At 41.9% G+C, this 72,089-nt stretch overlaps 2 protein-coding genes across 2 annotated transcripts in view; both read left to right on the forward strand.

Annotated features, from left to right (window-relative positions):
• Nucleotides 1-7,714: 7,714 nt before the first annotated feature.
• On the forward strand, nt 7,715-29,423 carry LOC308304857 (ubiquitin carboxyl-terminal hydrolase 2-like; the record flags this gene model as incomplete). The annotated part of the gene is made up of 12 exons (XM_080749485.1): nt 7,715-7,879; nt 20,126-20,173; nt 21,134-21,257; nt 21,826-21,937; nt 22,491-22,601; nt 23,093-23,157; nt 23,578-23,681; nt 24,091-24,171; nt 24,342-24,420; nt 26,834-26,941; nt 27,766-27,889; nt 29,321-29,423. 12 exons carry the CDS (start codon nt 7,715-7,717, stop codon nt 29,421-29,423), a joined length of 1,224 nt encoding a protein of 407 aa, XP_080605611.1.
• Nucleotides 29,424-64,456: 35,033 nt separating this feature from the next.
• The window catches only part of tlcd3a (TLC domain containing 3A), a gene marked incomplete at both ends in the record, with an annotated part of 54,895 nt that continues 47,262 nt past the window's right edge, over nt 64,457-72,089 (forward strand). Inside the window, one exon of the mRNA XM_080749486.1 lies at nt 64,457-64,578. Within this exon, the coding sequence (XP_080605612.1) occupies nt 64,457-64,578 (122 nt within the window). The remainder of the gene's footprint in view (nt 64,579-72,089) is intronic.

The following is a 72,089-nucleotide window of genomic DNA, read 5'->3' on the forward strand; positions in this document are numbered from 1 at the left end:
TCTGTTCATCATAATTGTTCTCTCTCTCTCTCTCTCTCTCTCTCTCTCTCTCAGGAGTGATTTCCCAGTCTTCCCAGGTTCAGGCCTTCCTCCATAAACACGTAGAGAGAAGCCACAACATCCACGCTGGAGAAAAACCTTACCGCTGTGAACATTGTGACAAGAGTTTCACTCAGACATCTGACCTGAAGAGACACCAGCGTATCCACACTGGAGAAAAACCATACCGCTGTGAACATTGTGACAAGAGTTTCATTCATACATCTAACCTGAAGAAACACCAGGTTGTCCACTCTTACCGCTGTGAACTTTGTGGCAAGAATTTCTATCATCCAGCCTCCCTGAAGGTACACCAGCGTATCCACACTGGAGAAAAACCTTACAACTGTGAACACTGTGACCAGAGTTTCATGCAGCCATCTGACCTGAAGAGACACAAGAGTGTCCACGCTCGCCGCTGTGAACATTGTGGCAAGAGTTTCAATCATCGAGCCTCCCTGAAGGCACACCAGCGTATCCACACTGGAGAAAAACTTTACCGCTGTCAACATTGTGACAAGAGTTTCATTCAGGCATCTGACCTAAAGAGACACAAGAGTGTCCACACTCACCGCTGTGAACATTGTGGCAAGAGTTTCAATCATCCAACCTCCCTGAAGGCACACCTGCGTGTCCACACTGGAGAAAAGGGTTACAACTGTGAACATTGTGACAAGACATTCATCAACTTTCATCACTTCAAAAGACACCTGCGTGTCCACACTGGAGAAAAACCTTACAACTGTGAACATTGTGACAAGAGTTTCAAGTCTTCATATTACCTGAAGACACACCAGCTTATCCATACTGGAGAAACCCCTTTTAAATGTAAGCACTGTGACAGGAGTTTCAGACAGTCAAATCACCTGAAGAGACACCACCGTATCCACACTTGAGAATAACCTTAACAACTGTGAACATTGTGACACAAGAGTTTCAAACAGTCATCTTACCTGAAGGCACACCAGCGTAGCCACACTGGAGAAAAACCTTTCCAATGTAAACATTGTGACAAGAGTTTCAGTCAGGCATCCAACCTGAATAAACACCAGCATGTCCACCACAAGAAAAGTTTCACACAAAGTGAAATGGATAAAGAAATAAAAAACGTTCACTACAAATGATGCAACTGGGACGTATCATCAGTGATGTAGCCTGAGGTGAACGCGTGTTTTTCGGGTCTACCAACATCACCCTCGCCCAGGTGACCCAGCCGGGGTGATCAAGTCCTGACTTACGTCCCAGTAGCTATCCACGATTAGTCCTATTAGGGGAAGACCGGGTCACTGCTGCACCGGAACTACTCTGCCGGGATTGGGGGATAAACCACTCTGACACGTGGAAGAACTATTGAATTCAGCTGCTGCAGGTGGTTGGGCCGTGCAAGGATTGTCCCGTGGTAGTACTGCAAGCTCCACTTGGGCAGGATGGTGCTTGCTTGCGATGGTGCAGGCTGGGGCGCTAACCCTTACTGGCTGGTTCAGATAGGGATCTTATGTATGGTCATAGAATATATAGGCCTATATATATAAAATATATTGTATGTATAATTTGTATATGGATACATGTTATTATTAATAATAATTTGTATTGTGGATATATTATTATTAATAAAGGATAAAATAAAATTAAAAGTTCATATATGGTCAATTGGTCATTCCCAGAAACAAAATTCCTTTTATGCCCATATATGGAGATTTCTGGTGTCATCAATCCCAGGCCGAAAACGTTAATATTAAGTCCATATATGTACTGTATATGTATATATATTAATAAAGGATCAAATAATAATAAAGGATCAAATATATAAAGTATCCATATACAGTATGGGCATTCCCAGATGATTCCCTGTTATGTTACCCCTTATGCCCATATATGGAGATATCCAGGCATCAAACCTAGGCCCTTTGGCTTTACTAATTAACGTGTGTTATGTGTGTTATGCCCATATATGGGATTGTTGACTATCATGCAGGGGTTTCCATATATGAGTAACTGGTCCCATATACATCACTGGCCAGATCATGATGGCCAAGAATTGGCGTGACCTTGCCCTTTAGGGTGAGGTCGCATGTCACCCTGAGGTGTCTTACTAGTGGTTTAGTGATGAGTCATCACTTTTCACAGTTTTGTGGGAGCCGCCTTTACCCCAAGGAATGTTTTCCGTGCAAAACAAAGGCTTGCAATGGATTCAGAATCATTAAAAAACCCTAGTTTGACCCCTCACATGCTACTTAAAGCATATTTATTTTGGTGTGTTTTATCCTGTATATAGTTAATTTAATGGGACTCCAACTTTCATCAGCTGTAACGGATTCTCCTAGGGAAACTGAATTTCAGTCTTTGTGAGATGTGTTACTAGACACCTTTACAAACACATTGGTGAAGAAATGTTTTGGTAAGGAATTTATTCCAGGACTTTTTAAGATATCACCTGACTATGTTATGGTTTAATAATGTAATCTTGCTGTTTTCTATTACAGTACATGTGAATTGCATATTTATTTTAATGAAGTATGACACTAAGCTCAGATCAGCTCTTTTCACTATTCTTTAAGGTTTGGAAGCTTAATGACATGCCTAAAATAGGGATTGATTGTTCATTGATTAATGTATTGTCGGCTATAGATATGTAGATTTTAAATTGTTTGTATTATAATGAATTACATTGATTTGTTGGATTAACTGTTGCACTACTAGGTGGATGTTGTTCTACAGGTCTGGGAGATTAGCCTGAGATCCAGACCGACTTCGTAGCAGTCGAAGTGATAAAAAGACGACAAACGTAGCAAATCAGTTTGGATTCCAGGTCACTGGAACATCACATTATATCAGTGGTTTTCAAACGGTGGTCTGGATAGTTGGTAACCAAATGGACCCTTATAGATCTTTAATTCTTGAGAGTGTAAAATGAAATCAAATGGACCGTTATAGCTCTTGAGAGAGTAAAATGGTTTAATTAAAATGGTTTCATTGGAATCACAAATGTGATTCAATTGATGCAGGTCAAGTGGACAGTCTAGGGACATCGGGGTCTACCAACATCACCCTCGCCCAGGTGACCCAGCCGGGGTGATCAAGTCCTGACTTACGTCCCAGTAGCTATCCACGATTAGTCCTATTAGGGGAAGACCGGGTCACTGCTGCACCGGAACTACTCTGCCGGGATTGGGGGATAAACCACTCTGACACGTGGAAGAACTATTGAATTCAGCTGCTGCAGGTGGTTGGGCCGTGCAAGGATTGTCCCGTGGTAGTACTGCAAGCTCCACTTGGGCAGGATGGTGCTTGCTTGCGATGGTGCAGGCTGGGGCGCTAACCCTTACTGGCTGGTTCAGATAGGGATCTTATGTATGGTCATAGAATATATAGGCCTATATATATAAAATATATTGTATGTATAATTTGTATATGGATACATGTTATTATTAATAATAATTTGTATTGTGGATATATTATTATTAATAAAGGATAAAATAAAATTAAAAGTTCATATATGGTCAATTGGTCATTCCCAGAAACAAAATTCCTTTTATGCCCATATATGGAGATTTCTGGTGTCATCAATCCCAGGCCGAAAACGTTAATATTAAGTCCATATATGTACTGTATATGTATATATATATTAATAAAGGATCAAATAATAATAAAGGATCAAATATATAAAGTATCCATATACAGTATGGGCATTCCCAGATGATTCCCTGTTATGTTACCCCTTATGCCCATATATGGAGATATCCAGGCATCAAACCTAGGCCCTTTGGCTTTACTAATTAACGTGTGTTATGTGTGTTATGCCCATATATGGGATTGTTGACTATCATGCAGGGGTTTCCATATGAGTAACTGGTCCCATATACATCACTGGCCAGATCATGATGGCCAAGAATTGGCGTGACCTTGCCCTTTAGGGTGAGGTCGCATGTCACCCTGAGGTGTCTTACTAGTGGTTTAGTGATGAGTCATCACTTTTCACAGTTTTGTGGGAGCCGCCTTTACCCCAAGGAATGTTTTCCGTGCAAAACAAAGGCTTGCAATGGATTCAGAATCATTAAAAAACCCTAGTTTGACCCCTCACATGCTACTTAAAGCATATTTATTTTGGTGTGTTTTATCCTGTATATAGTTAATTTAATGGGACTCCAACTTTCATCAGCTGTAACGGATTCTCCTAGGGAAACTGAATTTCAGTCTTTGTGAGATGTGTTACTAGACACCTTTACAAACACATTGGTGAAGAAATGTTTTGGTAAGGAATTTATTCCAGGACTTTTTAAGATATCACCTGACTATGTTATGGTTTAATAATGTAATCTTGCTGTTTTCTATTACAGTACATGTGAATTGCATATTTATTTTAATGAAGTATGACACTAAGCTCAGATCAGCTCTTTTCACTATTCTTTAAGGTTTGGAAGCTTAATGACATGCCTAAAATAGGGATTGATTGTTCATTGATTAATGTATTGTCGGCTATAGATATGTAGATTTTAAATCGTTTGTATTATAATGAATTACATTGATTTGTTGGATTAACTGTTGCACTACTAGGTGGATGTTGTTCTACAGGTCTGGGAGATTAGCCTGAGATCCAGACCGACTTCGTAGCAGTCGAAGTGATAAAAAGACGACAAACGTAGCAAATCAGTTTGGATTCCAGGTCACTGGAACATCACATTATATCAGTGGTTTTCAAACGGTGGTCTGGATAGTTGGTAACCAAATGGACCCTTATAGATCTTTAATTCTTGAGAGTGTAAAATGAAATCAAATGGACCGTTATAGCTCTTGAGAGAGTAAAATGGTTTAATTAAAATGGTTTCATTGGAATCACAAATGTGATTCAATTGATGCAGGTCAAGTGGACAGTCTAGGGACATCTGGGCACCTCAATGTAAAATTTGCTATATTGTCCAAATGTGAAGAAATAAATGCTCAGCACATCATTATCAGACTTAACGTTATCCTTCAACTTCTTGTTCATGCCCCAAAATGTTGAATGTTTAAGCATCATGTGTAGCCTACCTTCTTCAATTGGACAAAATAGGCAATTTTACATTGAGGTGCCCGGATGTCCCTGGTGCCCACCTGACTTTAATCACATGCTTATGTAGCCCCCAGAGTTAGTACCAGCCATGAACCAGCGACAACAGCCCTGCTAATAGGGCTCAGCCTTATTAGCATGACTGGTTGTGCGTTGGACTGGCGAGTGGGAGTCCCGGGTTCAATCCCCACTTCCGCGCATCACTACAATCTGGCGTTGTCGGCAGGATGAGGAGCGTGGTATCCTCGCGTGAGGGACAGGTCCACGTCGTGTGCGGTGGCCCACGGCGTGAAGTGTGAAGCGCGAGGGCGTGCTCCAAAGATCAGGCGGGTGATTGTAGCCCCCAGAGTTAGTACCAGCCATGAACCAGCGACAACAGCCCTGCTAATGGTTGTGCGTTGGACTGGCGAGTGGGAGTCCCGGGTTCAATCCCCGCTTCCGCGTATCACTACACTTACATACATGTTGATATCCTCCCCTTCCTTCCCATCTTATATTATTTAAGTCAGACTCCTTTAGTGACCAGTACACAGTAACTGTTCAGTGTGACCCATCCAGGTGGTAACAGATATAGATAGATAGATAGATAGATAGATCAGACGGTGGTTCTCAAACCTTTTCATGTCAAAGGCCTCCAAAATTATATTCATATGGCTGTGAACCCACAAAAATATTTTGTAATTGTGTGTTTTCTATGGACCATGAGTCTGCAAAGACATTAATTCGTTCATTCATTCATCGAGAGATTTGCACACATTTTCATGATTAATTTCATTTGATTGAATAGCCCTATATGTTTATGCATATAGCTTATAGGGGGTGAGGACTGGGCGTGGCCTTGCAAAAATCGGCCACTTCCGCCCGCCATGTTCGTTGCTATCTTTCTTGTGAGACTCTTGGATAAAAGGAAGCGATGACCGGAGAACAGCATTGACAGTTCGCTGGTTGTAGATAAGATGGATTGGTCAATGTACAAGTCGAAGTCCAGTAGGCCTATTCAAAATGTACATGAGTAAAAGTATAAAAGTATTGGTAATGGTATCAAAATGTACTTAAAGTACCAACAGTAAAAGTAGGCCTACTCATTGTGCAGAATGTCCCTTTCAAGTTATCAAAACATCTTTTGAAAATAGCATGGATCTAACATTGTAAGCTTGTAGATCGGCTATTTTCAAATGGTCAAAATATACAGTAGGAATATCTGCTGAAGTGGTTAATGATGTTTTGTAATAATAATCAAAAGTATAGTAGGCCTAGCATTACTAACTAAAGTTTTGAAATAAATGCAGTGGAGTAAAAGCAGGCCTACAATATTTGGATCAGAGATGTAGTGGAGAAGAAGTAAAAATATTGGCAAAGTACATATAACTCAAAAGAGATGTAGTGGAGAAGAAGTAAAAATATTGGCAAAGTACAATATAACTCAAAAGTGTACTTAAGTAAATATACTTAATTACTTTACACCACATAGCGTGCCTACAGCCAGTTATTGGGCCACTGCCAAGACCACTTGCAATTTGAACCGGCCATTACTCGGTCAATTTTCATCAAAAAATTTAAATTTAAACGTGTCCATATTCACTGGAATGTCTGCTTTCATTTGCTGGTGCTCATTATTGTCTCCCAATAAAAATATATCACGCTAAAATCACGACTTCGGCTGTCCATGCATGAGCGCAGAAAGAGCACAAGCAGATCAGAACAGCCATCACATTCATCCGTTGCTTTGGAAATAATGATCGGTTTATAATAATATAACATTCCCTATAAACAGTAAAATGTGTGTGATCGTTATGTTGATCAAATATGGTTTTACTGAAATGCAATCAAAGCCTAGAGCAATTGAAGTAAAAGTATCGTTGCTTGCTCAACAAGTAGAACTAGTACAGACTGGTCTTGATGCATCCAAGACCTAGCAATGGCAATGGCCACCAAAGTGGGCGGAGTTAAGCCCCGAATCTTGCGGTGATGTCATAACCGACAGTCCCTATAGGTCTATATTGTGTCATCAACCTTCATCCAATCAATCAATCACAATAGTTGATTGAGTGAATGAACTAATGGTTCATTCAATAATTCAATGAATCAGCGACAACAGCCTGTCTTGCCCTGCCTATGTACTATGCATGATGTGACAGACAGATATGTCAATGAGCACAATAGTTGATGTGTTTGTTTTGCTTTGTTTCTAGTCATAACAAAGCATGGTGCTGGTGCATATTATTATTAGGTGACGTCTGACTGCGTGTGTCTGGGGGCGTGGTCAAGCGTGTAGTAAAAAGCTAACCTCGCCTCACCAGGCTTTCCCCTCAGTAAAAAGCAGTGAGCATTTTGAAGCACATCAACTCGGTGTTCAGTCAGTGCGCTCTTCACCAGACAGCAGAGGATAGCAGCAAGCATTCACACCATCTGATATTCTGAAGAAGTGTCGATAAGGATTTGGTGGCCTTTGTAACGTGGACTTGTAACCCGTAAGGATTCATTTCTTATTGTCTTGTGTTCCTGACCGGGCTGGTTAAGGTTGCCACAAACTGCCAGCATCTTTCAACCAACTCTGTCAAGCAATCCGACATCAACACAGCATCGGAGTCATTTATTTACAAATCGATATCCTTCGCCATCGTCAACATGCCCAGTATGCGACAGTCGTACACGGTGACGGTGCCGGAGGAACCCCCTCCCGCCACGGCTTTCATCCCGTTCGCCAAGCAGGACGCGCGGCGCAAGAGCGCCCCGGTGTCCCGCTCCATGCTGGTGTCCACGTTCGTGGGCTTGCTGATCAACCAAGCCAAGGTGAGTGGATCCACACAGACCCAGGGCACATTCAGCCTCAGCATACATACATGCGGGTTGATGATCATACAAATGTAGGCTACTGTTGGTTCTCCTGACACAGTTATATTTCCTTTCTTTTATTTTCTTTTGGATCGACGCAATGATGGCATGTAGCGCACAAGCTGTGACTTATTAATAATGGTCACTTTCACTGGCACCCTATTTTGAGCAATTGTCAATAACTATCAAAGATTTAAAAAAATGAGATTGCCTCCGCGTTATGTGAGCTTGTCTTTATTATTCTAGGCTTATTTTATAAAGGGCTTAAGTGGCTAAATGAGGTCATGAACGTTTTAAGTCATGTATCCTACATGTATAGGTCTTTAGCCATAAATCATAACTCATGTAGAGCACTTTTATTAGCGTCTTCAAAATAAAAGTGCTATACACGAGTTATAATTCATGGCTAGGTCTTTACTGTAATCTGTCCATTTGACAGATAGGGAAAAGCCCTATATGTCAATTGAGCAATCATTTGGGGAAAAAAATGATTATTTGATTGCTTGAAAGAATGAATGATCAATCAGATCATCTTCAGCCTGGCTTGCCCTCCCTCTCAATTTTGTGCATGTCATGATGTGACTGTGCCTTCATGGTGAACCAGAGTGCCCTGGACATGCCTGTGCCAGATGTGACTGTCATCATATTGTGCATTCATCCACCCTGGTGACATGGAGTGATCTGCTGACAGCTTATGTAACCCAGATAATGCTTATTATATGTTCTCTACACAGCAGCTGAGCAGTTTATCCTCACACATACCCGGCCTCCACGCTCCACCCCACTCAAACTGTTCTAATGTATTAACTGCTATACTACTAGTATAGCAGAATCTTTGTTCATGTATTTTTATAGAATAGACTTTATTGCATGCATATAGGAATTCTTGGAGCACAGCTCCTAGGGTCAGCATTTAATAACACCGGAAAAATAGAGACAAGACAAGAAATACAGGGAAAACATACATCCTACATAGGGCTGTCACGATATGACATTTTAGATGACGATTAATTGTCACACATATAATTGGCGATTAACGATGTAATTGTGTTTTTGTCTTTGACAATTACATTTCTGTTTGGCTTTTAGGCTTTGAAGTTGCACATGGTAGATATGACAAAGAACCTAAATATACAAAGAAATTATGGACATATTTGACAACTTACTACTTAAAAAATAACATTGATAGTGGAAATAGCCGATCTACAAGCTCACAACGCGTCGATGCGACGCGTTGTGAGCTTGTAGATCTGCTATTTCCACTATTTTTTACTTAAAAAATTATATATGAAACATTTTCAACATTCACGATTATGACGATTATGAAAAATAATCACGATTATGTAAAATAATTGCGATTAGACGATTATGTAATAATTGTGACAACCCTAATCCTACATGCAGCATATCCTACCATAAGTACTTCATAGTCTGGCTAAAAACAGTGCAAATAATAATGTATAGAGTGCAATTAATCTTTCACGATTCATAATTATTTTACGTTATTTTGCATGTGTGAGTTTGAATACTTTGTGAATCAACACTGCAATCCATAGCTTCATGTCCTACCCAGGATTCGAACATCAAACCTGGGTCTCCCACAAGTGACATCTACTAATACCTAGCTCTCTTCCCAGAGGGATAGATCCACTTGTTGGCATGGGGAGGTTGTACTTATATGAGCTTCAGGCAGTGTACATCCTGTTCACCAACTAGGTGGTTGAGACATTTACCTATCCAACACTACAATATTAACAGATTCAATAACAATATTGTGTGCATTCAATTCTGGATTGCAGATTTAAACGAACACACATTTCCATCACTGCAATATCAAACCAAACCAAAGTATTGTGCACCGTGCATGCACAGTATATTCACATGCATTCCAAGCAGGCATCAAGTAATTTCACAATAACTACTCAAATACAGCTTCAGACAGTCCAATTTATCACACTTTTGGGGATGGGTCTTTACTAGCCATAAATCATAACTCATGTAGGGCACTTTTATTAACGTGCCATCCTGTTCACCAACTAGGTGGTTGAGACATTTACCTATCTAACACTACAATATTAACATACCATACAGATTCAATAACAATATTTTGTGCATTCAATTCTGGATTGCAGATTTAAATGAACCGATTTAGACTGGGTGTCACCTATAAGTTGTTTTACCTTTGAAACCGAATGCCACTCTGTGTATTTGCTCTATTATAACAACATAATTAAACATTTAAACATTTTGAATAAGAATTTGAAGATTTTCAGAAACTTCAGGTTAGGTTTTAGAATCTGCCTCGGGTCTAAATGGGTTAAAACAAATGATGGCAGGAGTGTTCAAATTCACCTCCACCACTAGAACTTTGAACGAACATAAGCGTGTTATTTTAATTGCGGCTGTGTTTACCCTGCTAATGACACGTCTGTGAAGTGTCTATGTCAGGGATCCCCAATTTGTTTTCCCCAAGGGCCGAATCATGTCTAGCGTACCAAGCCGAGGGCCACAGCATTGCAGGGGGCGACGGTGGCGTTCCCACTACTCCAGCGACAGTTCCGAAATCGTCGTTGTCGGGTGAAAATCTTTAGTTCGTTTTGCATTTATCATTTTAAAAATGATTTACACTAGTGAAAACAGCCGATCTACAAGCACACAATGCCTCGCACCGCGAAGCGTTGTGTGCTTGTAGATCTGCTGTTTTCACTACTTTTGTGAGACAGCTTTGAATGATGAAGCAGGGCTTTACTTAGCAAAAGAACGTACAAATTTGGAGATGCGAGGTTTCCACCCGACAACGACGATATACTAGTGTTGTTGCTGCTCTTATACCACCATTATTACTGGGGCTGGTGGGGGCCAGACAGTAGCCCCCCGCGGGCCGCAAATGGCCCACGGGCCTCCTATTGGGGAACCCTGGTCTATGTCCTCTGAAAAGGGTTCTATTGGCCAGCAAATGGCAATGTCATCATCAGTAACATGCAGCTTTGTGACTGGAACCTTGAAGATGATCACTCCTGGTTTTCAGAGCTGTGTTGGAAGAAGTACACTTCCTTTTGTTGTTGTTGCAAAAGCACTGGCACTGGCATTGAAATCTACTTCAAGTACCAAAAGTAAAAGTGCTCAGCTCATTATGCAGAATGTTCCATTTCACAAGCCTTTTAAAAAAGTTTTCGAAATGTGTGAAAAAGATCTTTGGAGATGGAGAGTAGCCGATCTGCAAGTTCACAACACATTTCCATCACTGCAATATCAAACCAAACCAAAGTATTGTGCACCGTGCATGCACAGTATATTCACATGCATTCCAAGCAGGCATCATGCTTTGCTCACCTATAGCTCACTTCAAACAAGTCATTTCACAATCACTACTCAAATACAGCTTCAAGTTCAGACAGTCCAGTATATCACACTTTTGGGGATGGTTCCAAATTGGAGTAGTTGTCCCCCCCCGCCCCCCCCCCCCACCCCCTTCTTTTTACAGCACCTGTTCTACAGAAATAAGCCCTCATTTAGCACTCTGATTAATGTTTGATCGGCTGTAAGGATCTGCCTCATCTTTGATCTCAATGTTCTGGCACAATAACATGTTTATTGACTCTGTGCCGGCTGCTTTCCCCCGTCCAAATACTGCAGAAAAATCTCTTTAACCACTTTCAACCTGGCCTCCCCATTTTGGGCATGCCATTATAGGCGAATAGTTGATGTCTTGCTTTGTAAAAAGTATAACATTTCTAATGAAAGCTTGGCATTTTTTGAGATTTTTTATGTGAAAAAAGGGAATCGTCTTCACTTACAGATTATTTGAGAATACAGTACAAGCTTTAGATCACACTGACCATCATCAGGTATGTGGAGATGTGCACCTGTCCTTGAAGCAGGTGTGCAGAATGAACTTTTCTTACTATAACATATGTGACACAGTCAACAACTAAGTAATTTTGTTTCTATGTTCAGTCAGTGTTTTTAAAAAGCATTGACACAAGGAGGGAAGGAAGCTCAATGTTGTTGTCCCTGCGTCTGAAGTCCTGTTAAGTGATTTGAAAACTTGTGTGAAATGGGGACCTTCTGCATAACGAGTACTTTAAACTTTTGGTACTTTAAGTACATTTTGATACCACTTTTTACTCAAGTACATTTTTTATTCCGGACATTTACTTGTAAACAGCAGAGTATTTCTCTGTTGCAGTATTGACAATACTTAAGTAAAACATTTTTAGTACTTTTTTCCACCACTAGCAGCAGGGTGGCAAGTGGGACTTGGTGGCGACGTTGCGTAACAGGATGGAACGGCCTGATAAGAAGCGCGGGGCGTGTCCCAGAGAATGTCACCTTATCTGGTCCTCTGTGCAGCGTACAGTTTGTAAAGGTCCATGGGTTCTTCTTAGAAGAGCCGACAGCCTGCAAGTGTGTGTGTGTGTGTGTGTTAGAGTTCTCAACGGGCCTGAAAATTAAGGCCCGGCCCTAACTGGGCCCTAACTGAGCAGGCCCGAGGCCCTACCCGACCCTAATAGTTAGCATACATTTTAGGCCCTACCCGACCCGAAAACCTTCGGTCGGGTTGGGTATGGTCGGGTCTATCACATAGTAATAGTAATAAAATGATAAAAACAAGTATTTTATTTTTTCTTTGAGCCCGAGGCCCTACCCGTACCCGGCCCGACTAATTAGCATACATTTTAGGCCCTACCCTACCCTAAATGTCGGTCGGGTTCGGGTATGGTTGGGTTCGGGCAGAATTTGAGAACTCTAGTGTGTGTGTGTGTGTGTGTGTGTGTGTGTGTGTGTGTGTGTGTGTGTGTGTGTGTGTGTGTGTGTGTGTGTGTGTGTGTGTGTGTTTCAATTTAACAATTCAGGCCTGATTTTATACTTGGTTGTATTAATTAGAGTGTCGCACAGAGAAAATAGCTCATCTACTTGTGGATTCTAAATTGACTTCTTGTGAAATTAACAACTAGTTGGACAAAAACACATACCATGGTGGTGTTATGCATGCATGAATGTGTGTGTAGTGTACTCTGTTTTCAAACAAGGGCATGTCTGGCACTGACAGAATTGTACATGTGCACAGCCACGTGCACACGTGGGTTAGAACAGTTAGAACAACACTGTGCGTGTGTGCGTGTGTGCGCGCGCGCGTGTGTGTGTGTGTGTGTGTGTGTGTGTGTGTGTGTGTGTGTGTGTGTGTGTGTGTGTGTGCGTGCTGGGGGTGTCAAGCATCAGACCACAGACAGAAATTAATTAATCCGTGGGGACCTGCTGGGACACTTAGCTACTGTACAGTACAGCACATTACAGTATGGTACAGCTCAGTAGACTGTTGGCACAGTGAAACCTATCCTCACAGCCATAGCTGTCTACTGGTCACTTTGAGCCCATACTGTATGGCAACAAATGGCGAGCTTGAATCTTCACAGAACAACAGCACACAGAGCAAAACAAGTGAGACCGACTGGGGGACTGCCTCATAGGTCGAACTCCCGTTGGGTCGAACAGTGTCGGCAGGTTAGATAATCACCTGCGTCACGGTTACTGAGGTTAGGGTTAGGGTTGGGTTTAGGCATAGCTTTACTGAGGTTAGGGTTACGGTTAGGATTTGGTGACATGTTACCACCCACTGTCTTAAAAATATCATCTCATATAATCTCATATTCATATTCACCTTTTGTGTTTTCTCGTAAAGTAATGCCTTACTTGTTCATCCGAGGAGGATGACAAGGAAAACAAAAAAGTCCTACAAAAACAATTCAAAAGTAGCAGATCAATTTTTGAATTTGAATTTGAATCATGAAAAGTAACAGCGTTGTTAGACATGAGGTTATCACCTGGAAATATGCACTGAGCAGTGGTTGGAAAGGGCATATACTGTAGTATAAACTATTACATGAAACAGTACAGTAAACAATGTCTTGTGTGGGGTTTTTTATACTATGGGACTCAATATAATTATGTTTAACTTAAAAATATAGAAACTATACATACTAGTAAGACGCCTCAGGGCGACATGCGAGGGCGAGGTTGCGCCAATTCTTGGACATTTGGCCAGTGATGTTCAGGTATATCGGACCAGTTACCCATATATGGAGACCCCTGCATGATAGTCAACAATGTGATGTCAGAACATGCCCATATACCGGTATGGGCATTCACAGATATGCGCTTAATATTGATGACATCGGGACAGGGATCTCCATATACAGTATGAGCATAAAACAGACAAGGATGTAATTAATTTGCAAGTGTGACTCGTGATGACATCAGCGATCTCCAAATATGGGCATAAAAGGGACATCAAGCCAGAGCGGCAAACCCATTCTGTTAAGAGTGGTTCCTCTGACATCACAGTGACGTCAGAGCGACAAACCCATCGCCGCCAGTATATCCATATGAGTGAAACCGACAAGATCATTTGTTTATTTTTGAAACACAGTTCTTATTTGACGCAATATGATAAAGGAATTCAGAATGGGGGGGGGGAATAAACAGGACCCAGGTAGGATGTGTAAAAGATGTCAGACTTCGGTGCTATAGCTTTTTTAGAACTAATAATAGAGAGTGGAAACACGTGTGTGTGTACACACACACACACACACACACACACACACACACACACACTTTGTCCACTCCTAATCACACTTCAGCTCCAAGAATGTGTCCTCTGAGCCCGTGTGCCAGAGCGGGGGCAGCGTGCAGACCGCCGCTATGGGACGGCTTAGTATCGCTGGGGTGTGACAAATGGCAGAGGAGTTCCACCGACAGGCAGCACTGCCAGATTTTGGAGAGAGAAAACAACAGCTCTGTAACTCAGAGTGTACACATTTGTACACTCAGAGTTAGGGGGGCCCATGCAAATAAAACATTTGTGAACCACTAGTACTAGTGTAGCCTACTATGGACTCCTAATATGCCATAGTGTCATAGTAAATCAGTGTCATACATGTTCTGAAGAAAAGACAAAATATGAACATTATAATGGCGTGTCGATTTAGCAAAATCATTGCGATTATCTCAGATAATTGTGATTTGGCCGGTTATGTAATATTTGTTTGATTGATAGATTGAATATTTTATTAGACAGGAATTTAAAAACGGCACTAGTACAGTCAAAACACTTAGTCTAAAACAGTCTTAGCAGTCTTGTTTCCATCGGGGTCCTTTGATTCAATTCATCAACAAAAGTAACACAAAAAATACAATACCAATACAATACCAAGTATAAAACACTATATGAATGGGGAACAAACGGGGGGGAGAAAGGGGGTGGGGGGGCTACTGTCTTAAGTGACAGGCCTGTGTGTGTGTGTGTGTGTGTGTGTGTGTGTGTGTGTGTGCGTGTGTGCGTGTGCGTGTGCGTGTGAACACATTACAGTAGTGTACATTCTGTGTGTACATTCTCTACTGTGTGCGTCTGGTCACGCTGCCCTGGTTCCACTGACGCTCGCTGGCTGCTCCTCAGCCGTCAGCAGGGCCGTCGGAGCGGAACGGGACTGATGTTTTCTGTGTCATCAAGTTACACTGTCTGTCTCCGTGTTCCCTTCAGCCCCATGTGGGCTGCAGCCAGGCGCTGCTGCCTGATTCGGTGAGAGAAATAAGCAAGCAACCACTGGTCTATGAAGAGCCCAAAAGAAGCGACCTAAAATATTTTACTCACTTTAAACCATACATGTGCAACTGGCGGCCCAGGGGCCACATGTGGCCCCCACCTTCACTTACCGTGGCCTGCAGGTTAATACCAGAATACTGATATATTATTGATTTCAGCTGTTCCAATTCCAAACATGCAAACATGACCTTCTTTAATTACTTACAGTCTATATTAGCAGTTGAATGCCTAGGAAAGCGGTACACAGTATGTCTAGAGTCATCTCATCAACATGGATCACATTTGGCGCCACCATCAGGAAAAAAAAAATAAACTTCTTTGGACACTGCTCCTACAGATTTTGCCCTAAAATCATGCAAAGCACTACACAGTATGTCTACAGTCACGTCATCAACATGGATCTGTCCCATTTAGCGCCACCATCAGGCCGATCTTTTTTTACATGCGACCTGATGGTCTCTTATCTCCCGATTAGGGAGTCTTACTGGTATAGTAGTATTACAATTTTAGCATTTTTTTTTTATGTTCAATGTATTTGTATTTAAAGTTGTACCATGTAACTTTTTTTATAAAACAAATCTTAAAATTGTCCTAACTGTTAAATCGCTAAAGTTTTAGAACACCCACTCCGTTCTTTTCAGCTTCTGAAGCCTTCTCTTTATATGTTTTCTATGATCCTGGCCGTGGACCGGATTTCGCGCCAAAATGACGTAATCTGCATCATCTGTATACGTTGTGTATACGTTGCCCAATCACATCGCCGATCATGCACACATGGTACACTACCGGCCAATCACAGCGCATCTTGAAGTGGGGTCGCCATATTTGTAGTCGCCCGTGTGTCTCTTTACTCAAAAGGTAATCTCGCCTACCAGGCAGGGTGAAGTAGTCCGTTTCTCCGGAATGCCTGAACGCACAGGAACCAGGGACCCCTCTAAAGATAGCTCTCGGCGTTGTGGAGGCAGACGCGGGGGTGTGAAGGTACGAAAAACGGGCGAAAGACGCGAACGCGACCGCGGTTTGCTATAGGGCTACTGACCACTAGTTGAGCATCTTACACAGTATAGCTTTAAGTTCATAAAGTATTATATAAAGTAAACTAAATGCATTTGAAATTAAATCAAAATGTTACATTTCAGGATTCCAATTAAAAAAATAACAAGATAATTCAGGATTCCAATTCAAAAGTAGCAACAATAGAGATCTACAAGCTCAAAACGCGTCGCAGTCGCTGGAGATGAGAGGTTTCTGCAATATGCAATGTGGCCCACTGGAGTGAGTGTGGAAATATAGTGGCCCTCTCCATCATCACAGTTGCCCACCCCTGCTTTGAACCCTATATTACTGGCAAAACGTTGGGAGCTTGTAGCTTTGTTGTGAGCTTTCATAAATAAATATGTGGTGTTAAAAACATTTTAACACCACAAATAATTCTGGCACGAAATGTTTTCAGATGGAGGACAATGCGGACAATTACATATTAATTTGGGGGGGGGGGGGGGGGGTCCTTGTCATGAAAATGTTTGACAACCGCCTTTTGGAGGCAATGTTCCAAATAAGCATCTATACTACAGGAACTAACCCCCCCAAAAAACACAACCCACGCAACTATCAATATTTACAAGAAGCTTCACAGAAAAACTATCCCAAACTTACAGTATAGCGGATATGGCAACACTGCCGCAGGGCCCCTCAGCAATATATAATCCTGTAAGTATACCGCGGAAACCGCAGAGAGATCCCTGGAATTACAGTAGCACGGGGAAGCACTGGTCATCCATTTAAGCACGAGGCTCTAGTTTATAATTCATCTCTGCCGCGCTCGGGGAGAAGCTGAGGCTCCGTGCAGAGACATGTGATTTCATCATTAGTTCGGCAAGGTCCCCGACGCCGCGCCACAGGGTCAATGATTGACTCGGTGGCACTTGGAGCGCCAGGTGGTTCAAGTGCCACCTGCTATGACACGAACCTCTTCACATACGGTACAATACGTTGTGTTGGCGTTATGTTACGTCAATACGTGTTCATTTCGTTGACTGAAACTATGACGAAAGATGTTCGTCGGCTACTTCTTTTCACCGACAGAGACTAAACAAACGCTAAATAAAAACTAAGCTATGAGGACTAAAACTAAGACTAAATATCTTGACAGTTTCGCAAACGAATAAAAATCTTAAGCAGGGACTAGTGGAGTAGAGATCCAGTCGAACTAAAAGGCAAGTCACTTTTTTTTGGAGTTGCCGAAAGTCGGGGGGGATGAAGATTTACTATTCTGACCCCCTGGTTTACAACTTCTAACGGCGCTGAGTCGGTTCATGCGACCTTCGCAACGCTCGACCCAGCGACTCGCTCGCTCGGAGGTGTCTCACGTGGCTCGAGGTCGCCTGAGACGGCGCGCCTCCGTCGCCTCCACCTTAACCGAGGTGCTTTTTTGATACATTCGGACTGAAAGAACTGTAAAAAAAGGGACTCCCAGGATATACAGTAGCGTGGTCACAGAGGCATTATGGGTTATTGGCAGAGGTCAGAACAGGTGATGAAATGTCCGGGAACAAGGGTGACACACATGTTCACACACACATGGCGGTGCAGCCTATGAGTCTGCGTGACTGCAAAGTTGACATACAGTACATACTATCACACCAACGTACGAGGCTAATACAATGCACATGGAATGTACCGTAGTTGACGTCACATGTTCTCAGTTCACATGCAGATGCACACCGTGCAAGCTGTCACAGCACTATAGTCTCCTGCACAGCATTAGCAGCGCTGTATCCATGGTAACTGGAGAACTGGACACTTGGCCTGTTTTTTATACCTGCATATACTGTATATACCTGGGCTTGTGAGAGAACTGGTCCAGGGTTTGGAAGGAGAACTTCTTGGCCTCTTTCCTGTTTTACATGTTATAACCCAGTGGTTCTCAACCTTTTCAGGCCACAACCCCTAAAATTATCATATTTTAACTGGGGATCCCCCCCACCCCGATGAGCACTAAGAGTTGAGGCATTACATTTTGTATGACACGGTTCTATTGTGAAAATAGCAGATCTACATGCTCACAACGCCTCGCATCTTGTGGTGTTGTGAGCATGTTCGGCTATTTTCACAATCACTGCCTCTAATATTTGACAATTTGGCCAATGTTTAATTTGTCATTTTAGATTTATTAAAAGGTCCTTAAATTGTTACTTTAGAAATGTGTAGACAGTCTAGATACCCTCTATACACTTAAAAACTTTATGTTGGTTTGTTTACTGTTGAGTGAGAAAAAGAATGTTGTACATTAAGTTAATCATCTGGGGTCCCCCCAAAATAATTTGGGGAACCGACCCACTAGGTTGAGAACCACTGTTATATAACCCATGTCCAATCACTCACTCATGAATGAGGTGCATTGTTATCATTCTGTGTGCAATATAGGAGATGCCTTTTGACCTCCATAATGGTTCTTAAGATACTGCACAAGATTCTGTGTCAAGTACAGTATACATAACAGGCAGGCAGGCGGGATTTGCGGGAGGGGGGGTTACATAAAAGTGTGTAATGTTTGCCATGACATAACTTATCAGAATGTCATTGGTACCACAACGTTTGAGTGCAGGTGTAACTTTTCAAAGACCATGACATCGTCAACCAATGCTAGCTGTCTGAACCATGCCCATTCTTACAAACTGATGCATGCTGTCTTCCAAACAATGTAATGGAATCTGCATTGGCAAGTTCATTTGCAGTGTGAGGCTAGTTTATTTGTATAGCACATTTCAACAACAAGGTAATTCAATGTGCTTTACACAAAACATCAAGCAAAGGAAACAAGGAAACGTTATAAAATGGCATTTGAATACAAATTAAAGAATTATAAAAATATAACAAATTCAATAGTAATGAATACTGCAGTGATTACAAGCCTTAGTGACCAAAACTAGTGCCACTAGCTCATTGGTAACAAAAGGGTAGACACTGGCACATGACTATAGTATATACCAAAAGGATCTTTATTCAAGGCAAGCATAAGTTACACTATAAGTGAATAAACAGAACCAAACGACCAGTCAATATGAGTATCATTGTGTAAAAAGCAGTGTGTGGTCGGGAGACTGTAATGTGCAACACGGATGTTTTTAATGTGTAAACCCAAAGGACAAAGATACGTAAACACAGAAACAACCTTTTGTAGAAGAGAGGAGTGAGGAGAATCTGTGCCTCCCTTTTCCCGGCATTCACAGATATTTTATATAGCCTGGGAAGACACCAGGCCTAGGTGGAGTCTGGGGCTCTGGAATAAAGAACCTTATCTGGCCGCAACTGCAGAGTCTGGGGGTTCTGATCCAACGTGGTTTGGCTGAACGTCTATTCATGGGGAGGCACAGATATTTTATACAGGCGGGCCGGGGAGGGTGATCTTTGTCACTGCATGCTCTTGTTAAGAATGAATGAATGTACAGTATATGTTTAGGTTTTCTGCTGTGACTTGTATTCTGATATTATATTCTCTGATCCATTCACTCACGACAGGTTTTATGACCCCAATGACACAACAGCAATCTGGCTCTCATTTTAAATAGAACCTCTCTCTCTCTCCTCTGATTCAACAGAATAAAAGTCCCCAGGGCCTGGTGGGGCTGAGGAACCTAGGAAACACTGTGAGTATCCTTAACGTTCATGACTGTACAGTATGTTACGCGTTAAACATTTCGACTTCATAGTTATCTCAACATTATATAATCACAACAGTGCTTGAGAGAGAACACTTTGTGTCTGCTCTGATGGACAAAACATGAGCTATGTCCATGTGACTGTACCTTCAGAACAATGCATGACTGTACTGTGTGCCTGGCATCATCAGAATGCTGTTTAATAATAATATTAATAACATTAATTATTGTGGGCTCGCTGAAAGCGAGACCAGTATGTTCTCCTAAATCTCCTTCTATTATTCTCCTCAAAACTGACCGACAGTACAAAGGCAGGGCCTTTAGCCAATGAGGGAGCAGCGTTCTTGGTGAATTCACCACCAACAAGCGCGATAAATAACAACAACACCCACATGAAATCTTTTGTAGTTTTTGAAATATTTAAATTGATATTGGGTATATCTTTATGCTCATACATGGTGTTCCATCATCCATGGGAGCCCAGACTATTTCTAGTTAATATTGTCCTCTCTAGAGATGGGGTCTTCAACATGGGGGTCTGTGACCCCTAGGGGATCCTCAGAGTTACTACAGGGGAGCCACCAATCTTTGTGTGAAAGGAACCTAAAACATAAAATATAATAACACTAGCATCCCTATTCAAGTCATCTGATGCTGTGGTTTTCAACCTTTTCAGGCCAAGACCCCCAAAATAGTAATCATATTTAACTGGGGACCCCTCAACCCTGATGAGCACTAAGAGTTGAGGCATGACATTTTGGATAACCATGGTTCTATTGTGAAAATAGCAGATCTACATGCTCACAACGCCTCACAACGCGTTGTGAAGCAGGGGGGTCCCTGCTTCATCTCTCTCTCTGCTAAGGGATCCTGAAAAACCTTGATGAGATTCTTGATCCTTCTCATCCTTTCTGCCTTTACATCGTTCTGCTGTTTCTCTCTCCTCAGTGTTTCATGAACTCCATCCTGCAGTGTCTCAGTAACACTCCAGAGCTGAGGGACTACTGCCTGAGGAACACGCACCGCGCAGACCTCAGCAACAGCTGCAAGGCCAAAGCTGCTCTCATGGACGGTAAAAAGAAAGAAAAGCCTTGTTTCGTTTATACTCTCAGAGTGGCAAGGTATTCCTTGCCCTGATGATGACCAGTGTGTTGCCTAACAGAAACAAACTTTACAGTATTACCCGTATTGCGTCCAAGATCATCGGACTTCCCACCCCCACACTTGCGGAGATGAATGATAATGCCATCACACGCTTAGCACTGTCAATAACAAGTGACACTGATCATCCTCTGTATCGCTACTTCGACCTCTTGCCTTCGGGGCGTAGATATAGAACCTTGACGTGGCACAAGGTACGGTTTAGTAGGAGTTTTGTCCCCTCAGCCATCGCTGCACTAAACAATCTGCTAAGCAAGCGCCCCCGTCGCTAGGATGGTTTTCTGTGACTAGTGGGGACCTGATGATCTGTCCTGTGATGTTTTGTGTTATATGGTTTTGTGTTGTTTTTGTGTTGAACAGACTGTGAAGACAAATTTCCCCTCGGGGACAATAAAGATTATTATATTATATTAGTGTGGGTCGAAACATGTCATGATTAATCATTTAATTTTGTATTAATCTCTCTCTCTCTCCCTCAGAGTTTGCCAAGCTCACGCGGACCCTGTGGACGTCGGTGAACAACGAGGTCGTCAGTCCCTCAGACTTCAAGACCCAGATCCAGAGATATGCTCCCAAGTTTGTGGGCTACAAGTATGTCTTGTCTTCTCTTCTGCTTAGAATTTGCCAAGTCTCTGCCACGGACACATTTTGTCCATGTGTGGACATATTGATGAACCCCTGGACTGGGGTCTCCCTACACCAGGTCTCTTCACACACAATGTAAAATAGGACACTAGGGGTTCATGTGGTTGAAGCCTGATTTATACTGGGTTGTACGGTGGTGTCTTGCACCATAAATAGCCGCTCCACGCACTCACAAGTCACCTTGTAGACGGGCTGTTTTCACAATGAAGTCACCTTGTAGACGGGCCGTTTTCACAAGTCACCTTGTAGACCGTCTGTTTTCGGCAGGCAACTTCTTCGTACGACTAAGTATTATTAATTAAGCATTAATCAATTAAGTCTTTTAATATCCTTTCACCATGTCCACCAATACTTAATTACTCTCTGTTCACCCATCATTTTTCCCTTTTACATTAAATAATGAGCATTTGGAAATAACAATCTCTCTCTCTCTCTCTCTCTCTCTCTCTCTCTCTCTCTCTCTCTCTCTCTCTCTCTCTCTCTCTCTCTCTCTCTCCAGCCAGCAGGATGCCCAGGAGTTCCTGCGATTCTTATTGGATGGTCTCCATAACGAGGTGAATCGGGTGGCGGCGCGGCCCCAGGTGTCATTAGAAGACTTTGACCAGCTCTCGTAAGTCATCCCGTCCGACGGCTGCTTAACCCGCACGCCCTTCATGGGAGAGAGAGGAACTAATTCACTACATACACAAGTATACTTACAAGTATGTAACTCAGAGAATGTACAAATTAAACTACGGTAAATGGACCCTAACAGTCCGGGGGTCCACGGGCTAACAAGTGTCAATTTGGGGGTCCTTGACATGAATAAGTTACATTACATCATTCAGTTCCATTATGAACACATTGCCCTGTGTCGTGGGTTTCAGTCATTCAGGTGGAGTTGATTATGCAAAGAGAAAGACTTAAATGACAAGCCTTCTCAGTTTTCCCTGTTAAACAATGACATCTGGAGTCTTGATTTGATTGCGAGTGAAAATAGAGCCGAGTTTACTCTCTCCAAGTTGAATAGAAATGGAAGATTTGATCGTGTGGAAAGCACTTTAATATTGGGTTTGACCGCAGACATTTGATTGATTTCCTATTTATTTCGTGCCTCCACAGAGATGATGAAAAAGGGAGAAGGATGTGGAATAAATACCTAGAGAGAGAGGACAGCAAAGTGGTCGGTAAGTGCCTCGGAATGAGAGGATCTGATTGGATTATGTGTGACTGAGTGTGTATACAGCTGTGTGTGTTTCTTCAAGTAGAACTGTTTGGGTTCTTCATGTAGAACTGTATACATCCGTGTTAATTTTGACAGAAAATTTAGATTTTTGCACTGCGACTTCACTTGTAGATCAGCTATTTTCGGAACGTGGCGCTTAATTGCATGCAAACAAGCTTAAAACGACTTTTAGTTTTTACTGAATCTATTATTCACTAGTCCCTCCCTAACATGTTATTCTAGTTTCTATTTATTGACAAAATTGTCAGTATATTTCAGTCATAGTTTTAGTCATCATAGCTTTAGTTTTTATTTAGTTTTCGTCAGTGAGAATCAGTTTTAGTCGACACTGGTTTACATGTGTGTGGTTTTCTCCCTGCAGAGCTTTTTGTGGGTCAGCTGAAGAGCACGCTGACCTGCAACGACTGTGGCTTCTGTTCCACTGTATTTGATCCTTTCTGGGACCTGTCTCTGCCCATCGCACAGGTCAGCACACGCCCTCGCACGCACCACGCGCATAAGCACATACATACACACACTTTTTCCAAATGTCAGTATACTAATTAAATGGCCCAGTGAACACACGGTCCTCCATGTGCTCAAACGATAATTGGTCTGCCTTCTAATTAAGAACATTTTTTAATTCCCCTTGTCTTTCATTCATTCAGTTGGTCTTAATGGCTTTTCGTTATGTAACCCAAAACACGAGGCCAGGCCCTCGCTGAACCTGAAAGTTCCACAATATGTTGCGCATATCTCACGGGCTTTAATATGTTACGTATATACAGTATGTCCTTTCGCTTATCTCCTTGTACTTATCTGAAGAATTTACACATGACTCAAGTCGGCCAACTCTGACTGAATTGCGACCTTTGTCTCTGCTGGCTTCTTCCAGCAGGGCTCGGGGGAGGTGACTCTGAGCGACTGCCTGAGACTGTTCACCAAAGAAGAAGTGCTGGATGGGGAAGAGAGACCGGTACGTACATACTAAGATGCCCTCTCAGCACTCTGCTCAGCAAAAAAATCCATAGTGTTCATCATTTGACACCGAGAGGGAGTGATTTAAGAACAGCACCTCATTGTCCTCTCATGCGTGTCTTTCTTTAACTCTCTCTCTCTCTGTCTGTCTCTCTCTGTCTCTCTCAGACGTGCCAACGGTGTAAAGCCAGGAGAAAATGCACCAAAAAGCTCACCATTCAGAAGTTCCCTCAGATCCTCGTGCTTCGTATCCTTTCCGTCTTTATGAGTTGGTGTACGACATTCAAGCTTGACGTCCAGTTAGAACGCAGGAATATGGTTTCATAAGACTGCAATTTGATCCTGTCTTTCAGAAAACGGTCTTATATTTGACGATCTTAAAACACAGTGTGAGATCGTAATAATGTGGCTGGAAAAAATACCCTAATATCCTTTGTCATCTGCCTCACTTCGAGTCACGGGCATACACTTCCGTGTACAATACATTTCCAGTTTTCCCCCACACTATCAGTTATATTTTCGTCCATGCCCCAAACTTCTTTGCCTTTTTTGACTATTTTGAAAAACATTTAGAAGGACAACTCCGCCCTAAATCACTTATAGGCTCATTTTCCCATTTTTATATTGATCCAAAAGTACTGTCCATGGGGTTCAGGCAGAAATGTCCCTGTTGTCCAGTTTCCCCAGCAGAACCCAGCAGCTCTCATAGCATAGAGTGGAGCCTATCGCTTTTACACTATTTGTTGTAGTGTTTTTATTTGTACTTGAATGTGTTACTAGTTGTCATTACAAAGTAACACATCCATGCCATCGTTGTCCCAAAAAGGCCATCACACTCTGCTAAACAGATGTTATGATTTTATGTGTTTTGCCAAGTCCCGGAAAAGATGCCCTGTGATTTGCCAGTACAGTCACTTTTATTGGCAGTTGTGCCGAATGCTCACCAGAAAACATGATTTATGAGATTGTCCATCTAAATATTTAGTACCTAACAGCTAGCGACACAGTCAAATCCCATGTGTGTTCGTTTTTAAAGTGAATGAATGAATGGGCCTGTGAGTGTGTGTGGGTTGGGTGAATCTCTACTCTTTAATCTTTATCGCGACAGCTCTAGTGTTTGGCCTTCACGTAGGAACAGATACCCTGATTACAGTGTTATGAACTTTGGCTAACTCATTTTATGATAGATTAGCTTAGCCCTGCCTCCCCTGCAATGACCTGATTTGGGGGGCTCTTCTCCCTCCTTACATTTTTCTAAAGGGGGGAATGGAATGACCTTCTACTTTTTCAGTGGGGAAACCGCAGACTCAGCGTAAACTTGTCTTCCATTGTGACTGAAAGTAGACCTCCATCCTTTCACTTCCACTTTTTTTTTTTAGCTGTCGTGCACTGTTTCTTCACCTGCACTTCTCTCTTTTACACAATCAATTTAGGATTGCTGGAATGTCGTCTAGGTCAATGGTTCTCAACCTGTGGGTCGGGACCCCCAGAGGTGTCCCCAAATTATTTTGGGGGGTCCCCAGATGTTTAGCTAAATGTTAACATTGTTTTCTCACAATTTCTAAAGTGACAATTTAAGGACTTTAAAGACCTTTTTAGTACCTCTGGTCAAACATTGTTCAAATTGTTATACATTAGAGGTAGAAATTGTGAATATAGCAGATCTACATGCTCACAACGCCTCGCAACGCGAGGCGTTGTGAGCATGTAGATCAGCTATTTTCACAATGAAATAGATCGAGTCAAACTAGATGTAATGCCAACTCCTACAATTCCAAGTGCTTGTGCAGGGTGGGGGGTCCCCAGTTCAAATGTGATTGTTTTGGGGGTCACGGCCTGAAAAGGTTGAGAACCAGTGATCTAGGTCAGAGGTTCTCAAAAAATGTTGTCTCTTTTGTCAGCACCCCTGAATTACCTTTACTTTACAGTACCTTACATTTATGTCCAATATGTAAATCTTTCCCCCTAAGATACAATGTCACGAGGAAAACTTGAATGAAAAACTGACAGACAGTCAGAAAGCATCTGAATTTACAGGGTCACCTCCAGCTTGTTTACAGAAGGATGCTCACAACTTTATCGTGATTGATTATCGTCATCGTTTTGGTAATCATTCTTGGTCTGGATAAGAGGCAGTAAATACAGTAAATGATTTAGATTAGAACATAAAATTAAAGAGTAAAGACTTGAAGGCAGTATAGACCAGGGACGTGCAGAGAATGTTAGAGAGGCAGGGGCTGAAATTTCTAAATCGAAAAAAGCAGACCTCCAAGCTCACGTGTGGTGAGCTTGGAGGTCGGCTATGTTTGGTGCTTGATACCACACTTAACTAAAGTCAATACTGGAGATGTGGCGTACGGCATGGATTTCTACACAGAGAGGGCTATTCTCTCAACATAAGATGCTGCATTCAGTTCAGGAGAGTTTTGACAAGTTCATTATCTTGAATGCTGCCTTCTGGTATGGCATGTAAAGGGGGCATTTGCATTTCTTTCACCAAAGTAAAAACTGCATTCATGGTCTGGAGAGGGCACCTTTTACAGACAGATAAAAGGGCAGTGGCTCAAGCCCCCTTTGATGTCTATGTGTGCTACAGTACATGACTGTATTGTGATGTGATAGCACAAAAGTTCAGTTCCTTGACCCACCGTTTCCTGCAGACCTGAAGCGATTCTCCGACCGCGAAGTCCGGAGCAGCAAGTTGTCCACGCGTGTCAACTTCCCCCTGAAGGAGCTGGACCTCGGAGACTACGCCTCGGAGAGCAGCTGTGAGTACAGGAGCTAGAAAGCACCCGGCTCCTATAGAGTATAGAGCAGTGGTTACAAAACCTTTTAGGTCGGGACCCAAAAGAGACATTAGACATATGCCCGGGACTCAAACTAGTGAAATAGCAGATCTACAAGCACACAACATGTCACTTCGCACAGCGTTACGAGCTTGTAGATATGCTATTTTCACTACTTAATTTTTGTATTTATTTTATTTATGTAATTTCTTTGATCTGTTTGTTTGTATAAAACTATTTTGTTTTTATTATTATTAACAAGTAAAGTCTTTTGAAATACGCATGTTTTTGTAATGTAGGGATAGAAAATGAGATTTTTGCTTGACTCGTGACTCATAGAAATTGGTCTGTGACTCATAAATGGGTCCCAAGTTCCAACACAGTGGTATAGAGCAGGGGTTCCCAAACTTTTCTGGCCCAAGGCACCCCTAGAAATATGATTTTCGTCCGAGGCACCCCTACATTATATTCATAATTTTCACTCCCAGGACCTTATAATTATTGCATATTTTAGAGATAATGTTACAAGGAAAACAAGCCATTTTGGTTAGAACTGACTGAAAATAACATACTTCAAGTTTAAAATGATACTAAATAAAAAGATTTTTAAGTGTCGAAATAAATTCAAACTATTATCAAATTATCTCACGGCACCCCTGGACTGCTGTCGCGGCACCCCGGGGTGCCCGTCACCCACTTTGAAACCCCCTGGTATAGAGAAAGGAACAGTAGGATCTGAGTTTAGTCCATTTTGATTGAAGTGGTGCCAAATAATGCACTAATCCTTCCCTGTCTCTTGCGTGCAGTGAACACTGCGGTGTACAACCTGTATGCCGTGTCCAATCACTCTGGCAACACGTTGGGAGGCCACTACACAGCCTACTGCAGAAACCCCTCACTGGGAGAATGGTACCGCTACGATGACTCCAGGTGAAAACTCCCTCTACTTTAAAGCCATTTAGACCTGAACGCAAATCTGTGTCACTTTAGATTTGAACCACTTTAACCATTATTTAATGCTTTAACTATTAAAAAAACAGCAGATATACAAGCTCACAGCGTGGCACTGAGTGCCACGCTGCGAGCTTGTAGATCTGCTATTATTTTCTTTAATTGTGAACATTTTGTGCAAGTCTTTGAATATTTTTGACACGATTCTATAATTGTCTTCTAAATCCTTCTTCTAAATCAGTGGTTCTCCAACTTTTTCACGTCAAAATTTCATGTATTTGGCCGCGGACCCCCATCTCAAAATATGTTGTTCCAGGGACCACCCAGAAGCAAATATTTGAGTTACAAATATTTGCTTTTAAAATGATATATTGCATGCAGTAGTTAGGCAGCATGGTTCATTGCCTTAATGACCCTGAACTTTGATTCAACTTTCATGGCCACGTGTCATGATTTGACTATGATACAGTGTCTGAGTCATCGTGGGCAGAGTGACATACATCCATGCAGAGCCTAATTAAATGGCTTTGCAATTACAAAGTAGTAACTTGCTTTATTTCACTTTAATGATGCAAAGGTGCGTACTCATTGTGTTTTATTGACAGTAAGTCAAATGGTGCATCTTAATTACATGGAGATAAATCGAACACAAATGTGCACAGTTGTGTTCCAATGAGAACAGTGGCAGTATACAGAGTATATCAAAGTCCTCCAACAATAATATAATAATTGTGTCAGACAGTCATCTACGATGACACTGTTTCTCAACCACTGGTCTATGGGGAAATAATTAAACATTTTACAAAATCAATATATATAGCGTACCTTTGCTAATTGTATTAATAATATGTTTAAATAATCATTCATAAGAGCATCAGATTTTTGTATTTTAATTTTTGCCTTTATTGATGGATAATAATAGTCTGACAGGAATTGGGGAGAGAGTGAAGGGGAATGACACGCAGCAGCCTAGGTGCCCGGGCCGCTAACCTAACTGTCTGAGAAAATATATACATACAGTATCTTTTTGTTGGCAGGTGGTGTCGGCTGGTCCTTGAGTATTGTTAAAATGCTATTCTAATGGTCCAGAGATATTAAATAAAAAAGGCTGAGAACCACTGAGCGTCGTCACAAAGACAAAGTTATACGTCCCTATATCAGTGGTTCTCAAAGTGGATTCCAGGGACTCTGTGGGTTCCTTTAGGGGGGTCTAAATTGACCCCTATAAGTCTGTAACTTACCAACCAAATGGACCATTCAGGGTCCATTTGGTTCCATTTGTACAGTTCCATTTGTACAGTACACTGTCAGAGTTAAGGGGAGACCTTGAAATATAAACGTTTGAGAAACACTGCCCTATACCATCCAATGCTCTGAATTAAAACTCTTGATGTTCTCCTCCTTCTGCAGAGTGAACCCCATGTCATCTAGCCAGGTGTGCAGCAGTGACGCCTATGTCCTCTTCTACGAGCGGGCCAGCCAGAGTGACGACACGTCGTGCAACCTGCTGTGATCCCTGCGTCGTCTGGAGAGGACAGCGATGGACCGACGCGGGTCCAGGGTGGTGTCAAGACACTGCTTTACACAGGGCGGCAGGGGCTCAGGAGGTAGAGCAGGCCATCTTGGAATCGGAACGTTCCTGGGTTCGAACCCCCGGATTCTCCTGGCTGCTGCGCGTTGTTGAAGTGTCCTTGAGCAAGACACTTGAAACTCGAACTGCTCCCCGTAGAGCAGGTTGGCACCTTTGCGTGGTTCCCTCTGCCATCGGTGTGTTAATGAGTAAATGGCACATTGTAAAGTGCTTTGGAGAAAGGTGCTATAGAGATGCTCTGTTAAGCATTTTATTTAATTGTATTTATAGACTGATGAGAGCATTGCTTTGTGGACTAGTGGGCACTGGACACGCAAGGACAGGGATGCTCTAGCCTCTCTCAACTCCCGTCTGTCTATGCAAAAAACCTGATGACTGAAGCAGCTGCTTGACTGAAGCACTCTCGGTTCTCAATCTCATGTAGATTGACACGGAATGGACTTTGTCTACCATTTATACGTCTACACACTCATGAGTGTGACATTATACTCAGAGAGTGTACACATGTAACCAAATGGACCCCTATAGGGTCCAAATGGATAAATTAAGTAAGGATTTTGCTATGTGTTCGTGTACAGTACATGTGCCTGTGCAAAATGTGTGTGCATGCGCGTACAGTTGCTCTTGTGAACGTGTGGGCTAGCTGTACCAGTGCCAGGAGGGAGTGAACTTATATAAGGTTCTTTATGCACTTTGAACACGTACTGTTATTATGACGAAGGTCACTCATTTCTAAAAGCTCCTTCGGAAATGACTGTGGCTTGTAAATTATTCTATTTAAATCGACTGTCTAGTCAGTGTGTGTGCTTGTCATGACTGTGGTGTCCTGCGCCATCTAGTGGTGGAATGGACCAGTGTGTTTCGAAAGGGTTTGTGAAGAGATGATCTCATGTTTTTTACAGTGGAGATTCAGCAGTGGTGGACTGTAATAAAGCACATTTTAAATAATGAAGTACTGTACTCAGGGGTCATCGCCATGCTGGCTTGTGGTGCATTTTTGTCAAACGTTTTGCCATGGACATACAAAATGACTACACAAACACATAAAAGAGTGAAGAGTGAACAACAAATGGAACCAAATGGAACCGTAGAACCACCGTCCTAGTGGACTCCTGATGTGCCACACATACAGTAGTGTCATAGTTAGGGCTGTCACAATTATTACATAATCGTCTAATCACAATTATTTGAGGTAATCACAATTATTTTGCATAATCGTCATAATCGTTTCCATGTTGAGAAATGTTAATATAGTTACAAACATTTTCAAAAAGTAGTGGAACGCGCTGTGAGCTTGTAGATCGGCTATTTCCACTATCAATGTTCTTTTTTAAGTATAACATTTTCAAATATGTCAGTAATGTCTTTGTATATTTAAGTTAGGCGTGTCATGAGCAATGTGCAACTTAAAAGCCCAAAAGCCAAACAGAAATGTAATTGTCAATGACAAATCAGAGTAAATCAGTGTCATACATATTCTGAAGAAAACCTGGAGACTGGCATTGTGTAATGGACGAGTACCGGGAGCTCCGCCCCCACCTTTCCCTCCACGTTACTGCTTTGAAGTCCGACATTCCTCACTCAGTCATTCAACAACACTGTCAGCACGATGGAGGAGAATGTCACACACAGACACACTGCATGTCGCGTTTTGGACCCAGAGCCTCGAAATCTCTTCCAAATCCGTCAACAAGACCTGGCATGAAATTAGAAAAATATGTAGGCCTATTAAAACAAAGCAGCAGAGAATACAGAAGTTCTCTGCTGGATTCAGAGCCGTTTTTCACTGACTCGGAAAGATTTAAATATGAATACACTGTATTGGCTAAATGGCTCATGACTATAACATCAACACCTTATTTGTTATGTTAAATAGCTACTGATTATCCCCCTTGGGATAATAAAGATATCTCTCTATCTATATCTATTAAGTGGCCTGCCTAACATAAACCATAAGCATACTACCATCATCATTATCAGCACAGACTTTATTTGTTTAGATCGATTCATGCCATTATAATGATTAGTGTTATTGACCTGGGCGGAATATGAGTTACTTTCATCAAGTCATATGAACTGAGAAAATATGTGTAGGCTACTCATTTATACCAACACAAACATTCTATGTGTTTATATGAAGAAGCACCAAGGAATAGGCTACTTCATCTGATATAAAGCAACTTATCACTGACTGGACTGGACAGTTGTGTACATAAGGTAAGAAAGACAACAAATAAATATAATAAATATACCTACCAGTGAATTTGACGCGGCGTGTTAATGTATTTATTTGATCTGTGATGATGGTGTTTAAACAGCCTATAGCGACGAATGAGGTAGGCAGTATCCTACTCTGTCTATTTCTCTTATTTCACAACAACCAGAATAAACTGCATCAAATGTAGGCTAGGCCTACATGTTTCTTATCATGTCGATTGCTTATAAATGATATCTCTGGCGTTAAAACGTCTCGATTCCGAAAAGTTTTAGCCGCAGCGAGTCGCAAATACAGCCAAGGGTGTCGTCGCACCAAATTCTGGGCCCTGGGTACAAGGATTCACTGCGGGCCCACATGAATGTTCTTCATCTGGGGATTTCAAAAATAGCAGATATACAAGCTCGCAGCGCGGCACTCTCGAGTTTATATAATCTGCTATTTTTCAATAGCTAACGTATAAAATAATTAAGGCCCTTCCACCTTGGGCCTTAGTAACTCAGTCCCTCTCCCCCCTCTTGTGACGCACCTGCACGCATCCTGTTGCATGTCAGAAAAAATACACTTCGCGTTGTTCATTCATCATTAGGCTACTTTATCAGCAGCTATTTTACATAACAAATAAGGTGTTGTAGTCATGGTCAATGGCCTTTTAGCCAACACAGTGTATTCATATTTAAATCGGCTTTTTTATATAAAAAACGGCGATCTGTGGTCCAACAGACAGGGGCTTCCTCCCTTTTTTTCCCCAAATATTCCTCTGCGGTTTTGTTCCATAGTTTTGTTCCATTAGCCGTGTAGGCTACTACACCTTCCTCCAACGCATGCCAGGAAGAGATTTCGAAGCTCTGGGTCCAACACTGAATTAGTATTTAATGTGTAAAATGTGTGTACAATCCGCCGTATTTCCCATTGAAGTGAATGAAGCCAATAGCGGCGCGCTGTGATAGTGGCGGAGGCAGCTTTTGGAGGGGGCGGAGCCGCTAGTCGTCCATTGAGTCATATGATCACAATAAGAACATTATAATGTTGTGTACAAACTAAAAATGCCACAGACAAGGCCAAGTCTTTTCCACAGACACATTTTGTCCATGTAGTGATGACCCCTGACTGTGTACATACTTGTGTGTGTGTGTCTGTACTTTACTTGAGTATTTGTGTTTTGGGAAACTCATCAATAGGGTGGCTAGAACAAATCAAGTTCAATTTAAAAAATGGTGTCAACACTCCAAAGTGCTATCAAAGATAAAGATGCTGATGGCATTTGCTGATATGAACTAGGGCTGTCACGATATGACATTTTACATGACGATTCACTCAAATAATTGGCGATTAACGATTTAATTGTGTATTTGTCGTTGATAATTACATTTCTGTTTGGCTTTTAGGCTTTGAAGTTGCACATGGTAGATATGACACATAACCTAAATATACAAAGAAATTACTGACATATTTGACAACTTACTACTTAAAAAATAACTTTGATAGTGGAAATAGCCGATCTACAAGCTCACGACGCGTTGTGAGCTTGTAGATCTGCTATTTCGGATATTTTTCAACATTCACGATTATGACGATTATGACAAAATAATTGCGATAATGTCAAATAATCACGATTAGACGATTATGTAATAATTGTGACAGCCCTAATATGAACAATAAGGCCAGAGGCTTAGCACTTTCAATAACAAATTACACTGATCATCCTCTGTTAAGGCTACAAATACTCCCCTGCATTTTGACCCAGAGTATCTCTACTCTAAAGTCCTGGTGTTGAGTACTATGTCCACCACTGGAATTCTGTAACAGTTTGTGACAACAAGGTGAAAGTTAACTGTACTTACTGTACATCAGGGTCTCTCAAAGTGCGTGCCGTGGCACCTTAGGGTGCCTGGGCACAAGTCCAGGGGTGCCTCAGAATATTTATCAATGTCACTTCGGTTTAACCACTTAGAACCTCTATATGTTATGCTTTTGAAACTGATATTATCCTAGATAAAGTACTATGTTCTATCCGTCTGTCTTTCAATGTTATATGAGATACTTAAAGTGTGGTTCCTGTGGAAATAAGCCTCAGCTTTCTAGGATCTCCTTTTAGTTGACCTTGTACCAGTGATTTGTACTGTCATGAAACTGTACTTTTTTCTATTGCAAACTTCTAATAAATTCTTCAATCAATCAATCATACTTAGTTAAACGGACCAGAGTTAAACTGTATTTTCTGCGTTCTTTTTCAACCTACAGTAGGCCTACACAAAGTCTCTTCACCAATGATAGCCGATCTGCAAGCTCGTAGATCGGATCTTTTTTTTTGTGGATGTTCAACCCCAGAATGGGATGATGGGGTTCAAGTGGTTAAACCTTGAGGATGACATTATGTCTGTTCTAATGGAAAACAGGTATTCTCTCATGCATGTTTTCCTCCGTAAACATACAGTTCTGTATCTTAGGGGGGAAGATTTGCATTGTAATATGATGTAAAATTATAATAACAGTGTAATTCAGGTGTGCCGTGGATGAAAAGGTTATTTACAGAGGTGACCAGAGGCAGACATGTTTGAGAAGCACTGCTTTGCATCTGTCTTTAAAGGGGGTGTAAGTGATGTTTGTTAAAATAATCAGTACAGAGCGTTTGTTCTGTATCTAAAAAGGGACTTCCCGTCTCTCCAGCTGTTTTCATGAACAGAAAATAAGTGTGTTTAATAGTTTGGGATACAAATGTTATCTAGTAAGTAGAACATTTGTGTTCCCCATAAAGATAATGTATCAGCTTTATAGTGTTCTTGTACAATTTATGTCTGCCAACTCTTTTGTTGTTGTAGCCTACTGAGCTATTGTTTTGAGCTATTTGACACTTATTTTAACAAAAGAATATCACTTACATCACCTTTAAGTAATGGTGCCGACTTTTTCTCCAATGTCTGTGAGTGAATAAAATATGAATCAAATTAAATGTTTTTGGGTTTCTTTTTCATGTTAAAACTGCTAACTTTGCTGTCACAGACTCGGGTGTCAAACCCTGGTCTGCTGCTCGAGAGAACAAAATGTATAGTGTGTATGCAATGCCTGAGTCTAAAGTTTTCAATGCAAGAGTAGGAAGACTACCTCCAACCACTGTAGATAGATATATTGTGTTGACATACTACACAGACTGGTTAGAATGATGTTTTCAAACCACTTAAGCTCTGTTATTTATTTTGAGGAGTAAAAACAGCTGTACTGAGGTGACCTGGCTAGTAGTAGTGGGTGGATGGCTCAGATGTCTGACAGATTGTCACAAGGAAAACATTCCAACAGTCAGCCACTAGAGGGTGATGTGTGTGTGCGTGCGTGCGTGCGTGTGTGTGCACATGCATGTGTGCGTGTGCGGGTGAGCGCACACGTATGCACCTAATATTCCTCAGAGTGCGCTTGGTCAAATAGCAGCAGTTCTATGAGGTAACCAAATAAAGGCGTTCCATCAATCCTCCCCCCATATCTCACCATCTCTTTATCTCATTGTTCTCTCTCTCTCTCTCTCTCTCTCTCTCTCTCTCTCTCTCCTCTCTCTCTCTCTCTCTGTCTCTCTCTGTCTCTCTCCCTCGCCTGTGTAGGCCTATAGTTACGTAATCCCAAGCCTTATGAGGATGCATGCTGTGCTGTCATTGAGGTGTCCCTATTTTGGACATGTCACTATAACAGAGCAGTGGTCCTCAAACTATGATATGTATTTGGCTGCGGTCCCCCATCTGAAAATATTTTGTGCCAGGGACACAAAGGCAAAGCTCTTGGTCTACCGAGCAATCTTCGTTCCCACTCTCACATAATAGGCTATTATGGTCATGGAGTAGGGGTGTAACGATACATTTTAATAGCGATTCGATACATATCACGATACATGGTTGACGATACGATACATGAACGATATTGGTTCATTCATGGTGATACGATACGATTCGATTCAATGATTTAAAATCGATATAGTAACTATTTTGCAAAGACATTAAATCTGTGTGGAATGTGTGGATAGTGCAGGTTTTTAAGGGAAACATGTATTATTATGGATATAAATAAGTAAACACTGTGATTATCTGCCAAATACATGGTCATTGTATATTGAAAAACCTGCACCTTGACATGAACCCAGAGATTACACACATTTATCGATAGACCAGTGCAGCTATATGGAAAGGAAAGTAATTAAACCCCTCCTTTTAATTTTTTCTTCTTAAAAATGCTAAATACAATGCACAAGTAGGTACTATCGATACAATCGATTCTTTGCACTGCCGATTCGATACGATACAAAATAAAACGATTCGATTTTACCTCTTTTCATTTCGATATACTTCGATTTTTTAAGTTAAAAACGATATTTCGATACAGTTACTATATCGTTACACTCCTATCATGGAGTGTTGGTCTAAGGTTGGGGATACAAGCGTCCGAAATGAGTTTTCTCAGACGGGTGGCTACTGGCCGGCATCATGCTTAGAGAGAGAAGTTCAGTCACTTGAGAGAGAATCGGGGGAAGAATCCCTGCTCCTTCACTAAAGAAGCCAGTTCAGGTGGTTCGAGCTTCTAATACGAACAGAGGCGTCAACTAGGTAATTTCCTGATTGATTGCTGGCTGCCAATCACCGCTGCTACCACTATAGTCCAGTCATTTTAGGCCAAAATTAGGCTAAACCTCAAACAAATTGCAATAGTAGCAAACTCAACTGATTTTGTATCCTCAATATGTCCTTAGTGAGAGAAAAAAAGTCCCAAGGAATCCCATCGGGGCAAAGTTTTGAAAACGACCTACCTACCTTCACTTACTATACACTACAATATAAAGGAAAAAATGACTGAAAAAAATTTGCTTTAAGTGGGATGTGAGGGGTCAAACTAGGGGTTTTTAATTATTCTGAATCCATTGCAAGCATTTGTTTTGCACGAAAAACATTCCTTGGGCAAGAAATGGCCACTCAAAACGATGGTTTAGTGATGAGTCATCAATTTTCACAGTCTTTTGGGGTCCGTTTTTAGCCCAAGGAATGTTTTTCATGCAAAACGAATGCTTGCAATGGATTCAGAATAATTAAAAACCCCTAGTTTGACCCCTCACATCCCACTTAAAGCAGATTTTTTTTCAGTCATTTTTTCCTTTATATTGTAGTGTATAGTAAGTGAAGGTAGGTAGGTCGTTTTCAAAACTTTGCCCCGATGGGATTCCTTGGGACTTTTTTTCCCTCACTAAGGACATAATGAGGATACAGAATCAGTTGAGTTTGCTACTATTGCAATTTGTTTGAGGTTTTTTCATATAATGACTGGACTACTAGTGTTTGAAGGCCTCAAGTAGTATCCTCAAACCAGGCACGTGCAAACATAGACATCAAAGGGGCCTTGAGCTCCTGCCCTTTTATACGTCTGTAAAAAGTGCCCTCTCCAGACCATGAATGCAGTTTTTACTATGGTGAAAGAAATGCAAATGCCATCTTTCCATGCAATATAAGGCAGCATTCAAGAGAATTGCCTTGTCCAAACTCTCCTGAACTTGAATGCAGCGTCTTAGAATAATGTTTAGCTCTGTGTATTGTGTGTGTGTTTGTGTGTGACTTGAAAAAGTAAGTCAAAATAGGAAAAATAGCTGGTACTCCCTACTGACGTTAATTCACACGGTTCTGAAGCATCTGTTGGATTCAAAAGAATCTTTCAACTGTGATGTCGTACGCTTCAACCAAACTATATGCACTTTAAACACTTCAAATGCACACGTAAAACACACCAGCACTCGCACACGCACATTGGTTTTGCAAATTTTAGGGTGATTTGCTAAACCAATATGTGACCTACAACCCCACAAAATCAATGTGACCTACAACCCCACAACGCATTGTGAGCTTGGAGGTTCTCTATATTTTCACTAAAGGCCCTTTTAGAAATGTCAGCCCCTACCTCTCTAACATTCCCTGCATCCAACCAAGTCACACAATCCCATACATTCTGTACACTGACACACACACACACACACACACACACACACACACACACACACACACACACACACACACACACACACACACACACACACACACACACACACACACACACACACACACACAAAGTCCACTGCATACTTCCACAGCTAACAGTGTTTGTCCAGCATGTGTCGCTGTGTGTTCACCATACGCACTCTGGGTGAGACTCCCACAGATTATGTTTCTGTCCAGGACAGATGATCTGGTGTGGAGGAGTCCAGGTTACAAGGAGAACACGGATAGAGTTCTCAGTACAGTGCTGACTGCTGACCGGCGTTCCCTGCCGTAACATAACACAAGACAGCAGGGGCGTCACAAGGGGTAGGCAAGTGGGACTGAGTTACCAGGGCCCAAGGTGGAGGGGCCCTAATAACTTTATCTATTGAAAAATAGCAGATATACAAGCTCACAGCGCGGCACCGAGTGCCGCGCTGCGAGCTTGTAGATCTGCTATTTTTGAAAAGTTGTGAAAATGTGCGAAAATCTTTGAATATGTGTATTTTTTAAGCGAACATTTCAAACTCAAATTTTGCTTCTGGGGGTCCCTGGAACTAAATATTTTGAGATCGGGGGTCCGTGGCCAAATACATATCATCTTGATATAGGTTTCTTGCACACATTTTCACGATTTTTCAAAAATAGCAGATATACAAGCTCGCAGCGCGGCACTCGGTGCCGTGCTGTGAGCTTGTATATCTGCTATTTTTCAATAGTTAACATTCATGGGGGGCCCGCAGTAAATCCTTGTACCCAGGGCCCAGAATTTGGTGTGACGCCCCTGCAAGACAGGCCCAGCCCCTGTGGGACCACGCTGACATGCACTGCTGGTCTGGAAGAAGTACGTGTATTTAAGTAAAAGTAGCTGTAACAGTAATTTCCACCTTCCTATGTCCTGTGTCTTCCACGTTACTCCACAGGTTGGGTAAGAGAGTGAACCTATACCCAGTAGACAACGAACGGTAGAAACGAACAGATGAAAGTCCAGTTTTGGGTGTATTTATTTGTGTGGTTGCATTTAGACAACCAGACTATTGTTCTAGTTCCGAGAACTTTTATGTCACCTAAAGTAAAACTGTTTTCTGTTGACCTTTTTCTATCACCTAAAGTAAACCTGTTTTCATTTAACTTTGCTGTAATCCCAATTAAGTCCATTGAGTTCAATGGACGTCTTTTGTAACCTTTTCTGATTGGACAATACTATGTCCAATCAGACAGGATTGGTCATGCTTCACTTGACATCACAATAATGTAATATAAATGGTAAGACGGAATTCATTCTCAGTGTGTAGTTGCTGTTGTAATGAACATCATTTCTGTAGTAATTTTCTTGTTCTGTCTCTGTCTGCTTCTGCTTGCCTGCCAAGTAAGAATGCTGTCAAATCTAGAGCCCAGTGCTGTCCCAGTGCTGTCAAATCTAGAGCCACCAAGTGTCCAATAAATAATCCTACAACCTAACAAATAATATGCCACCATCATAACGGCTCTTACAGTAGCACAAAAATATGCCACAAAAGTAAACGTCCTGTATTCAACATTGTGCTTGAATAAATGTGCTTACAGTATCCGCTTAAAATATACAGTAAAGTAGAAGTAGGCCTACAACATTTGTATGTTTTCTAAAACAACCGACCTGCAAGCTCTTAATGCAACACACTCATCGCTATGCGTTGCAGATTGTCTATTTTAGCCAAAGTAAATTAAAAAAACTAGATCCCAAGTAATAACGTTTTCAAATAATTGTTGGGAGTAAAAAACTAGACCAGGTCACCTGGTTCTGCCAGACCCGCAATGAAAATCAGAATGCAAGGAAGGGGGGGGGGGGTGGATCAATCTTAGTCTGGCCTCTCTCCTTTGACCTGTCCGGCAAGCGTGACGCTGGCAGGAGTGCAAGACTCCAGCTGGTATAGCTCGTGGGATCCTTAAGGCACGCAAACCTCCCCACCACGATAAGGTGTTGATCCATGGGGAAGGGGGGGGGGGGGTGATAGACAGACAGAGGACAGAGACAGGACAGTGACAGTCAGACAGACAGAGGACTAAAACAGGACAGTGACAGTCAGACAGGCAGAGGACTAAGACAGGACAGTGACAGTAAGACAGGCAGAGGACTAAGACAGGCTGAGCAGCTGGAAATGTTTCTGAGCTTGTAGATGGGCTGAGGAATTTATAGTGTCAGCAGCTCGTCAGCCAACTCAACTCAGCTGGTCCTGTACAGGTGACGGCACTCAAGGCAATCAGCCGAGCAAGGGAAGGGAGGGGCAGATGAGCAGTCAGAGGCAAACACAGGCACACTGAGGAAAAGAGGGACCGACCGACCGACCGACAGACCGACAGACCGACAGACCGACAAAGCCTTTTGTAGGCCGACCCCCTGGGTCTGGCAAAAAAAGTAGGCCTACAACATTTGCCTGCTGGAGTGGAGTGTTGGGAGTAAAAAAAAAATCACACCCGTGTGAAGTGGAGCTGTGTGTGTGTGTGTGTGTGTGTGTGTGTGTGTGTGTGTGTGTGTGTGTGTGTGTGTGTGTGTGTGAGTGTGTGTGTGTGTAGATCATGTGTACCGATTTTTGTGACATTTGAAGAAAATATGTAGGAAAAGGAGCAAAAAGTGTGTTTTGGAGAAAATTCAAGATGGCGGAAAATCTATCCTGGCGCAAATGGCCTATATGGGGAGATGCGTCTTGGCCCAAGGAATCCAGGGAAAAAATAATTTTAATTTTCCGATCCACGGTTCAAGAGTTACGGGGCAAAACGTAAAGTGGGCCGTTATAGCGCCACCATGAGGCCGAGTGATGTAATTATTTTTCGATTCATTCTTAAAATCATTATGAATCTCCTCTCCGAGGTTTGAAACTGTAGCTCCTATGGTTTACGAGAGAAAAATACTTGAAAGTGATTTCTTGCATTGTCCCATTATAAGTCAATGGGGACAATTAAGCGTCGTTTTTTGCCGATTACGTCGGCATGGTAAGGCGGATCGGAACGAAAGGTAAAAGAACACCATTCCCGGCCGAGCCGCACATTTTGATGTATATATTGCGCGAGTGGCGTAAATGGTGCGGCACTAGTTACGCGCCGAAGTCAGGCTACATACACACACACACACACACACACACAGACACACAGACCCACACAGCCACGTATAGGGAGCTGCACACAGCTCCAAAAAAAGTAGGCCTACAACATTTGCCTGCTGGAGTGGAGTGCAAGTTTAAAATAGCATCAACAAATGTAGGCCTAATGTTGAGTAAAGTGTTGCGGATGGCCCATGACATCACTCATTCACTTATTCTATTCATTAACTGTGCTGTGACAAACACTATTGTCTCTCCTCTCATCAGGCTGGCACAGTGGCACAGTGGCACACCCAGGTTGACACACCTGCAGCAGATCCAAATCGCTGCCGCCCCAATCACCAGCCTGCTATAAAATCCAGCCAGCAGTTACACTCGCGACACAGACCCAACAACAACTCCCACGGTGATGCACTCTTAGGTTTGTTTAGTAACTTTAGTTTAGTTATTTTACTTTGGCCTGGAGATGGCCGGCCTGTTTTCGTTTAAGCCTTTAGTTTGTATGTTTTTGGTAGGCAGGGAGGGGGGCCAGCTTCTACATCCCTATAGGGGGTGGCCTGCATGCGCCCCCCTCCATTCTTTTGATTTCTTGAGTTCCTCTTTGGTTTTGGTAAAGTACACTGAATTTAAGCTGCCTTTAAGAGCTGTTGTCATTAAATGTTTAAAGTGTGAGAAATGGTTTAATAAAACCCGTTAAAAATTGTTACATTGTGGGAAAAGGTTAAATAAAAACCGTTAAAACTTTCCATTTTGTGGTGTCCTTCATTTATGTTGAAGTCTCCAATTTGAGCCATTGGTTATTTTCCCTTAAATTGTTTGGAGACCGTTAACAGTGCATCACCTCAACATTGTACCCAAGCACAGCACTCAAGCATAGGCCTATATCTACTTGGTTACTTTCCACCACTGCTGGTGTTCCCTGCAGGCCCGGCTGTAACACAAGCCAGGTCCTGTGGGACGGACGGTGCTGCCCGCCGCTGACATGTAGCCGGGGACACCGTCCTCCTAAGTCCTTGCTTGACTCATCATCCTCCTCCTCCTGCTGCTTTAAATATTGACAGCCAGCGGCATCAAAGCATAATGGAGGCTTGGAAGCTGTCCAGACTGCAGTGTTTAAACGTGCACTGAAGTGGCAGGAGGTAATACAGTAAACGGTAACATTTTGCTCATGACTACGCTAATTGATTGGCTGCTCGCTCTCGAGGTTCAGGCCACATTCACAGTTTTGGGAAGAATAAAGAAATAAATGTTTATAACAATTATTATTTGGAAATGATTATTTAAAAAATGTTTGCCTATAATGACCCAGTTGAGAGTGGGTAATAAATTAATGGTTGCATCAATACAACGCTTATCTAAATGATATATTACATGTTGATGGACAGGCATCGATTGCGATGAAACAATTCCCCTTAGTTGAGAGAGAGATGAAGCAGGGACCCCCACAACCTTTTGGCCTTTGGCACAATCATCAGTGTATTTTGGATTCAGGTCAGTTTGTGTTTTCAGATATTTAACCACTTGAACCTTCAATACTTAATAAACTTGACCTTTCACTCTGTACTTGGTGTGCTTTTTTTCCCACTCTGCACCAAAACTCTTTCCCGAAAGTAACCAATCTACAAGCTCACAACGTCAGGAAGTGAGCCGTGTTGTGTTCAAAATGAACTTGTTGTTCTTAGTTTTCTGTGCATATACATGTATTAATGCCCTTTCACCTCTTTAATCATGTGATTCACGCATGACCAGGGTCAAAATGCTTGCACACCACTCTGTGCTTAATGCACATGATGTGCTTTTGTGTGTGTTTGTTTGGCAGCGTGTGTGTGTGTGCGTTTGAGTGCGTTTGAGTGTTGGATTCGAAAGAATCTTTCAACTGTGATGTAGAACGCTTCAACCAAACTCTATCTATGCACTTAAACAGTTCAAATGCACACATAAAACACACCAGGGTGCACGCACACGCACATTGGTTTTGCAAATCTTTTTTAATTGACTCATACATTCCTACCATATCACCTTACCGTAACACTAACCCCAACCTCACAACTGTAAGTAACCTAACACTCAAACTTAAGTCCGATTTAGTCCACGGTTTGACAATATATTCCTGACAGGCCATATATTTAACGTTTTGCATGTCAGGAAAACACGCACACACACGCACACGTGTGCACACGCGTGCACACACACGCACACACACGCACAGCACACGCACGCACACACACACGCACACACGCACAGCACACACAAGCACACACACGCTCTCACACACACACACACACACACACACTCACACACACACACACGCACACACACGCGCACACACGCGCACACACACATACAGCAGCAGATGGTGGACCCAAGACTGGGTGTATTAATGCAGATAATGCACCTGAGGCAGGTCTCCACTGTGTTGACAGTTCCCTAGCTAATGACCATGATGCCATAAAGCTGTTAGTAGCCTACCGGATGTGGGCTAAAGTCCACTCCACCACCACCATCCTCTGATCGCCAAACCCAGGCCTTTCCAGAAGCCCTGTTTAGACTTTGTGCCGAAAAATAGACGATTTACAAGCTCACGCCGTGTTGCAGTTGTTATGAGTGAGATTGTATAGATCGGCTATTTTTCAGCACATCAAATTCGTACAAGACGGTGGTGAGACCAGCTATGTTGTACGGTTTAGAGACAGTCACACTGAGGAAAAGACGGGAAGCAGATGTAGAGCAGAGACTAAAATGTTGAGGTTCTCTCTGGGAGTAACAAGGATGGACAGGATATTAGAGGGACAGCGAATGTCAGATGTTTTGGAGATAAAGCCAGAGAGGCCAGACTGAGATGGTTTAATTGGACATATTATGGGATAGTGAGTATATCAGTAGAAGGATGCTGAGGTTGGAACTTCGAGGCAGGAGGCCTAGAGGAAGACCAAAGAGGAGGTTTATGGATGTAGTGAAAGAGTACATGAAGTTAGTCGGTGTGAAAGAAGAGGAGGCAGAGGACAGGGTGAGATGGAGGCAGGTGATTCGCTGTGGCGACTCCTGAAGGGAAGAGCCGAAAGGAAAAGAAGAAGAAGAATATGGACAATTAAAATCTGTTGGAATTTTTTTATATACATAATTAAAGTTAATGTTGATATGGCCCAAGACAATAACAACATGGCACTTCACTTCATCAAGGTTGCCGACCCCTGTCTTATAGGTTTATATAGACATTTCCAACTGAAAATAAACAGATTGTAATTTTACTAAATCAAATTATGAGCAAACACGACTTTATTATCAATTATTTATTAAAATTAGATCAATTATTTATTAAAATTAGATAGTGTTTTTTTTTCTTCACATTATAACCCCTTTCAGATATAGCCTACCTAACAATAACACGTTTCTCTCAGACATATAAAAACAGCAAGAATTAGTAAAATTTTTAACAAAATATTTTGTTCAGTAGCCACTAAGTATGACTTAAGATAAAGCCTAGAGCAATATACGGTAAATAATTATTATGAAATGTTCAACAAATTATTACCTACATGTGAGGAAGAAAGATAAATTAAGTATCACAGTCTAATGTTTGTGATGTCCTGTCTATTTGAAGATGCAAATGGTGCAAAAGTTTCAAAACTTCAGATTAAAGAATGCATTCAGAAATACATTTTGTAGAGCAACAAAAGGCAGACAGACATAGGCCGCCTTTTTTAACGGATGTACCTGCTATCAAGCAAAACAAAGAATCAGATCAGAATAATCATAATGAGATATTTTCTTATTGCATATTGGAGACAGTTGTGCAGGCTACATTGTTTTTGAAGACAACATGTCTCAGATTCAGGACTTGTTTGACAGTAAAGAACATCTGCTGACTGACCACAGACTGCATCAGTTTACTAAGCCTTCCCAGTAAACTTCAATACTGCAAAGATACCACCACCTGTGTAGAGGGAGAGGGGGGGGGGGAGGAGGAGAGAGAGAGAGAGATCCATCCATCAGTTAAACTTCCAAGGGAGTGTGTAAAATGTGTCATATTTTGACTTTGCATTTATTTTTACAATCCAATTCTCCAGCAAGTTGTGGAACACACAGTATAATTTCCTTTCATCTCTGCCCTTTTGCCAAGCATATTTTGCAACCAGAATCATACTTTGAAATATACAAGTTATGTGACTAAATCAACACATGAATTAGCTTGATGATGTCAGACCCATCGCACTCATAACTCTATGAAGCAAACGCATGGAAAGTATTTTGAGAAGATTAACTGACTTTGCAAACAGTTCACGATCATGGATGGAACCCCAAGCAGTTTGCCTACAGAAACAGCTGAGGTGTGGAGGAACACCACGCTCACTCTTCTAATCCTGATAAAGCATGGTCATCTACATTTGTCCATGTAAATGGTAAATGGTGCATTTATAAAGCGCTTTACATAGATTGTGTATTACATTAACCCATTCACGCACACATTCATACACCAATGGCGGAAGAGACCATGCAAGGCACCAACCTGCTCATCGGGAGCAATTAGGGGTTCAAACTAACCATTGTGGCATCCAGGGGACGCATACTACTTTACCCTGCTATAAGTGCTGAACAAATTCAGCACTTATAATGCACATTAAAGGGATGGTTCGCCCCCAAAATGACTTTTTTGACTATAAATATAACATATCTCTTAGCAAAATAGCACGCATGCGTGTCTTGATGAAGCCGGTCGATTTGATGTATGGTCCAAACTGTGGGCCATACATCTTGGCGAGACGATGGAAGATGGAATAAAGTCGGACAAGTACTATCGTACTGCAGGGCAACCACACTAATAAAAAGGCAAGGTAGGAGCTTTAATGGTCACGCCTTGACCATGGTCTACATGTCTCTCACTGAGAGCTGTTGTCACCTGTCTGCAAGCCTTCTGTCATAAACGGGCAGGACGGGGAGCAGCAGGTGACTGCACCTGAAATTTCTGGGAACAATAAATAACTGATTATAAACTCTAATAAAAAGGCACGCCGCTCTCTCTGCTCAGGAAAATGTGGAACTTCAATGCCAGAAAACACATCACCCTGATCATGGGATGCTGGGTCACTCACATCTGAAGGTCTCTCATCATCGTGTTTGTTCTGGCATGGGAACCTCTCAGTTTTAGAAAGAGGAATCCTCTGATCCTTGTGTGGGCAACCAGTGCCAGAAAGGTCATTGGATACAAACAAGTGCAACAACAACTCCAGAAAGCATCATAACCGCTCCATAACAGGAAAATAATGACCCCACCCCCCATGCCCCCCATTCATCACTCCAGCTGTTAGCGTCTGGCAGGAGATTGAAGGTCGCACACTGGCCAGGGGGTACAAGAAATCATTTGTGCCCTCTGCAGCATGTGGCCACTCTAAACTCTAGTCATAATAGGTACCCTACACTCACTCTCACTCTCACACTCACACTCACACGCACACTCACATGCAGACACACACACACACACACACACACACACACACACACACACACACACACACACACACACACACACACACAGTGTGTGACAACTCCTGGTTCATTCCCGCCGGTTCATTCCCGGCCGGTCCAGGCCGGCCATTAGGAAAAAAATCAAAATAAAATGTCAGCTTTTGTTCCATTTTGGGGGCTGGGCGGCCAACAAAGTAAATCGCCACTGTCGGGAAGAAACCGCTTATCTCCAAGTTTCAAATGTAGACCTATAAATTTTTTCACAAAGCAAAGCCCTGCTTCATCATACAAGGCCGTTGCACAAAAGTAGTGAAAACAGCAGATCTACAAGCACACAACGCCTCGTGGTGTGAGGCGTGCGTTGCACTCACACCACGCAGTGCACTCACACCACGAGTGCACTGCTACTGATGCTGCTGCAAATGTGTTTTATGGTATTTTAGCAGATTTTTACCGTCCGTTTTTGGCATTGCGTTCACCCAGAATGCTGGATGCAAATTTCCCTTCTATGTAAAATGGTAATGGACAATAACGTTGTCTATTATCTTATCTTTAGTCCTGCCTTTGTTTGTTCACCACTGGTCGGAGGCCAGCTCTCATAGGCAAAGATTTGAATGATTATTTGCATTACACCAAATTAACAGACCAATTAACATTTACTGCTGTTGCTCAATATCAGATTTACGTCATGGTCGATCATAAATGGATGTAATGAATTTACTACAGCGGAAACAGGATTAGTGTGCGTGTGTGTGTGTGCGTGTTTGGGTTCGAGCGCGCACGCGTGCACGTGTGTGTGTGTGTCATGTGTGTGTGCACAGGTTCTTGCGTGCATGCATGCTCGCATTACATCAGCGGTTCTCAAGGTGAGGTACTGGTACAGACTCCCCAGCTATTAAACATTTAATATAGCATTTAATAGCCTATAGATGAAGTTTAACCGCTTGAAGATAGTACGCTTACAATGGGTAGATGTGCGAAATCTATTTTTTATAAATTTTCTGTGTTATAAAACTTGAACAAAATGTGGAAAGAAATTGAACATTTTGTGAAAGATTGCGACAAAACAAATCTTTTGTGAGGATCCCTGGCACAAAATATTTTCAGATGATGGTCCACGGCGTAATGCGTATTAATTTGGAGGTCCTTGACATGAAAACGTTTGAGAACTACTAACTACATTAGGCCTGTCATAATTAAATCATCTAATTGTATTTATTTGAGATAATCACAATTATCATTCCCATAATCATTTCCATGCTGAAAAATGTTCATATATTTTCAGAAAGTAGTGGAAATAGCAGATCTACAACGCTCACAACACGTCACAATGCGATATGTTTTGAGCGTTGTATCTGCTATTTTCACTATTCATGTTGTAATGTCATGTCTTTGTATATTTAGGTGATTTGTCATAATATCTGCCCTGTGCAACTTCAAAGCCTAAAAAGCCCAAAAGAAATGTATTGTTTTATTCATATGTTCTAGTGTTCAACGGCAAAAACACAATCCAATCGTTAATCCAAAATGATTTGTGTAACAATTAATCGTCTTGTGAAATGTCATATTCTTGTCAGCCCTAGCCCTACACAACTCACCCACAGCGGCCACGCCGGCGATGGTGCCGATGGTGATGGCGACTATCTCCCCTGTCCCCAGCTCTGACGAGGAGTCCTCCAGCGGTTGGGTTGTTGTGGTGTCTGTGGTGGAGGTGATGGTGCTTTGAGGGTCTTGGCTGTCGGTGCTTTGGCTGGCAGTGCTTTGGATGCTGGTGCTGCTTTGGGGGTCTTGGTTGGTGATGCTTTGGGAGGTGGGGCTTTGGGGGTCTGGGCTGACGGTGCTTTGGCTGGCAGTGCTTTGGGTGATGGTGCTTTGGGGGTCTGGACTGGCAGTGCTTGTTGGTGCTGCTGTACTGGTTTCATCCGTGTTTTCCGCAGCTCCACATAGGATTGCTGGTTGTAAAGGCAAACCGTGATGAGACATATCGTGGCAAATCGTTAGCCTCATAGATGTAATTGCCTAAGAAGTAATAATTATTTTGCCAACACTGCAGCATCATTGTGCCTTATTGACTGTGTCCTAAACCAATCAGAATGCTTGTTACATTCCAAAATGACTTAGGCAGAAAGTGCTTTTAAGTCAACTTTTGATATATATATATATATACATATATTTTTTGTAACAAGCATTCTGATGAGAACAGCAGACTGATAACATCGGCAATATTAAAGACAGGATGAATCAGCAGTGCCAGGAGAGTAGAGTTAGACAGATATTAGCCAAAAATATCAGATCTACGAGCTCACAATTAGACGCATTGTGGACGCATCATGTCTCACTGGTTACAGTCTTCTACAGCCTACAGGTAATACCTTGTCATTATACTGTACCTGTGCAAAGCAGGCAGAGTGCCACTGCATGCAGATTCCCAGCCATCATCCCAGTTTGAATTGTAAGTGGCAGTGATCGGAAAGCCTGTTGACGTACACTGGGAGAGACACACAACGGCCTACACACGCACGCACGCACACAGTCAAATAATGTATACAGAGGTCCTACACAGTGAGATCCAATAAACCAATGTAATGATGAACCAGTGAACCTATAAAGACCTGTTAATTGTACGACGGTGTCATGCAAAGAAACAGTAGTCCATTTTAGTTTCACGCCTGGAGTTACAAATGGACACATACAGTACATTAAACCCTGAGGATCTTTACTGTGTAGAAGCTGGACAAGAAATCTATTTCTATTACTGTGGACCAGGTCCCTTTCTAGATAAATTAGTACTCTTCCAAGAGTATAGGGGTCCATTTGTTTTCATCATTAAATTAATACTTTGAGGATTTACTGTGATAAAGTAGTATAGTGGAACCATCAACTGTGGGTCCTGGTGCTTGGTCTAAGAAAGCATGTATAGTGTTTGTACACACATTTTGATCTTAACAGAAGATGGTGACAAATATTGTTCATTTGTATATACAATATATCAGTGGTTCTCAAACATCTTTGGCTCAAGTCACCCCTGGAAATAACTTTTTTTTTACCACGGCATCCCTGAATTACATTGTTACTTTAGTTTACAGTACCTTACAGATATGTCAAATATGTTCATCTTTCCCCCAGATACAATATTTGTCACTAGGAAAACTTGACATTTAGAATATTTGTTTCCATTATAGGACAAATCGAAAATATTTTTTTATACTTGGTGGTTTAAGTGACATTGGAAAGGCGTCACGGCACCCACTTTGAGAAGCCCTGGTGTACACACATTTTGATCTTAACAGAAAATGGTGGTGACTGGTGCATACAATATTGTCCATATACTGTACATATTGGCATACACACTGTGTAGGCTGGTTGACACTGTACACCTATCATCCTCATATTGACTGTCCATATACACTGTTCACAAAAAAACGCATATTACTGGTGATCGTTTGTACACTTACGCCTATATTGTTTAGACTTTATTCATCTTAGTTGCATATCACCTCTTCTCTTGCTTACAGCGGGCTGTGAATACACAGTCATTTCCCCCTTATTGGGATCAAATGAAGGTCTATCTTTCGCCAAATAATATCATTTGACTTAGGCCTGTATAAAAGCAACCACTTTCCTTCATAAGTAATTCATAAATGTCAGAGAGCAGAGATATAGTTGGGCCAGCAAATGGCTCTATAGAGCAGAAAGAAAAGATGCCAATTGCCTTTTTGTTTTCTTTAGAACACTGGTTTTCAACCTTTTTCACATCAAGGTCCATTACTTATTGGACATTTGAGCCACGGACCACCATTTGATGAGATTTAGCCTCTCAGAACCAAAACTTAGAAATTATGTTATCGGTTGGATACGATTTTGTCCACAATTCCATGCTGTATTGATGTTGGTACCGTAGGAGAGATAACAGGCAAATGTTGACCATATTAAAAACATTTCTACATTCTCTAATTGCGTTAACTTCTGGTAAATGAAGTAATACAGATGTTTAACAATAATTTAATGAAACCCATTTGGTTTCATTTCACGCCCTCAAGAGTTAAGTTATTAAGGGTTCATTTGGTTACCAACTCCCCATCATTTAGCTGGGGACCACCTGCAACCCCCTCAATGACCACTGATTAAAAACCACTGCTTTAGAATAATCAATTACCATTCACATTTTATTTTTTTATTTTTATATAAATCTGTATGAAAAGAATGGCATCGCTCACCTGAAATGTCAGTGATGATGAACATGTACAGTGTTATCCTTATGTGGCGTTTACACAAACAGGGACGGATTTCTTACCTGCCATCTGTTTTTATGGCATTTATGGCTTTTATAACCCCTGCACATCTACCTCCCTCCCTCTACTTGTGTGTGCGACTGTGCGTGCGTGCGTGCGTGCGTGCGTGCGTGCGTGCGTGCGTGCGTGCGTGTGGTCAGAATTCCACCTTGTTTGGTTGTGTACTGTAGGTGCAGTTGAGGATTGAGAGATAACCTGTCTCACCTGACTACTAGTATAGGAGGCCTAATTAGTCTCCTATTTCCACTGATTGGTGGATTGATTGATTGATTGATTGATTGATTGATTGATTGATTGATTGATTGATTGATTGATTATTTTACTAGACAAAAATGGAGAACAGTACAAGTATAGTCAATACAATTGAAATGTAGTACAGTACAAGTACAGTTAAACACCCTGCCTAAAAGGAGTCCCAAAACTGTTTTGAGCTTGTAGTCTTAGTTTTCTAGCAAATCTGGCAACACTTGGCCAGGTGGTTGTTTTCTGAAAAAAACTCCATTGCTCTTCATTTCATATCTGATGCATTATTGAGTAGGTTGTGTTCTGTTCAATTGAAGCTCTTGTTTCCTTTCTGGAGTAATTTGTTGAGAGGGTAAAGGAGATTTATGCCCAAGTTTGTTTAATGCCTTAGTTTTGTTTGTGTTTATTGATTCTGCATAGTTCAAAGTAAACATCAGTTCATAATTGCAGTGAGTAACAGTAAATAAACCCTGTGTGTGTGTGTGTGTGTGTGTGTGTGTGTGTGTGTGTGTGTGTGTGTGTGTGTGTGTGTGTGTGTGTGTGTGTGTGTGTGTGTGTGTGTGTTGAGTGTGAGTGCGTGCGTGCGTGCGTGCGTGTGATTTCTCTCTGAAAGACTTGTATATATTACATATTTTAATTGCCCTCTTTGAGATATCATAAAACACAACGCTCCCAAATGTTCAGACTATATGAACAGCTTTTGATTAGTTTGAGACCACAGACCACATCAAATGCCTACCAGTACACAGTACATTATGGAGCATTTATGTGTTGTGCTTTTCCTGAATATAATATAAGCCAGCCGTTCTCAAATGATGGGTCGCGACCCAAAGTGGGGTCGCGGGAAGGTGCCGTCGGACACCAATTAATTTAAACATTTTTGAATCAAGAAACGCTATGAAAAGAAAAAGGGAGGTCGTCACATACCTAAAGATTTCCCTCATAATATGGGGTCGTGGTATAAAACAGTTTGACAACCCCTGATATATAGGCATCGCAAAGCAGGGACATGCTGGGCCCCTGATTCAGCCCGGAAAAAAAGAGTTGGAGAGGCCCTCATTGCGCGCTATAGAGAGAGATCTCTCTCTATAGCGCTGCTGCTACTCAAAGATTTGTGACAAAGTGATAAGCCAGTGGGCCAATTACATGAGTTACATTTCGTCGTTGTCGGGTGGAAACCTTGTATGTCCAAAACCGTTTGTTTTGTATTTGTCATTTTAAAAATGATTTAAACTAGTGAAAACAGCCGATCTACAAGCACACAACGCTTCGCACCACGAGGCGTTGTGTGCTTGTAGATCTGATGTTTTCACTACTTTTGTGCGACGGCATTGTATGATGAAGCAGGGCTTTGCTTTGCCAAAAAATTTACAAATTTGAAACTTGGAGATACAAGCTTGTGGGGCGGCATAGCTCAGGGGTAGAGAAACCTTTATTAGAGCACGAAGGGTTCCCGAAGGGTTCCCAGTTCGAATCCGGCCTCCCCTGAGTTAATGTCGAAGGGTCCTTGGGTAAGACTCTGAACCCCACATTGCTCCCGGTCAGTTGGTTCGTGCCTTGCATGGTTTCCTCCGCCACCGGTGTATGAATGTGTGCGTGAATGGGTGAATGTAATGCACAATCTCTGTAAAGCGCTTTGGATAAAAGCGCTATATAAATGCACCATTTACAAGGTTTCTGCCCGACAGTGACGATTTACTTTGTTGGCCGCCCAGCCCCCAAAATGGAACAAAGGCTGACATTTTATTTTTTATTTTTTCCTAATGGCTGGCCTGGACCGGCCGGGAATGAACCGGCCGTTCGGGAGTTGTCCCGCTTTTCCCAATGGCCAGCACGTCCCTGTATATAGGCATCGCAGGGGGGGTTGACTGAACTAGTGTGTAAAGGTGTAGCGCCCTGGAGGTGGTGTAAATTGGACAGAGGGGCAGCCAGGCTGGAGGGAGGATCTGCAGGAGACCCATTATCAAACATGTTAAGACCTGGTTTAACTCATTGTCTTTGTCCTGGACCGGTTGGCCCCCACTGAACCTGGGGTCTTACACCTCCCATGCGGGCAGTGTACTCTACCCATTCAGCTAAAGCTACAGTCATCCTAAAGCTACTTTACAAGGTTCCCGGCCAGGGTACTAAAGTTTTTCCAATTTCTGAGCTTGCAAAAAAATCAGGAAATTGCTTCAAATTTTCTCAATTTTTTGAATGTGTGATTCGTATTTTGTCATCATTTGATTTGGAACCAACAAAGGAAAAACATCTTTAAAAAGGTGTTTATTTAATTTTTTACCCCATTACAACTATCAGAAAATGGGCCCAAAATCAGATTATACTTTAGTACCCTGATCGTTCCCTTTCTCAAAAATGATCAGTTTATGCTACATTACCCTCTTTCTTTAAACGTAAAACTAAAACAAATATGTTTACCATCATATCTCAATTTTTCAATTCAAAGGAGCTTGCATGAGAAAACATACGTTTACATTGCCAAAGCAAGTATCACAAATACAATAAAAATAAAAACTCAAATATCTCAAAGCTAATGAAAAGGACTTTCTGATCATTCATACCATATATTCTAGCATTAAATATCCTTTGATATATTGTTGCTCTCAGGCAGAAACCTGTTATCGTCATATTCAAGCTTGTAGATCTGCTATTTTGCTCTTTTTGAATCCTGAAAAATAACAGTTTTGGACATGTGAGGTTTCCACCCGACAGAGACGATATACTTATTACTGTACAAATATAATCTACCCATGAATTCATTTGCGTAAGTTTGGGGCAACTGAGATACCATGCTGATACTCTAGCTGTGTAACATGGCACTTTAAATAACTTTAAATGTTAGTTTTGAATGTTTAGTCAATACTTTGATAGTCAATGATAAAAAACAAAAACAAAAAAATATATATGGGGGGATATGTAATTCCTTTCTTTGACACAAATACTACATAGCCATCCTCGTCCGGTACACTTGGTTATAAACTGGTTAACTTTCATAGGACATAAAATAGTGTCACAGTCAGCAGTCTTTCGTGGTATTCAAATTATCTGTAGTGTCCTTTAAATATGAGGGCGAGGTGTGCACCAAATCAGTGGGGTGAGAGATATTGAGAGAGAAACGTCAAGTGAACCAATTACAGAGACATTTGGACGCACCAGTGGATTCATTATTATTCATTATTCAGTCATTATGGATTTGGGAACGTGTGTGTGTAGGACAGGACATATTGGGTTCTCCTGAACCGAACATTTGCATTCATCATCGTTCAGCGATCCATTGGTTCTCAAACTTTTTAGTGTCAAGGACCCCACAAACAAATGAATATGTGTGACCTCCATACAAGATTTGTGTTGTTTTGTATGATTTCCTTTTAGAATAGACGATCTATAGCAAGTCCACGAGTTGTGAGCTTGTAGATGAACTGTTTTCCAATTGCCTGTAAACCCTCCATAAAGAGTTAAAGTGGTAAAGTTGTGATGCTACCGTATCGTATATTAACTAATTTGGCCAGTATACCGCACATGTCTGAAGTGTCCCATCAGACATCCCCCTCATCACGCACCATCAGACCATCTGAGCAGCCATCACCTGGGTGAGGCTTAAAGGAGTAGTTCACCCCCAAAATGACTTTTTTTCTATTGATTACTCATGCCATGGAGAGTAGAGTTCAATAATATTTTTTGGTTTTTGTCGCATTCCTAAGACAAAAATGTGATAACAATAAATTTACCCCCATTGATTCCGGATGGTGACCCGTTTCGAAACGGGTCACCATCCGGAATCAATGGGGGTAAATTTACTCAAATCAAATTTTTGTCTTAGGAATGCGACAAAAACCAAAAAATATTATTGAACTCTACTCTCCATGGCATGATTAATCAATAGAAAAAAAGTCATTTTGGGGGTGAACTACTCCTTTAAACTCAATTTATCCTGCAGGATTGATGAAGGTACCTTTTTACAATAAGGCTGTTTCGAGAGAAAAAAAGAAATCCTTCCCAAATCATGGGGTCTGTCTCTGAATCTATAGAGGAATGCATGCACAAGTGTCTCTCAGTTACAGTACATTCGCACAAGTCTTATTTTGAACAACAATAACCCCACCTCTTTGTCAGCCTGGTGTGTAGGGATCTAGGATATTTTGGGAGGATTTCATGCCTTTATTCCTGCCTTTATTTAAGTGGAGATGGACAGGAAACAAGGAAAGAGAGATTGGGAGAGAGACAAGCAGTCGGGTCGTCGGGAATGGGACTCGAAACTGCCATGCACTGTCAGGCTACATCAGAGTCGTTTAACATTGAGTTAACAATGCTTAGGTGACCCCTCTTTTCGGTTACCGTGTAGTGTCATGATCATTTTTCATCAACTCAACTACGGCTGGTCTCTCTGACACCAGAATTTTACTTTGAATACAGTCACTAGAACATAATGTTCTAGTAAAAACGCCTTACGGTTTTGTTTGATTGAAATTTTCACTGCACTTTACAGGCCTACACGTCATCCTGTTGTTGAATATATTGGATTTTGTTCTTCTAACATTATGCTTTACAATATGACAAAAGACTTTGAAAAGTATTTTACGGGTGCATGTACTGCACAAGCAGGAGCACAGGATGCGGTGACTTCAACGGCGCCTCACGAGTGAAGCACTTAAGGTTTTTAATAGGGGACAAATGAGAGGCCCTGTGATAATAACACACTATATTGATTCTCTGCTTAGCTGAACATCGGAGAAGAAAAGTTGTTTGGCGTCTCTCCGTGAACACCGGAGATGTTAATCACGTTGTCGGGAGTCACTCTGAACATTGCAGTCATTAGCGCCTTTTACAAAGCCTGTTCAAGGTGGAAATGTTGCCCCATCATCATTCCGCCTTGCTGTCTTGTATTAACTTCTCGGAAGAAAGCCTTGGTATTCGTTTACAACAGGCTGTCTGATCCGGTTTAGACCCGAATGGCATCCCAGACCGGATGACAGAAGAAGTAGCCTAGTCTTGCGTAGCAGACAACTATTTCACAGTCAACAGTCTGGCCACGCAAGACTACAGAAGCGTGCCATCTGTAGTCCGTTTTGACTTCAAAATGACGTAGGACACCATCTGTTCCCGACCGGATCCGAAGCCCAAAATTGGAAGCAATGGCGTTCCAAAATAGCCGACCTATCTGGTAGTTTTTTTGACATTCAAACAATCATGAATTTGACAGCTTGTTAAACATAGTTAGAGAAGATAGTTGACAGGTAGTCTCGCGTAGCCAGACAACTGTTCCACAATCTCCGAATGCTAGAGTCTGGAACTACACTGAAATCCAAGTACCAGAAGCTGGCATTTCCGTTCACAAAAATATATTTTAAAATGTCATTTCTGATAAGCAGCAATTTATAAGCTCAGATGATTTTATTTATTATTTATATTAGGATAACCCATGATCAGAGCTTCAGACTGTATGACGGGAGTATTTGCAAATTGAGGGAGGCAACATGTAGTCTGGCCACGCAAGACTACCGCAGATCTCAGCAGGCCCCTATCCAGAGCCTTCATGTAAATTGTCACTGTTGTTTAAAGGAGTAGTTCACCCCCAAAATGACTTTTTTTCTATTGATTAGTCACGCCATGGAGACTAGAGTTCAATAATATTTTTTGGTTTTTGTCTCATTCCTAAGACAAAAATTTCATTCGAGTAAATTTACCCCCATTGGGGTAAATTTATTGTTGTCACATTTTTGTCTTAGGAATGCGACAAAAAACTAAAAATATTATTGAACTCTAGTCTCCATGGCATGACTAATCATTAGAAAAAAAGTCATTTTGGGGGTGAACTACTCCTTTAACTCCTCTGTAGATCCTCTAGAAGTTGAATATAGTTCTTGTGTATTGACAATGACTTCAAGTCAGCACCTGCCGGAGATTGGGGGAGTCCTTTTTATTCATCTGTGTCCTGTAATAAGGGCCTGTCGTCTCACCTGGTGAATGCCTCTTTGTTTAGTTTTACAAAAGGCATGTCAAAACATACCGATCTGATTCGTTTGCTATGACCACAGACGCAGTCGGAAGACTTTGTCTTGTTTGAAGAAATGGGTCAATGTACATAACTCATGTTTTGACTGTCGCCTGTCTTTGGTGAGAACAGGAAGAGAGGCAGTTCTTCTTGTGACTAATGTCTGAGTGACTGTCAGAGTTAATATTGTCACGTAAAGCAACTATTCAGCCCTTTTAAATGTCAAAGCAAGAAAGAAAGAAAGAAAGAAAGAAAACAAGAAAGAAAAAAAGAAAGAAAGAAAGACATTTTGAAAACGTACTGAAAATTTCAAACTGTCCATCACTGTTTTGTTTTCCCATGCACTCTGTTTTGGTTCCTTGTTCCTTCACAGAAAGCCTACTCTTCTGTGTTAATTTAACTCTTGTCTTGAGTGCATACAAATGTAACCATTTGGTTACATTTGTATGCTCTCAGAGTTACCATCAGATAAATGAATTCACTGTGAACTTTACTGTGTTTGCATCTGTTGTGATTTCGGTTGACCGACCATGTGGTCCCTAAGGAGTCTCTATCTTACTAAAAGTGGTGAGTGATGTTTCAGTTGAGTGATGTGCGCGCTGAACAAGATGACACCAGGCAGTATCACACCACAAGTTCTAAAGTTTAATTATACACACATAGATTGAACACATGACGTGACCATAAGATATGAGACAAGAATAGGAATAGGAATAGAATCTCATATCATATGTACACACTACACAGACATCAGTCTGATCAAGTTAGTTGATGGTCATCGTATCAAGCAACGTTATCAACTATGCTTACGTAGATGAGTGATTCGCTGCATGTGTGTACTGGATCTAGCAGATAAAGGTCATAACAGCATCAAGATAAACTCCAGTACAGCGCTGTGTTCTACCTGTAACGCACGTATACGGCGTCTGCTGTCGGAAAATAAAAATATGAATAGCGTCTGTCCTCGTGAACCTTTCAAAGTAGCCTATTTGATATAGGCATTATGCACTGGCATATGCCCAGGCCACACGAATAGCCCCGGATAATAGATTATAGTATGCCCTAAAAAAAGTCTAAAACACACCGCTTCTCCAGTATGAATTCCACAGAGCTCGCAGTGACCTTGTGGTTGGAGTGTCTGCCCATAGATTGGGAGGTCGCAGGGTTTGAATCCCGGATCATACCAAAGACTATTCCAAAGAAATACCCCATGCTTTCCTGCTTGGCACTCAGCATCAAGGGCTGGATTGGGCGGTAACATGTCCCTGTGACATACTATTTTCATGTCCAAGGGGTGTACTTGTAGCCTACATCATGGCTGGGGGGTGTAGTAGGCCTACTTGTACATCAAGCTGCTTCACGCTATAAGGAAACAGGAGATTGGCTCCTTGCCTATGGGCCACATGGTGTGCATGATTCCCAAGGCTACTTACTTACTTATGAATTCCACTGAATAAACCCTTCAGCATTTAGCTTACACTGATTGGAAGCTGCCATATGCCTGTATAGGGAAGAGTGCATCGCCCTCTCTCACATTTCTAGTCGAGATTATTTTTTGTTTGATATCACAAAACACAAAGATATTTCATGTACAGCACATCCTGTGGCCTCCAACATCCTGTGGCCTTTGTGGAACATTCAAACAGTCAGTCAGTTAAAATCGACATAATACAGTATTCATACTGTCAGCAATGATTAAACAGCTTTGTGCAAACATTTTAGATGGCTATTAAGCATTACAAATGGCAATATAAAATCTGCGCGTGACGTCGCGTCTAATGACAAATCTGAATCTAATTTGTACTTTCCATAGACCTTTCCTCCAGTGAACTCGTTCAATATTGTATTCTGCCTTTTGGTCACCAGATGGCGATATCGAGCAGAATGCTTATGAGGCAGAGATGAGCAAAGGGCGCGCGAGGACAAAACAATAATAATATCATTCGTAATAACTGGACGTGTAAATACACCTTTTAGAGCCTGGTACAGGACATAAACAACCCGTCAATATCAGCCGTGCTCAATAGAAGCCCTCACAGTCACCTCACATCTCAAAAATCACATCAAAAGCCGTATTCGCGTGTCTCTTTGCCTTTATACTTAATTGGGTTACTCATAGGAGAACAGTGCGTTCCAATGGGGAGTTACATGAAATGTTACAATAACGGGGCCAATATCGTGCTGACACATTCGATGAATAATTTAAACATGAACTCTTGCTGGCATCAATCCCACGTTAGCCTATTTATACACAGACTTGTACTGTCAGAAACAATGTGCCTCCTTGTTTTATTGCAGCATATAGGCCTACTGCTATAGGCCTAGGCTAATCCCCGTCTTTTGTCATTACCACACCACATGGCTACACAGTAGATCATATGAGAGGGAGAGTGGGCACCTGGCTATTTCCCCCCAAAATTTAAAAAATTTAATTTTCGAACATGCTTAAACATTCGACAATTAGGCTATAGGACTACTACAAATAATTGCCATCAGGTCATTTTGGGTCATAAAGTTGAAGGATAATATTACGGTAAGTCTGATCTAATCTATGTATGGTTCACATCAGGTTCACATCACATTGTAGGCTAATAGTAGGCCTACTTTAATTACATTACTTAAAACCAATTATCAAATATTGTATATTTTAACCTGGCCATCCGACTTAGTTTGCGTCAGGAGTGAAAACCAATCATTCACCGGATACCTTCTTCACCGCTATTTTTTGTGTTTGCAGTTGGATGTGTAACTCAAGTCAGTGTAATGATCCGTGCTTTTGGACTGCATGTTCGTGGGTCAAGTAGCCTATGCAAATGAATCATTTGTAGGTCTACCAGCAGATCTACAATCTCAAAAGGCAAGCTGTGACAGGTCGTGAGCTTGTAGGTCTAGCCTACTTGATAGGAGGTCCTGTGTGCTGCTATACCTTTTGGGTTAAATTGGCAGTTTTTACAGAAATGATGTAGGCTATGATTTGAACATACATGGTATAGCCTATCATTATCAAACCTAAAGTAAATATAGCCTTCAACTTCTTGTTTATCCCCAAATTGATTAGCTATCATGGTCTTTTTTGCAATTTGTAGCCTAACATTTGCAGAAATATTGGGCCTTAAATGTGTTTTTAATGCCCATGTGTTCTCAGGGGACCACAGTCCTGGTTATAGGCAACCCAGGCTGGTGCGCGATTAGTGCTGTAGTAGTTTTTAATTTGTCTCCTGGAAAGAAAGAATAACTAAATGATGGAGCTTCCTCCATTGATTTACACCTATACACCTGCAATCATGGGAACCCATTCGTTCCCCCACTTTTGTGTAGAAACAGGAACTCGGTTTGGCTCCTCACATTTCTTAATCCACTTCTTCCTGGGTGCTTCTGTGTTTGTTCCTACCAACAACATCTCTACATGTTTAAGGCAGTGCAGTGGTGATGACATATTAGCAGAATCTGATAGATTAGTAAACCTGTGATCATGTGACAAATAAACTGGAGTGACTGGAGAAATTGAATCAACCACTGACATTCAGGCCTTGATTTCTTGCTTTCACACATTGTTCAGATTAATTATGTTCAGACTATTTGTCCATCTATAACCTCATGTTTATTTCCCTAAATGGACAGAGTTTTAATGACCCTTTTCACATCCACAAAGTTAATGCCCCCTTTTGACAAGAATATGAATAGATTCATTCTGTCATCTTCTGAGCCCAAATGTATTGGTCCATTCATAGACTTGGAGCAAATCAGTTAAGATTAGCCAGTGTCATTAATTTTGATGTAAAGTATACACATTTTGTTAAAAAACATGTTCAAAAATTCAATATAGGCCTATTTGTAACGCTACAATTTCTTCCTTTTTCTTAGGGAAAAAAATCATAAAGCCCCTATTTTTAATTTAGCAACAAATAGCAGGTCTGCAAGCTCGCTGCAAGCTCACAACGCAAGGTATTGTGTGCTTGTAGATCGGCTATTTTTGCTACTTTTGTGTTTCACTGTTGTATATGGGAATTAATTTCTGAATTTGAACTATAGATGCAAGGTTTCTAGGTTGCCGTAACACAAGTCCAGGGGTACCATGGAATAGTTTGATAGTTTGTTCCTAATGGAATGCCTACACATAAGACATAAATGCACAGTGCTATAAAGTAATAACAATTTAATTCAGGGGTGCCATGAATGAAGGTAGATAGATAAAACCCAGGGGTTTTATCTATCCTTGACCCCACAGGGGGGGGGGGGGGGACTATTCACCAAATATAGCTGATCTCCAAATTCACGCGTTACACTAGGTCTTTCCCTTACATAACAAAACAATAAAAAAACAAACAAACAATAATATCCCTCTAATTTCAGACACTGGAGTAGTGGTGGTGGTGTTGTTTACTTGCAGAAACATATCTTGCTGCAGGTTTCGCATACTTGGCTACTGTGTCGTAAGACACATTTCAGTGTGAACTGACAATAAAGTACTATATCATATCATCATATCATCCTTGTCTACCAAAACAAACAGTGAAAACATCAAAATAAAGTGAGAAGGCAATGTGTTAAAAACCTGTGAAACATAGCTTTTTCTGTTAAGCTCTATGGTAAATAGTGGAGTGTTTGTTCAGTAACAGGGGTTTCTATGTTTCTCCAGCTCTTTAATAAATAGATAATACATTTTCAGGTGGGTCATCAATTTCACCCGGTCAGCGAAGCGAGAACGCATCAATTTTTTAGTGTTCCAATTCCAATTTTGTCTGCTCACTGCTTTGTTTCATCACTTCCAATTTCACTTGTTTATCCTGTATCTCTGTGTGTTCTCTCTCCTAGACTGGAGGAAATTGGTATCCTGGCCTGAAAATTCTGTTTATTAAAGAGCTGGGGAGACATGGAGACTCCTGCTATCAGACAGATTTACAGTATTTAATAGTAGGCAAATCTAAAAAAAAAAAAAAAAAAACAGGTAGACTGAGCACCTTTTCAGTGAAAACTTCATAACAAATACAAATTATAAAGTAAAAAAAAATAAAAATGCGATCTAAATTACTTGTATGGTCATTGGGGGTAGGCAAGTGCTACGGTAAGTGCTATGGGCTAAGACCAATCGTGCTGCAACATTTTGGATCAATTTGGGAGGCTTAAGTGCATATGCCGGGAGGCCGGTGAGGAGAGAGTTACAGTAGTCAAGTTTTGTTATGACTGATGTCTGGATGAGGAGCTGGGCTGACTCCTGGGTAAGGAATAGCCTGGTTAATAAACCAGACCTAACAACACCACCCCCTGGCGGTAGCGGTGGTGTAGTGTGGTCTGGCCCTGCACGATTGAGAATCCATTTCCACCAGCCACCAGAAAGGGTTAGCCAATCAGGGCTGTAGGCTGTGTGGACACAAAAACATTCCCCCCTCCCCCTCCCCTCTATGACTGGCATCAAACAGGTAGTTGTCTTTGATGCTTTCATTGATTAGAGAGAACACTAAGGAGGTCTTGACACTTTTATGGCCCAATCAATTACCTTAGTGCACAACCTCTTTGAAGTTCAAAGGTCACCAGGCTCACCAGGCTTTAGCCCGCCCCTAGGAAATGTAATATGATTCTGCGGGACCAGACTCTCATCCCAAAACGAAGTGTGTGTGTGATAGAGGCTGGCACCGCCAGGCTAGGTAAGGAAGGGTCTGATCCTACGGATGTTATAGAGTGTGAACCTACAGGATCGGGTCGTGACTGATGAAATGTGTGCCTTGAATGAGAGCTGGCTGTCCAGGACCATACCAAGGTTCTTAGCAGGTGTTGTCTATGGAAATAGTGAGATCTTGCATGGGGCAGGAGCAGGAAGCTGGGAAGAAGAGAAGCTCCGTCTTGTCTGGCTTCAGCTTGAGGCGGCGGGCTAACATCCACTGTGACTGTGAGATGTTCAGTGTTGGGGAAGTTAAAGTTACATGTAACTGAGTTATGTAACTTAGTTACATTTTGCTGTAACTTGCTGGTAACTGAGTTACATTCATATTTCTGTAACTCGTCAAGTAACTGAGATACTTTTTGGGTAATCTTTGCCTCAAGTTACAAGTTACAAGAAGTTACAAGCAAAGTTATAGTTATACATTTAGGTTTTAAGATTGACAAATCAAATATCATGTAACAGTTTAATTAATATGTATAGCAAAGGTATAGCTATCACTACACAAGGCACCAGTCTTTTCTCTTTTTTTACAGTTAAGTTACAGTTTTACAATTGAGATGTGATCAAGAGATGTGATTTTTTTAACCTGTGTTAAATAAAAGTATAAAACTCAGTTGAGAGGCATAGGCCCTATTTTGACACTAAAGTTAAGCATAGTTTTACTGTTGCGATATTGTGACTTTTTTTTTAAGGATATTATATTTTGTTTCATGTACACCAAATGTAGCTACATTCTCAAATTTGTATAACTTGAAACTTTAAAATGTAATTTCTCCTGGGGTATAACTGTAACTTGATCAATATATATATATATACACACACACACACACACACACACACACACACACACACACACACACACATATATATATATATATATATATTAAGACTGGCACTTTAACTGATTCATTGCGATTAATTAATTACAGAAAATTAACGTGATTAAAAAAATTAACGCATTTTAATCACACTAAGTTTTTGCACCACAGAACCTTCAGTTTCGGGCATACCGATCATAGCGATGCACCAACCAAGAAGAGACAACAAACGCAAAGGGAGAAGTAGCCGATCAGAGCGCTTTGCTTGGCCCAGTGGATGCGAAATTTAGATTTAAAAAACTCACTCGTTGATTCACTCGTACAACAACATTTGTTTTACTTGAAAAGAGGGCTTCTCAGGTCAAATATTTATATGCGATTAAACATGCGATTAATTTTGATTAATTAATTACAAAGCCTCTGATTAATTAGATATTTTTTTTAATCGAGTCCCAGCCCTAATATATATATATATGTATATAATTATTATTATTATTAATTAATTTGTTTATTTTAACTCGCTTACACCCCCTATGACATGACATGTAGGCAATCGAATATAATCTTTTTTTTTTTCTTTTTTTTTTAAAGGATTCGTTCAAAAAGAGCGGCTCGTCCACCGGGCTCCCCATCATCACCATACCGTATAGATAGATTCCGTCCTGTGGCGCTGCTGAGGCAAGGGAAACGCTGCTGAGGCTTTAAACTGGGTGACTGCTGCTCTGCTCTGCTCGGTGGCGTGAGCGGTTAAAAGCGTCCAGTAAGCAGCAGCGGCACCACCACCACACACACATCCATAGCCGTTCATTCAGGCAAGAGGCAGCACGCACGGCACGGCACGGCACGGCACAGCACGGCACGGGCCGGCGGTGAATGAATCCACACCACGCACACACACAACAACAGCAGCAGCGAACATGAAACGATGATTTAACGTGGCGTCGTTCGTGTTTTCCATCATCTTCTCCTGGCCGCCACAGAGACAGAGGAGCGTGAGGACGGAGAGAGGAGGGAGAGACCGACGACAGAAGCAGAACAGACCCGGTATATTTAGGCTACGGACCCGGACCGGTACCGACCATAAACCAAACACGGACCGGCAGTGAAGCCCCACACACACTCCTCCAGCCCAGCAGAAACACCGGGGCCGCCGAGCCGAGCACACCGACCGAACGGGACAGACAAGCGGCCAGGATGTTGCAAGTTCTGGCTTGCGGCATCGTAGTTTTCCCCGGTCTGTTCTTCGCCTTTCGGAGGATTCTCCCGTCCATTTTCACGACGTGGACCGATGCCGACGTGGTGCTGGTCAGCGAGAGGTAAGGAAGGCCCTTAGTTTATGTGTATTAATTTATCACCGTGTCATTCTGCTGCTGTGTGGAATATAACGGTTGGAAGCGGCACAGCGTAGAGACACTGTGAATGATATTAGCTAAAGCCCATTAGCCGGTATGCTGCCAGCGGCGTCAGCTAAGGTATGGCAACATGACTGGTGTCTTGCAAGACACCAGTCATGTTGCCATACATTAGCAACAGGCACGATTACAGTACGTTTTTATTATTTCCCCCCTGTAGCCCAAGGTATGGCAGCTGCCATAGCTTGCCATACCCAATTGACGCCTCTGCTGCTGTATGTGTATGTTGTGTAGGCTCGAAGCCGGTCGCTCGAGCGCACATCCTCTGCTATATTTATTGTTATTATTATGTTATTTTAATAGCATTATAACAACATTGTAGCCTATTAATGACTCATATGTGACCAGAGGGGGGCTCTGCCATTGGCATTGTGGGGATTTAAGGGATTTTTGTTCATGTCATTATTGTCATGAAAGCAGGTAATCATCATCATAGCAGCTACACAATACACATTGACATATGGTTGTGCAGTTTATTAGCGACAACACAGACGTGGTAGTAGCATGCATTATGTTATATTTTAATAGGAGCGCAGAGTCAGTCGGCATCCATATATAAGGCGCGTGTGTGTTTAAATGTCTCGTTTTCCTTCTCCGTCGGTCGGTCGTGCGACCCGGCACGGCCGGCAGCGTCGCTCGCCGACGAGAACAGATCTCTACATTGATACACTATAGCGAACGAGTTCGAGCGCCGGGCGAATATGCTATATGACGCGTTGTTCGCTTTGTAGATCTGTTGGTTGTCGGCTAGCGACGTACACCTACCGGCCGGTTGGTCAGTCGCGACCTGAATGCTGTTCGTTTTTTAGGGGAGGCTTTTGTTTGTGTGTGTGTGTGTGTGTGTGTGTGTGTGTGTGTGTGTGTGTGTGTGTGTGTGTGTGTGTGTGTGTGTGTGTGTGTGTGTGTGTGTGTGTGTGTGTGTGTGTGTGTGTGTGTGTGTGTGTGTGTGTGCGCGCACTGTGCAATAAATAACACCTATAATACTGGCGTTACCTATTGGGGGGGCTTTGCGTTGCAGGCAGCCTAATCAGATGAGCTCATGTGTGTGTGTGTGTAGGGTGTTTGTGTTGTTCTTATGTTTTGTGTGGCTGTAGTGTAGTGGTGGCCCGGTTGGTGGTATGACATGCACGCAGCATGCATGCACAGTTGCACACACACACGGGGGTGGTGGGGGTCACTGTTTTCAATGCTCATTTTGTACCCTGGTCTGTCCTGTTAATCCGCCTTCACAGTCTGTACTCTCTGCAGCTCACACAGTCAGTGACGACTGCAGAGAGACTCTGCACCTCTCTCTCTCTCTCTCTCTCTCTCTCTCTCTCTCTCTGTGTGAACCACATTCATGGTGATCACACTTTGGCCTTAATCACGCTCCTATTAATTCCCTAATGCTCATCCAACGGAAAATGCATTTCTTACAGATGCTGAATGACAGACGCCTCGCGGGCTTGTCGGATATAATGTCAGGCCCAGTCAGCCAGCCAGGCAGCCAGGCAGACTGTGCCCATGCCCCCCAAAAATTCATGTCTGCCCAACTGCCTAGCCTAGTGCCTGACTGCCTGCTTGCCGCAAAGTTTGCAAGCTTAGCTTGTTTGTTTGTCTCTGTGATTTACGCCTCTTTACTTTTTTTTATCCCATTTCAAAGACCCCCATGCAGCCTTAGAGATGTACAATGTTTTATCTCCAGGCTTCCCAGTCTACGCTGTAAAAGCCACTGTGTTCATTCAACTCTGACACCAATGACACCCAAATGGACCCTTACAGGTCGATGTGGGTCCCAATTGTACAATGCGAGTTATACAGACCCATACCAATCCATTTGCAGGGGTTGACAGTTGACACTAAGGTCTCAGATGCACTTGCCTGTCGGGCAAGTACAGGTCATGTTTACGTGGCCATAGGTCATGCCCACTTGCCCAAAAAGTAGAAAGTCAATGTTAAATATGTGTTTGTTAAATCCAATCAACGAGTGGCCACAGCCACTTTGAATGAAAAAACAGAATTGAGTGCTACCTGTAAAAAGGTAGCTTGTTATTCATAAATAGCTAATATTTAATGAAGACAGAAAGCACTTGAAGCTGATGGCAAACTCCTCTCGCACGAACATTTTATTTACTTGCCACGGGCAGTCAGGCAAACGTTGGGGACAACCCCTGATTTGGTCCTTCCGGTCAATCATTTATCAGCACGGGACCCCGGAAACCCCTCAACGTCCCCTGGTGTGGGTGCCGGGGGAGTGCCCGGACTTCACGCTGAGAAGCGGTTATTTACACGCGTGGGTTCATGGCCACCGGGTCCTCCAGTTGTTGTCACAGTCCAGCGATATCAACTAACGCGATTTCTGCGTGGCCCCGTGAAGGGCTGACACTTCATTAGTACGTGTTAGGCCGTCCTGACATTATAGCTTGTCTAAAGAACTTCAGGGTCATTAACACACACACACACACACACACACACACACACACACACACACACACACACACACACACACACACACACACACACAATCACCCGCCTTGTTTGTGCAGGGTCTGAAAAAAAAAGAACAGCTTTGGTTTGTGAAATAACATTGAGCATTAGGCCCTCCTAGCCTAGGTTATGATCCGTACCTGCAGCTAAGCCAGGCCTGTTGGAACAGACTCTGCTTGCTGCCTGGCAGGGTGCAGTACCGCTGTGCAATTTAGATTAGCTTCAGTAGCTCATGCATCTAAACAATACTATCACTATGCAATCAGAAGCGGCTTTGTTGTCACATCCCTGGTTTAAATGTGTAAAGATAATGAGTGAGTAAGCCTTGCCGAAGCCATGTAGCCCCATAGGGCAGGCAGGAGCCCCTACATCTCCTGTTTGTGATGCAGTATGAGGTTGCTTGATTGGTGGTACAAGTAGTCTACATACCAGCTGTGATGTACAAGCACACCCCCTGGACATGACACTAGTATGATGCAAGGACTTAACCTCCCATTACAACCATGGACTGTACAAAATAAGTGGACAGATCCACGCCATTGTTTTTTAGACCATAAATGAAGCCTATTTTTCAGCAAATCTGCCATCTTTCTATATCCGCTCCAGAAATGAAGCTGGAAATGAATGCTATTGACTCACTGGATGGCAGGTCTTCACTCTGTTTAGCCAATACAAAACCTAGAAACATAGCCCTACTTTATCATTATGATGATTTAAAAAAGACAAACTAGCGATTGAAAACAAAGCGTTAATCAAAAGGTTTACTAAGATGAAAAAAATCAAATGTAAATATAAATCCTCAGATTTACTTTAGGCTTGCGTTTCTACCAGATTGAACCAGAGGAACAAAGGATTTTGTGGTTCCCGTTCCGAACCAACTTTTACGGTTCGGAACCAACACGGTTCTTGGTGGAAAAGCTCACCTCTGGTTCATCCCATAGGCGGGACAAAGAACCCGAACCGGTTCTTTGCCGGTCGAAAAGCGCCCTCTAATCACAACTCTCCTGGTTCATAGAGTAAAGAAGTGGGTGAAATTCCTTTTCTTTGTACATGCTCCATCATTTTGTATTTTCTGTGAGGAGATAGAGTTAAGAGACTAGAGCAGCAGGAGAGAAAAGATAGAGGTAAGCGAGTAAAGCAGCTGGAGATAAAATACATTTCCGGATAGAAAAAGGTCAAATGATCAAAAAGAGATATTATTCACCCACTCTGACGACATTACAGAGCGGACACAGAATCGCCTTCCACTTTCTCCGTGGCGCTCCCAGTGTGCCAAAGCTTATCTTTCTAATTGATTAAGCACTTGAACCCTATACATGGTTGAGTGGAGTCCCTCAGGGCTCTATACTAGTGTATTTTCAGTTTTCACTCTGCATGGAACATCATCGCTAAAAATGGCCGATCTACAAGCTTTACAATGCGCCATGTTGTAAGCTTTTAGATGTACCATTTTCTGCCGAAGCTTTCCCCAGAATACGGATGCTGGGGTTTAAGTGACAAAAAATACAAAAATAAATCTTATTGTCCAGGGATTTGTATTGAACACATTAACACAAATATATACAACGAGGCGATAGAGCATGATTCTGATTCAGAAAAACGTCGATTTGTTCCCTGAGCTTCCCCACCACAAATAAATCCATCAAAATGTAGGAATGAGACATCAACTATATAAATTATGAATATATTCACCAGCGTGTGTTTCCCTCTTTCATATTGTTCATTTGTCTCTACCCGCAGCGTGTTCAAGACTTTGAAACATTGCATTCAACACGTACGTATTCTTATGCACAACGAAATCCGAGGGTGTCCGTTTTTTCACCTCCCTCCCGCCCAGAAAGTGTACAAATGGACCTGTTCAATCAAAACTCTGGATATTACTGCCGTGTGCCCTTCCAAATGACTGAAAGCACTGAGTGACTACTGACTATTTGTCTACTAAGAAGTGTCTATTTGTGCGATGTCTCTGTTCATCATGGTAACTGGCAGCCACTTGCCTCCGTGCTTTGATTTAAAGGCATGACCTTGCCCTAGTTTGAAGAATAGCTAGACTTTTACTGGGACTTTATGCCATTGTAGATTCATGGCCTTGGCCTGGGCTTATGCATGCACTGCCCTGATTTCTGCCCATAACAAGGACTAGTCTTGTCCCCTGCAATATATCCATATCAGGCCTGACAGCCTGCTATGAAATTAGATTACTCGTGGAAAAGGGACTCTCTTTGACAAGATTCATGTCCCGTGAACACATTCTGTAACCATGTTTCCCATCTTGGCCACTTTGAACCTGGCTGGCACCGCTATATGGGCCAGGTCATTATAGATCTTTTTTTAATGTTCAGCAATAGCCTATCTACAAGGTTAATTGTTAATGCAAACCATACTTGTTTTACAAAAATTGTTTATTTTCTTTTGTAAAGATATTTTTATTTAGACAAGTCACAAGATTGTAAATTTTACACAATAACAAAGACGAAAGACAAGAACAACAAGTAAAATAAAACAAAACAATACAAATAACCCACCCTCCCACACACACCCCAGGTACAGTATAAGTTTCCGCCTTACATTTGTATGATAAATAGCATAATACAATATCCCATTTGGTTACAAGGGCGCAATGATGGTAACAAAGACATAAAAGGACCACATATTTTCTCATATGTTGCTGGTTTCCTCCTGACATTATACAATATCTTTTCAGGAGTACAATAGGAAGTCAATGTGTTCAAACAATGTCTGAGGGAGGATTTCCAGCTTTCCAATTTTGGAGAATACACTTTTTTCCCCAGCTGTACCTGCCAGCAAAATAAAGTACTTTGGCGTCTTTTAAATGATTAGTGTTTGAATCAGTGGTTCTCAGATCCCCATGTGTGAAGTGACAATTTAAGGAATTAATACCTTAAAGAAAAATACTGCATCAAAAGTAATAAACAAACTATACCATTAAAAACTGGTCAAACATTGGCCAAATTGGCAAATAATAAAATAAATGACTTGAGTCAAACATTGGCCAAATTGTCAAATAATATGAGAATGAGGCAACATATTTGAAAATAGCTGTTCTACAAGCTGACAACAGCTTGTAGATCACAACATTTATCTGTGGAACTGAGCCAAACTAAATGTAATGCATCAAGTCCTACATTCCGAGTGCTTGTCAGGGTGGGGCCACTGGGGGGTCCCCAGTACAAATATGATTGAAAAGGTTGAGAACCACTGCTCTAGATTTTACACCTATGTTTGTTTCCCCTTTTCTTTTACACAGGCCCCCATACTGCAAACAAGGCGTTGCTTTGGAATCAGCTGTGTTTTTTTTCCCCTGCTACAAATATCTAACAGATTTTTGTTCAATTGATAATAATACCGCGACAAATACAGCCAAATCTCAATTATAGCCTTTCACAAGTCAACTCTGACCGTGATGGAAAGTGCAGTGTATTATTCTCAGATGGCATCGTATCAAAGCCTCGCAGGTAGCTGCGCTGATGATGCCAGTGTCTCTGGCCCTTCTCATTTAGCATAGCATAAGCTCCTCAAAGTGCAAATAGCTGGAGCCCTCTCATCTATAGCGCCGTCCACCTGTGCCGTCTTATCACTTCCTCTGAGGCCTAATTAATTTCCCTCCGAAGCGCTAGACAACAGGACAGGAATTGAACGGATCAGTCAGGGTTGTTGAGGCAAACGGAAACACTTTATTATTTCCAAACAGAAGTTTATTGAATGAATTCAGGGGAGAAGTACATTTCATACACCAGGGCTTCTCAAAGTGGGTGCTGTGATGCAAGTCCAGGGGAGCCCGCAGAATACTTTGATAATATATGGAATTTATACATCTCACTTCAGTTTAACCTCTTATACTTAGTTAAACGGACCTGAGTTGCACTCTACTTGGTGCGATCTTCTTCAGGTCAGTACACCAAGTCTTCACCAAAGACCTACAAGCTTTTTTTCTTTTGTTAATGTTACCCCAGAATAGGTATGCTGTGCTTTTAAGTGTTTAAAGTTATTTTCCATCTGTTCTATAATGGAAGCAAACACATACTTAGAGGGGAAGATTACATATTTGACATACATTTAAGGTACTGTAAAGTAACAATGTAATTCAAGGGTGCCCTGGGCCAAAAGATGTTTGAGAAGCCTTACCCTACACACTTAGTTGACTGGGGACCAAATGCGCCACATCAACGTTTAGTGACGCGTGATATCGGGACAGGCTCGTCGATCGGCTATTTCTGCTGATAGTTTTTTAAAACATAAGTTATGAATTGTTACACTTAAACTCAGGATTAGTATACTGCCTCTTGTGCAGGGCCCGAATCAGGTGTCTGAGAACCGTGTCTGAAACAGAGCTGTAGAGTGTTGGAACAATTCCAGAACGGCACCACACGGTTCACTTAGTTCCTCCGTGAGAAAGTACTGAAATGTTTAACTTAAAGCTGTGATGACACCAGGCCTAGAATTTTGTCATTTTAGGGGCAAGGCCACTTGGCCTTTGGTTTTGTCCATCTTTTTAGGGCAGAATTTGAGAAAGGCCAAATGCCAGGGCAGGAAGGCCATCAAATAAAACAATATTTTAGTTCATTGAAAGCATTTGTTGAATTTAAGGGTTAGGGATGATAACCTACTCTGCAGTGAAATACGTAGATAAATGATGGTATATTTACAATCTGATCCATGCTCAGCCCTGCACAACTCGGTCACTGGATTGTTTTAAAGATGGGGACTTGGGGGAGTTAAGATTTCTGAATCTCAACAAAAGACACTGGTGTCTACTTGACAAGAAAGAGACACCGGTGTCTACTGTCTACATATTGACAAGAATGGGGAAGTGGTACAGTCAGCTGGTGCATTAAGGCCAATGTGGCCTCAGGTCATGCCAGTGGTTTGAGGGACACAGGGCCAAACTGAGGGGCAACGACGGCCTTCATGGCATCTATGAAATTCCT

This window comes from Nannobrachium achirus (assembly GCF_963921795.1).
Source record: "Nannobrachium achirus genome assembly, chromosome: 19".
Classification (NCBI taxonomy): Eukaryota; Metazoa; Chordata; class Actinopteri; order Myctophiformes; family Myctophidae; genus Nannobrachium; species Nannobrachium achirus.